General features: G+C 40.3%; 1 protein-coding gene across 2 annotated transcripts; it reads right to left on the bottom strand.

Moving 5' to 3' along the window:
- Window positions 1-3,444: 3,444 nt before the first annotated feature.
- LOC110489191 (annexin A6) lies at window positions 3,445-44,992 on the bottom strand. 2 transcript variants are annotated; one of them, XM_036943458.2, is made up of 25 exons: window positions 44,549-44,992; window positions 42,913-42,957; window positions 40,710-40,794; window positions 38,840-38,934; window positions 37,584-37,697; window positions 37,312-37,402; window positions 28,448-28,527; window positions 28,105-28,161; window positions 27,868-27,961; window positions 27,414-27,509; window positions 27,174-27,232; window positions 26,676-26,798; window positions 25,235-25,293; window positions 23,168-23,246; window positions 22,124-22,205; window positions 21,875-21,969; window positions 21,539-21,652; window positions 20,550-20,640; window positions 16,544-16,623; window positions 16,359-16,412; window positions 16,183-16,276; window positions 13,999-14,094; window positions 13,635-13,693; window positions 9,321-9,458; window positions 3,445-4,135 (listed from the first exon to the last, which is right to left on the bottom strand). In XM_036943458.2, the coding sequence occupies exons 2-25, from the start codon at window positions 42,919-42,921 to the stop codon at window positions 4,076-4,078; spliced, it is 2,004 nt and encodes a 667-aa protein (XP_036799353.1). In that variant the 5' UTR covers window positions 42,922-42,957; window positions 44,549-44,992; the 3' UTR covers window positions 3,445-4,075. The 2 variants fall into 2 exon arrangements, with proteins under 2 accessions (XP_036799353.1, XP_036799354.1); XM_036943459.2 differs by having other exon boundaries at window positions 9,336-9,458; window positions 44,549-44,945.
- Window positions 44,993-58,655: the final 13,663 nt, after the last annotated feature.

The following is a 58,655-nucleotide window of genomic DNA, read 5'->3' on the forward strand; positions in this document are numbered from 1 at the left end:
ACATCACATAGTACATCATATGTCATACAGTACATCATACAACATACAGTACATCATACAGTACATCATAAAACATACAGTACATTATACAGTACATCACACAGTACATCATACATGATACAGTACATCATACATTATACAGTACATCATACAGAACATCATACAGTACATCACACATCATACAGTACATCATATAGTACATCATAAATCACACAGTACATCATACATCATACAGTACACACAGTACATCATACATCATACAGTACATCACACAGTACATCATACATCATACAGTACACACAGTACATCATACATCATACAGTACATCATACAACATACAGTACATCATACAGTACATCACACAGTACATCATACATCATGCAGTACATCCTATATCACACAGTACATCATACATCATACAAAACATCATACATCATACAATACATCATACAACATACAGTACATCATACAACATACAGTACATCATACAACATACAGTACATCATACATCATACAGTACATCATACAGTACATTATACAGTACATCATACATCATACAGTACATCATACATCATATAGTACATCATACATAATGTATCATATAGTACATCATACATCAAACATCATACAGTACATCAAACATCATACATCATACAGGACATCACACAGTATATCATACATCATAGAGTACATCATACAGAACATCATACAGTACATCATACATCATAGAGTACATCATATAGTACATCATACATCACACAGTACATCATACATTATACAGTACATCATACATCATACAGTACACACAGTACATCATACATCATACAACATACAGTACACACAGTACATCATACATCATAGAGTACATCATATAGTACATCATACACCATACAGTACGTCATACATAATTTATCATACAGTACACCATACAGTACATCATACATCATACAACATACAGTACACCATACAGCACATCATACATCATACAGTACATCATACATCATTCATCATACAGTACATCATACATCATACACTACATCAAACATCATACAGTACATCATACATCATACAGTACATCATACATCATACAGTACATAATACATCATACAGTACATAATACATCATACAGTACATCATACATCATACAGTACATAATACATCATACAGTACATCATACAGTACATCATACTGTACATTATACATCATACAGTACATCATACATTATACAGTACATTATACATTATACAGTACATTATACATCATACAGTACATTATACATTATACAGTACATTATACATTATACAGTACATCATACATTATACAGTACATCATACATTATACAGTACATTATACATTATACAGTACATCATACATTATACAGTACATTATACATCATACAGTACATCATACTGTACATTATACATTATACAATACATTATACATCATACAGTACATCATACATTATACAGTACATTATACATTATACAGTACATTATACATCATACAGTACATTATACATTATACAGTACATTATACATCATACAGTACATTATACATTATACAGTACATTATACATTATACAGTACATCATACATTATACAGTACATCATACATTATACAGTACATTATACATCATACAGTACATTATACATTATACAGTACATTATACATCATACAGTACATCATACATTATACAGTACATCATACATTATACAGTACATTATACATCATACAGTACATTATACATCATACAGTACATAATACAGCTCATTACATTCAGTAGATTGAAACATTGTGAGACCTCTTGTCAGTAGTCACAGTAGTCTGACATTCTATATTTTAACCACAGAAGGTTGGTGGCACCTTAATTGAGGAGGACGGGCTCGCGATAATGTCTGTAGGGGAATGAGTGGAATGATTTCAAACACATGCTTTCTACAGTGTTTGATGCCATTCCATTCGCTCAGTTCCAGACATTATTACGAGCCCGTCCTCCTCAATTAAGGTGCCACCAACCTTATGTGGTTAAAATATAGAATGTCAGACTACTGTGCAGCCTCCACTATCAGACTACTACATCCCCTCAGCAGCCTCCACTGATTCTAACTGTACACGTAACTAACTATACACTGAGTGTACAAAACATTAAGAACACCTTCTCCTAATATTGGGTAGCACCCCCCCCCCCCCCCCCCCACGTTCCACCCCCCGTTCCACATCGATGGTCCATGTTGACTCCGATGCTTCCCACAGTTGGGATTTGGCTGGACGTCCTTTGGGAGGTGGACCATTCTTGATACAGGCGGGAAACTGTTGACTGTGAAAAACCCAGCAGCGTTGCAGTTCTTGACACAAACCGGGGGGGATCCTGGCACCTACTACCATACCCCGTTCAAAGACACTGACATTTCGTCTCGCCCATTCACCCTCTGAAATGGCGCACAACAACAACAAAACAAATCCTTGTTTAACCTGTCTCACCCCCCCTTCGTATACACTGTTTTAAGTGGATTTAAAAATTGACTTCAATAAGGGATCATAGCTTTCACCAGTCTATATTATGGAAAAAGCAGGTGTTCTTAATATTGTGTACACTAACCGTATGTGCCAGAGATGATATATAATTTAGAGATCTCTCATCGTCCTGCCAAAGTGTATGAAATAAAGAACAAAACGTATGTGATTAAAAAGAAAATGGCAATTTATCTACGAAAACCCTTTTGATGACTGTGATGACGGGCATCAACCCGTCTTTAATGAGACACAGTGATTTACGAGGACTGAGAAGAATACAACATCCTGTTTTTTTAAAGATTGGTTAACTTTTATGTACTGTTGGTTCAGTGGGAGAGGCATTGAGTGAATTATATAAAAGTGTTGTGTCCAAAGTGGTAGCCTATTCCCTAAATAGTGCACTACACTTGACCTGAACCCATAGGGGTCTGGTTAAAAGAAGTGCACTGTGTAGGAAATAGGGTGTTGTTTAGGATGTAAGTAGGGAGTTTCCTGATTCTAAAGCTTTGCCCAGTGCCCCTCTGCCAACATCAATAGTTAATCATTGAACTGCACCCAGAAGCTACCCAGGTTGCTAAACATAGTGAACCACAGTGACACGTACCAAATAGCATCCTATTCCCTATGTATAGTGCACTACTTTTGACCGGGGCTCATATAGGGCTCTGGTCAAAAGTAGTGCACTATGTAGGGGACAACGTGCCATTTGGTACGTAGAGACATTGACACGGTCCTGCTATATCTGGAGCACTGTCAGCAGAGATCAACCCAGGGCTTTAAAATGATCTCAGCCAAAATTACACGGAATTTGGTTGAAATGTATTCAATGCTGTTAGAACATTTATGCATGTTTACGTATATGCATTTGTCATAATATAGATCATATCTTATCAGTCCAATCGGTCTTCGAATAAAGACAAGGAAACAGAATACAGTACTACGACGCATCCCTTTAATTATCAGGCGAAACAATGTAACGTGCCCAAAACCATACAGTATTCATTGGATGGATGACCTATTGACCTATCGCACTGTAGAAGCGCTATACAAAAAAAAAAGGTTGACAGTTAGACACATAGGCAAGCAGTTTCCTATCTCTCACTTTCAATGTAAATACCGCTAACACTACAGAAGTTCTGTAAAAAAAAAGAAGAAGAAGAAAGATTTGACATGAAGAAGACAGGCTAGCTGACACGGAGGTGACAGCACAGAGCTTTGGCTCCTGTTCCACTTCTTTACAAATGCATCATTAGTTAGTGATACGTGTAAGTACAGCAAGGTTAGCACCCTAAAATCACTTGAACCAAATTAGATCTGTGATTACTTCAAGGAAGCTAGGAAGGCTGAACGGAACAGGGACTATATGGGGAGGCTGTTGAGGTCATAGGTCACTTTTGGCAGAGGAGTGGCAGCGGTGTGGGACAAACAGAGCAGACTGACTATCCACACGGGGTTCAATGGGGATGTACGCACAGCACAGTTGACCGGTAGATTCTAGAGTGTTCCAGAAGCTCCACTGGTGTTCTAGAGCCTTCTGGAAGCCTGCTGGGTGGTTCTGGTTCTAGTCTTGTCCTCCACACAGCATCAGCAGGGTCTTACGGTAGTCCCCTGAGGTATCACCCTGAAAGAGGAAGTAACAGCTTTTTAGGAACTTACTAAAACAGTCTCCGTCCCAAATGGCCTATTTAGGAAACGGGGCCATTTGGAACACATTCAAATTTTGAACACAAAATTGAACACACATTGAGAGGAAGGAGTATTTAGTGCCTCTTTTACTGAGTGTTCGAACAGTATACGTTATTATATCACATATTATATAATTAAGCAATAAGGCCTGAGGGGGTGTGGTATAGGGCCAATATACCACGGCTAAGGGCTGTTATTATGCACAACGCAACGCGGAGTGCCTGAATACAGCCCTTAGCCGTGATATATTGGCCATTTATCACAAACCCCTGAGGTGTCTTATTGCTATTATAAACTGGTTACCAACGTCATACCCGTGGTATACTGTCTGATATACCACGGCATTCAGCCAATCAGCATTCAGGGCTCGACCCACCCAGTTTATAATTTAGATTATATTGCATATTTTATAACTTAGATTATATCACACATCATATAGCTATATAAATATTCTAAGTTATAAGTAATTCAGAGTGGCGGTACTAATCAGTTAGGTCTATGATGCAGCTCCCACCGTAAAAGCATTGTCAACTGAGTAATACCACACATACAATACAATAACAGAGACACATACAGTACCTCACAGAGACACACACACAGTACAGTACAATAACAGAGACACATACAGTACAGTACAATAACAGAGGCACATACAGTACCTCACAGAGACACACACACAGTACAGTACAATAACAGAGACACATACAGTACAGTACAATAACAGAGACACATACAGTACCTCACAGAGACACACACAGTACAGTACAATAACAGACACACACAGTACAGTACAATAACAGAGACACATACAGTACAGTACAATAACAGACACATACAGTACATCACAGAGACACACACAGTACCTCACAGAGACACATACAGTACCTCACACAGACACATACAGTACAGTACAATAACAGAGACACATACAGTACATCACAGAGACACATACAGTACCTCACAGAGACACATACAGTACCTCACAGAGACACATACAGTACCTCACAGAGACACATACAGTACCTCACAGAGACACATACAGTACATCACAGAGACACATACAGTACCTCACAGAGACACACACAGTACCTCACAGAGACACATACAGTACAGTACCTCACAGAGACACATACAGTACAGTACCTCACAGAGACACATACAGTACAGTACCTCACAGAGACACATACAGTACCTCACAGAGACACACACAGTACCTCACAGAGTCACACACAGTACCTCACAGAGACACATACAGTACATCACAGAGACACATACAGTACCTCACAGAGACACATACAGTACAGTACCTCACAGAGACACATACAGTACAGTACCTCACAGAGACACACAGGGTTAGTGGAAAAACCTTCATAGAAAGCAAAGAAGTTATCACTTGTCAGAACCTAAGTTTAAAATTGGTTTTGAAATACATTATTCATGCAAAACAGCATTTTACACAGCAATCAAGAATGTCTCCAAATCAAGTTAGATTTTATTGTATTTTTATGGCACAACAACGGGTATTTACAGCATGTGACATCTCCACTCTTTCAACCAATCCGTATATCAATCTCCTCTGTTCCATAATAGCTCTTCAAGTCAAGTCAAATCACACTTTATTTGTCACACACGCCGAATACAACATGGTGTAGACCTTACCGTGAAATGTTGAATACAACATGGTGTAGACCTTACCGTGAAATGCTGAATACAACATGGTGTAGACCTTACCGTGAAATGCTGAATACAACATGGTGTAGACCTTACCGTGAAATGTTGAATACAACATGGTGTAGACCTTACCGTGAAATGCTGAATACAACATGGTGTAGACCTTACCGTGAAATGTTGAATACAACATGGTGTAGACCTTACCGTGAAATGCTGAATACAACATGGTGTAGACCTTACCGTGAAATGCCTACTTACAGGCCCCTAACTAACAATGTAGTTCAATATTTACTAAATAAACTAAAGTAAAAAAAATCCAAAAGTAACACAAGATAATTACATAACAATTACAAGGCTCTATACAGGGGGTACCAGTACCGAGTTAATAGATGACGTCATTTGTAAGGTGACTATGCATAGATAATAAACAGCGAGTAGCATTTGTGTAAAAACAGGGGGGGGGTCAATGTAAATAGTCCGGTGGCCATTTGATATTGTTCAGCAGTCTTATGGCTTGGGGGTAGAAGCTGTTGAGGAGCCTTTTGGTCACAGACTTGGCGCTCTGGTACCGCTTGCTGTGCGGTAGTAGAGAGAACAATCTATGGCTGGGGTGGCTGGAGTCACCTGTTAAATAGGTTCTGGATGTCAGGAAGCTTGGCCCCAGTGATGTACTGGGCCGTCCGCACTACCCTTTGTAACGCCTTATGGTCAGATGCCGAGCAGTTACCATACCAGGCAGTGATGCAACCAGTCAGGATGCTCTCGATGGTGCAGCTGTAGAACTTTGAGGCTCTGAGAACCCATGCCAAATCTTTTTAGTCACCTGAGGGGGAAAAGGTTTTGTCGTGCCCTCTTCACGACTGTCTTGGTGTGCTTGGACCATGTTAGTTTGTTGGTGATGTGGACACCAAGGGACTTGAAGCTCTCAACCTGCTCCACTACAGCCCTGTTGATGTTAATGGGGGCCTGTTCGGCACTCCTTTTCCTATAGTCCACGATCAGCTCCTTTGTCTTGCTCACATTGAGAGAGAGGTTGTTGTCCTGGCACCACACTGCCAGGTCTCTGACCTCCTCCCTATAGGCTGTCTCATTGTTGTCGGTGATCAGGCCTACCACTGTTGTGTAGTCACGAAACTTAATGATGGTGTTGGAGTCGTGCGGGGCAACACAGTCGTGGGTGAACAGGGAGCACAGGAGGGGACTAAGTACACACCCCTGAGGGGTCCCAGTGTTGAGGACCAGCGTGGCAGATGTGTTGTTGCCTACCCTCACCACCTGGGGGCGGCCCGGCCCGTCAGGAAGTTCAGGATCCAGTTGCAGAGGGAGGTGTTTCGACTCAGAGTCCTTAGCTTAGTGATGAGTTTTGTGGGCACTATGGTGTTGAACGCTGAGCTGTAGTCAATGAACAGCATTCTCACATAGGTGTTCCTTTTGTCCAGGTGGGAAAGGGCAGTGTGGAGTGCGAGGGCAGTGTGGAGTTTCTGGGATAATGGTGTTGATGGGAGCCATGACCAACCTTTCAAAGCATTTCATGGCTACTGACGCGAGTTAATCATTTATGCAGTTTACCTTTGCGTTCTTCTTGGGCACAGGGACTACGGTGGTCTTCTTGAAACAAGTAGGTATTACAGACTGGGTCGGGGAGAGGTTGAAAATGTCAGTGAAGACACTTTGCCAGTTGGTCCACGCATGCTTTGGGTACGCGTCCTGGTCATCCTTCTGGCCCTGCGGCTTTGTGAATGTTGACCTGTTTAAAGGTCTTGTTCACATCGGATGTCGAGAAGCTCTTTTTTTGGGTCATAAGAGACGGTAGCAGCAACATTATGTATAAAAATAAGTTACAAACAATGCGAAAAAAATAAATAAAATAGCACAGTTGGTTAGGAGCTAATATCATAGACATTATTTAAGGGCCACCCTAACCTGCTAAAGTTATGACTGGGGTGAGTGACCCAAATGGAACCCTATTCTCTCGAAAGTGCACTACTTTCAACCAGGACCAATAGGGTTGTGCACTACATAGGGTATAGGGTGACATTTAGTAAACCCTGTTTTTTGTGTGTGTTTTTTTTTTTTTTTTACATGTGAGAGCCAGTATAGATCTGTTATTGAGGCACTTCCTGCCAAGGCAACTCCTAGCCAATCACGCTCGGCGGCTTACATAGAGGAAGTTGAGCATGCAGGGGAAATTCCTCAACAGCTGTATTTTGGCAGCCGCAGCGCCAAAAGCCCCACCCAACACAGGAAGCTATAGAGAACATTTCCCCGTTCCACCCGTCTCGATCAAAATAGTATGTGCAGCAGAGTAGACAGACAGACAGACAGACAGACAGACACCGCAGACAGACAGACACCGCAGACAGACAGACAAACAGACAGACACAGCAGACAGACAGACAGACACAGCAGACAGACAGACAGACACCGCAGACAGACAGACAGACAGACACAGCAGACAGACAGACAGACAGACAGACAGACAGACAGACAGACAGACAGACAGACAGACAGACAGACACAGCAGACAGACAGACAGACAGACAGACAGACAGACACAGCAGACGAGTGCGAGGGTACAGGGACATGTAAAGGGATATTTAAAGCACAGCAGACAGACACAGCAGACAGAAAGACAGACAGACAGACAGACAGAGCAGACAGACACAGCAGACAGACAGACAGACAGACAGACAGACAGACAGTGCGAGGGTACATGGACATGTAAAGGGATATGTAAAGTACAGCAGACAGACACAGCAGACAGACAGACAGACAGACAGACAGACAGACAGACAGTGCGAGGGTACATGGACATGTAAAGGGATATGTAAAGTACAGCAGACAGACACAGCAGACAGACAGAGACCAGACAGACAGACAGACAGACAGACAGACAGACACCACAGACAGACAGACAGACAGACAGACAGACAGACAGACAGAGACCAGACAGACAGACACAGCAGACAGACAGACAGACAGACAGACAGACAGACAGACAGACAGACAGACACCACAGACAGACAGACAGACACCACAGACAGACAGACAGACAGACAGACAGACAGACAGACAGACAGACAGACAGACAGACAGACAGACAGACAGACACAGCAGACAGTGCGAGGGTACAGGGACATGTAAAGGGATACGTAAAGCACAGCAGACAGACAGACAGACAGACACCACAGACAGACAGACAGACACCACAGACAGACAGACAGACAGACAGACAGACAGACAGACAGACAGACAGACACCACAGACACCACAGACAGACACAGCAGACAGACAGACAGACAGACAGACAGACAGACAGACAGACAGACAGACAGACAGACAGACACAGCAGACAGTGCGAGGGTACAGGGACATGTAAAGGGATATTTAAAGCACAGCAGACAGTAGACAGCAGTGTGTTAATCGCCATGTAAAATATAAAAACTTACAACCATGGTTTCTACCTGGATGAATTCATGGAGAGAACAGTCGTGAGTCTCCTTGAACTCTTTGCGAATGTTGAAAAGGTCGACTTCGCTGCGTGAGACCATGATGCGGATGAGAGCCCTGTCGTCTGTGCCCATACCCTGCAGAGAGGAAAGAGCCACATGGTTATCCATATAGCTGGATCCCTGGTATTCACTGTTGATGTATCAACATCTATACTCTGGGGTCCACACAAACACAACACAAAACACGACACACAATACAAAACACAATACACAATACAAAACACAACACAAAACACAACACAAAACACAACAAACACTATACAAACACTATACAAACACAATACAAAACACAACAAACACTATACAAACACTATACAAACACAACACACACTATACAAACACTATACAAACACAATACAAAACACAACAAACACTATACAAACACTATACAAACACAATACAAAACACAATAAAAAACAAACACAATACAAACACTATACAAACACAATACAAAACACAACAAACACTATACAAACACAATACAAAACACAATAAAAAACAAACACAATACAAACACTATACAAACACAATACAAAACACAATACAAAACACAACAAACACTATACAAACACTATACAAACACAATACAAAACACAACACAAAACACAACACAAAACACAACACAAAACACACAAACACTATACAAACACAATACAAAACACAACACAAAACACAACACAAAACACACAAACACTATACAAACACAACACACACTATACAAACACAATACAAAACACAACAAACACTATACAAACACTATACAAACACAATACAAAACACAATACAAAACACAACAAACACTATACAAACACTATACAAACACAATACAAAACACAACACAAAACACAACACAAAACACAACAAACACTATACAAACACAACACACACTATACAAACACAATACAAAACACAACAAACACTATACAAACACTATACAAACACAATACAAAACACAATACAAAACACAACAAACACTATACAAACACTATAAAAACACAATACAAAACACAACAAACACTATACAAACACTATAAAAACACAATACAAAACAAAACAAACACTATACAAACACTATACAAACACAATACAAAACACAATAAACACTATACAAACACAACACAAAACACAAAACACAATACAAAACACAATACAAGCACAACACAAAACACAAAACACAATACAAAACACAACAAACACTATACAAACACTATACAAACACAATACAAAACACAATAAACACTATACAAACACAACACAAAACACAAAACACAATACAAAACACAACAAACACTATACAAACACTATACAAACACAATACAAAACACAATACAAAACACAATACAAGCACAACACAAAACACAAAACACAATACAAAACACAACAAACACTATACAAAACACAATACAAAACACAACAAACACTATACAAACACTATACAAACACAATACAAAACACAATACAAAACACAATACAAGCACAACACAAAACACAATACAAAACACAACAAACACTATACAAACACTATACAAACACAATACAAAACACAATACAAGCACAACACAAAACACAATACAAAACACAAAACACAATAAAAAACAAACACAATACAAAACACAATACAAAACACACAACAAAACACAATACAAACACAAAACACAATACAAAACAAACACAATACAAAACACAACAAACACAATACAAAACACAATACAAAACACAATACAAAACACAATACAAGCACAACACAAAACACAAAACACAATACAAAACACAACAAACACTATACAAACACTAAACACAATAAAAAACAAACACAATACAAAACACAATACAAAACACACAACACAACACAATACAAACACTATACAAACACAAAACACAATAAAAAACAAACACAATACAAAACACAATACAAAACACACAACACAACACAATACAAACACAATACAAACACAAAACAATCACAATACAAAACACGAAACAATCACAAAACACAACACAAAACAACACAAAACGAAAACACAAAACACAATACAAAACCCACCACAACACAAAACACAATACACACCACAATAAAAAACACAATACTAAACACAATAACAAACACTATAACAAACATAAAACAAACACAACACACAATACAAAACCCACCACAACACAAAACACAATACACACCACAATAAAAAACACAATACTAAACACAATAACAAACACTATAACAAACATAAAACAAACACAATACAAACACAACACACAATACAAAACACAATAACAAACACAATACAAAACACAATACACACCACAATAAAAAACACAATACTAAACACAATAACAAACACTATAACAAACATAAAACAAACACAACACACAATACAAAACACAAAACACAATACAAAACACAACACAAACACAACACACAACACAAAACACAATACAAACCACAATAACAAACACAATAACAAACACAATAACAAACACAATACAAACCACAATAACAAACACAATACAAACCACAATAACAAACACAATAACAAACACAATAACAAACACAATACAAACCACAATAACAAACACAATACAAACCACAATAACAAACACAATAACAAACACAATAACAAACACGATACAAAACACAATACAAAACACAAAACAAACACAACACAAACAAAACACAACCAAAACAAAACCCACCACAATAACAAACACAATAACAAACACAATAACAAACCACAATAACAAACACAATAACAAACACAATAACAAACACAATACAAACCACAATAACAAACACAATACAAACCACAATAACAAACACAATAACAAACACAATAACAAACACAATACAAACCACAATAACAAACACAATACAAACCACAATAACAAACACAATAACAAACACAATAACAAACACGATACAAAACACAATACAAAACACAAAACAAACACAACACAAACAAAACACAACACAAAACACAATACAAACCACAATAACAAACACAATAACAAACACAATAACAAACCACAATAACAAACACAATAACAAACACAATAACAAACACAATACAAACCACAATAACAAACACAATACAAACCACAATAACAAACACAATAACAAACACAATAACAAACACAATACAAACCACAATAACAAACACAATACAAACCACAATAACAAACACAATAACAAACACAATAACAAACACGATACAAAACACAATACAAAACACAAAACAAACACAACACAAACAAAACACAACACAAAACACAATACAAACCACAATAACAAACACAATAACAAACACAATAACAAACCACAATAACAAACACAATAACAAACACAATAACAAACACAATACAAACCACAATAACAAACACAATACAAACCACAATAACAAACACAATAACAAACACAATAACAAACACAATACAAACCACAATAACAAACACAATACAAACCACAATAACAAACACAATAACAAACACAATAACAAACACGATACAAAACACAATACAAAACACAAAACAAACACAACACAAACAAAACACAACACAAAACACAATACAAACACAATAACAAACACAATAACAAACACAATACAAACCACAATAACAAACACAATACAAACCACAATAACAAACACAATAACAAACACAATAACAAACACAATACAAACCACAATAACAAACACAATACAAACCACAATAACAAACACAATAACAAACACAATAACAAACACAATACAAACCACAATAACAAACACAATACAAACCACAATAACAAACACAATACAAACCACAATAACAAACACAATAACAAACACAATAACAAACACAATACAAACCACAATAACAAACACAATACAAACCACAATAACAAACACAATAACAAACACAATACAAACCACAATAACAAACACAATACAAACCACAATAACAAACACAATAACAAACACAATAACAAACACAATACAAACCACAATAACAAACACAATAACAAACACAATACAAAACACAATACATAACACAATACAAACCACAATAACAAACACAATACAAAACACAATACATAACACATAGTACATAGCCTACCAGGTAGGCATAAACAACATGAACTGCTCAGAAAATCCATCCCCTGCTAGTACTAACAGCTAGCCTAGTAAAAACTGCATTTAGCTAGCTATCCACAGGCCAGTAAAATATAGCTGGACTGCAATGGGAGCCATTTTGTAAAAGAAGACAAAATAGACCTACCTTCATGGCTTTGTACAGACGCTCAGCAAAGTAATTAGACTGGTTCTTTACACTCCGAACTGCAGAGAGAAAGAGAGATGTGATAGGTCAACAAAAACTAAATATTACAATAGCCAAACCTGTAAGATGTAATTTGTCAACAGCCTAAAAAAATTGTTTCACCTTTATTTAACTAGACAAGTCAGTTAAGAACAAATTCTTATTTACAATGACGGCCTAGGAACAGTGGGTTAACTTGTCTGTTCAGGACGACAGATTTGTACCTTGTCAGCTCGGGGATTTGAACTTGCAACCGGTTACTAGTCCAACGCTCTAACCACTAGGCTACCCTGCCGCCCCACTGTCCATGCAGAACAATCCTTACCTATGCCATACATGGCCTGTTTCACGTCTCCAGACATCTCCTTCTTGATGATCTGTTCAATGTCCTTATTGCTGCATCGAACAAACTCTTGGAACACTGAGAAACAGAAATGACATGTGAATCGTCAATCATAAAAGCCAGATATATATCTATATAGAGGCTTATATATCCAATAATATGTCTATCTAATACCGCATTAGTGCTAACACAGTGTTTCTCTGGTACCTCTCCTGAGATGTGGTCAGTAGTGATTAAATAGTGTTTCTCTGGTACCTCTCCTGAGATGTGGTCAGTAGTGATTAAACAGTGTTTCTCTGGTACCTCTCCTGAGATGTGGTCAGTAGTGGTTAAATAGTGTTTCTCTGGTACCTCTCCTAAGATGTGGTCAGTAGTGGTTAAATAGTGTTTCTCTGGTACCTCTCCTAAGATGTGGTCAGTAGTGGTTAAACAGTGTTTCTCTGGTACCTCTCTGAGATGTGGGCAGTAGTGATTAAATAGTGTTTCTCTGGTACCTCTCTGAGATGTGGTCAGTAGTGATTAAACAGTGTTTCTCTGGTACCTCTCCTGAGATGTGGTCAGTAGTGATTAAACAGTGTTTCTCTGGTACCTCTCCTGAGATGTGGTCAGTAGTGATTAAACAGTGTTTCTCTGGTACCTCTCCTGAGATGTGGTCAGTAGTGATTAAATAGTGTTTCTCTGGTACCTCTCCTGAGATGTGGTCAGTAGTGATTAAATAGTGTTTCTCTGGTACCTCTCCTGAGATGTGGTCAGTAGTGATTAAACAGTGTTTCTCTGGTACCTCTCTGAGATGTGGTCAGTAGTGATTAAACAGTGTTTCTCTGGTACCTCTCCTGAGATGTGGTCAGTAGTGATTAAACAGTGTTTCTCTGGTACCTCTCCTGAGATGTGGTCAGTAGTGATTAAACAGTGTTTCTCTGGTACCTCTCCTGAGATGTGGTCAGTAGTGATTAAATAGTGTTTCTCTGGTACCTCTCCTGAGATGTGGTCAGTAGTGGTTAAACAGTGTTTCTCTGGTACCTCTCTGAGATGTGGTCAGTAGTGATTAAATAGTGTTTCTCTGGTACCTCTCCTGAGATGTGGTCAGTAGTGATTAAACAGCGTTTCTCTGGTACCTCTCTGAGATGTGGTCAGTAGTGGTTAAACAGTGTTTCTCTGGTACCTCTCTGAGATGTGGGCAGTAGTGGTTAAACAGTGTTTCTCTGGTACCTCTCCTGAGATGTGGTCAGTAGTGATAACACAGTGTTTCTCTGGTACCTCTCTGAGATGTGGTCAGTAGTGATTAAACAGTGTTTCTCTGGTACCTCTCCTGAGATGTGGTCAGTAGTGATTAAATAGTGTTTCTCTGGTACCTCTCCTGAGATGTGGTCAGTAGTGATTAAACAGTGTTTCTCTGGTACCTCTCCTGAGATGTGGTCAGTAGTGATTAAATAGTGTTTCTCTGGTACCTCTCTGAGATGTGGGCAGTAGTGGTTAAACAGTGTTTCTCTGGTACCTCTCGTGAGATGTGGTCAGTAGTGATAACACAGTGTTTCTCTGGTACCTCTCCTGAGATGTGGTCAGTAGTGATAACACAGTGTTTCTCTGGTACCTCTCCTGAGATGTGGTCAGTAGTGATAACACAGTGTTTCTCTGGTACCTCTCCTGAGATGTGGTCAGTAGTGATAACACAGTGTTTCTCTGGTACCTCTCCTGAGATGTGGTCAGTAGTGATAACACAGTGTTTCTCTGGTACCTCTCCTGAGATGTGGTCAGTAGTGATAACACAGTGTTTCTCTGGTACCTCTCCTGAGATGTGGTCAGTAGTGATTAAATAGTGTTTCTCTGGTACCTCTCCTGAGATGTGGTCAGTAGTGATTAAACAGTGTTTCTCTGGTACCTCTCCTGAGATGTGGTCAGTAGTGATTAAATAGTGTTTCTCTGGTACCTCTCCTGAGATGTGGTCAGTAGTGATTAAATAGTGTTTCTCTGGTACCTCTCCTGAGATGTGGTCAGTAGTGATTAAACAGTGTTTCTCTGGTACCTCTCCTGAGATGTGGTCAGTAGTGGTTAAATAGTGTTTCTCTGGTTCCTCTCTGAGATGTGGTCAGTAGTGATTAAACAGTGTTTCTCTGGTACCTCTCCTGAGATGTGGTCAGTAGTGATTAAATAGTGTTTCTCTGGTACCTCTCCTGAGATGTGGGAAGCTCCTGGTACAGAGGATACTCATGAACTTAATCTCCATGTCGTCAGAGTCTTCGTTACAGGCATCGGCCAGTTCCTGAAAAGAGAATCAACACTATTCCACAATAAACCCCGTTGAAAATCTAACGAGCGAGAGTCATGTTGCATGATGTACTCACCTGGGCGTCCACCAATGCTCTGTCCCAGTCGGCTGGACCCTGCTCTCTCGCCCCCTGGGGGGGAGGAAGAGCACGACGGGTATTGTTATGTAGAATAGACTTCACTCACTGATATAGAATTATACGGACGGCCATATTATGTCCCGTTGTTTTGTAGATGTACAGTACGAGGGAATAAACGTTACCTGCACAAGCGACGTGAGGATCTGACTGAAGCGTCCTGAGGTGTCCGACTGGATGGCGTCCTCCATGCTCTTCTTATAGCCTGCAAGACATCGGACCAAGGTTAATACAAGGCTATTATTCAAGCATCATAGGTGTTTATAGCTACAGTAAAGATTAGTGCTTCAGTGTGTTATGGTTTAGTAACAGCTACCAGAACAACTGGCTCCCCCTAAAGGCAACAATAGGTACCACAGTTGAGAGAACAAATAAAATACAATTGTACTTGATGCGTACACATATTTTGTAGATGTTGTTGCAGGTACAGCAAAATGCTTGTGTTTCTAGCTCCAACAGTACAGTAATATCTAATGCTTGTGTTTCTGGCTCCATCAGTACAGTAATACCTAATGCTTGTGTTTCTAGTTAACAGTACAGTAATACCTAATGCTTGTGTTTCTAGCTCCAACAGTACAGTAATACCTAATGCTTGTGTTTCTAGTTAACAGTACAGTAATACCTAATGCTTGTGTTTCTGGCTCCAACAGTGCAGTAATACCTAATGCTTGTGTTTCTAGCTCCAACAGTACAGTAATACCTAATGCTTGTGTTTCTAGCTCCAACAGTACAGTAATACCTAATGCATGTGTTTCTAGCTCCAACAGTACAGTAATACCTAATGCATGTGTTTCTAGCTCCAACAGTACAGTAATACCTAATGCTTGTGTTTCTAGCTCCATCAGTACAGTAATATCTAATGCATGTGTTTCTAGCTCCAACAGTACAGTAATACCTAATGCTTGTGTTTCTAGCTCCATCAGTACAGTAATATCTAATGCATGTGTTTCTAGCTCCAACAGTACAGTAATATCTAATGCTTGTGTTTCTAGCTCCATCAGTACAGTAATATCTAATGCATGTGTTTCTAGCTCCAACAGTACAGTAATACCTAATGCATGTGTTTCTAGCTCCAACAGTACAGTAATACCTAATGCATGTGTTTCTAGCTCCAACAGTACAGTAATATCTAATGCTTGTGATTCTAGTTAACAGTACAGTAATACCTAATGCTTGTGTTTCTAGCTCCAACAGTACAGTAATACCTAATGCTTGTGTTTCTAGCTCCAACAGTACAGTAATACCTAATGCTTGTGTTTCTAGCTCCAACAGTACAGTAATACCTAATGCTTGTGTTTCTAGCTCCATCAGTACAGTAATACCTAATGCTTGTGTTTCTAGCTCCATCAGTACAGTAATACCTAATGGTTGTGTTTCTAGCTCCAACAGTACAGTAATATCTAATGCTTGTGTTTCTAGTTAACAGTACAGAAATACCTAATGCTTGTGTTTCTAGCTCCATCAGTACAGTAATATTCTAATGCTTGTGTTTCTAGCTCCATCAGTACAGTAATACCTAATGCTTGTGTTTCTAGCTCCATCAGTACAGTAATACCTAATGGTTGTGTTTCTAGCTCCAACAGTACAGTAATACCTAATGCTTGTGTTTCTAGTTAACAGTACAGTAATATCTAATGCTTGTGTTTCTAGTTAACAGTACAGTAATACCTAATGCTTGTGTTTCTAGATCCATCAGTACAGTAATATCTAATGCTTGTGTTTCTAGCTCCATTCGTACAGTAATATCTAATGCTTGTGTTTCTAGCTCCAACAGTGCAGTAATATCTAATGCTTGTGTTTCTAGCTCCAACAGTGCAGTAATATCTAATGCTTGTGTTTCTAGCTCCAACAGTGCAGTAATATCTAATGCTTGTGTTTCTAGCTCCATTCGTACAGTAATATCTAATGCTTGTGTTTCTAGCTCCAACAGTGCAGTAATATCTAATGCTTGTGTTTCTAGCTCCAACAGTACAGTAATACCTAATGCTTGTGTTTCTAGCTCCATCAGTACAGTAATACCTAATGCTTGTGTTTCTAGCTCCAACAGTGCAGTAATATCTAATGCTTGTGTTTCTAGCTCCATCAGTACAGTAATATCTAATGCTTGTGTTTCTAGCTCCAACAGTACAGTAATACCTAATGCTTGTGTTTCTAGCTCCAACAGTACAGTTATATCTAATGCTTGTGTTTCTAGCTCCAACAGTACAGTAATATCTAATGCTTGTGTTTCTAGCTCCATCAGTACAGTAATATCTAATGCTTGTGTTTCTAGCTCCATCCGTACAGTAATATCTAATGCTTGTGTTTCTAGCTCCAACAGTACAGTAATACCTAATGCTTGTGTTTCTAGCTCCATCAGTACAGTAATATCTAATGCTTGTGTTTCTAGCTCCAACAGTACAGTAATATCTAATGCTTGTGTTTCTAGCTCCAACAGTGCAGTAATATCTAATGCTTGTGTTTCTAGCTCCAACAGTACAGTAATACCTAATGCTTGTGTTTCTAGCTCCAACAGTGCAGTAATATCTAATGCTTGTGTTTCTAGCTCCATCCGTACAGTAATATCTAATGCTTGTGTTTCTAGCTCCATCCGTACAGTAATATCTAATGCTTGTGTTTCTAGCTCCATCAGTACAGTAATATCTAATGCTTGTGTTTCTAGTTAACAGTACAGTAATACCTAATGGTTGTGTTTCTAGCTCCATCAGTACAGTAATATCTAATGCTTGTGTTTCTAGTTAACAGTACAGTAATACCTAATGCTTGTGTTTCTAGCTCCATCAGTACAGTAATACCTAATGCTTGTGTTTCTAGTTAACAGTACAGTAATACCTAATGCTTGTGTTTCTAGCTCCATCCGTACAGTAATATCTAATGCTTGTGTTTCTAGCTCCAACAGTACAGTAATACCTAGCAACACAAAACAATACACACAATACCCCCAGAACTAAAAGAAAGAAATATCAGAACGAGCAATATCAGCGTCTGCAATATCAATAAATACTGTACATATATACGGGCGTGTATAGACAGTATAGATAGTAGTTATATAGGATGGTGTATATAGACAGTATAGACAGTAGTTATATAGGATGGTGTGTATAGACAGTATAGATAGTAGTTATATAGGATGGTGTATATAGACAGTATAGACAGTAGTTATATAGGATGGTGTATATAGACAGTATAGACAGTAGTTATATAGGAGGGTGTGTATAGACAGTAGTTATATAGGAGGGTGTGTATAGACAGTAGTTATATAGGATGGTGTATATAGACAGTATAGACAGTAGTTATATAGGAGGGTGTGTATAGACAGTAGTTATATAGGATGGTGTGTATAGACAGTATAGACAGTAGTTATATAGGATGGTGTGTATAGACAGTAGTTATATAGGATGCTGTGTATAGACAGTAGTTATATAGGATGGTGTATATAGACAGTATAGACAGTAGTTATATAGGAGGGTGTGTATAGACAGTAGTTATATAGGATGCTGTGTATAGACAGTTGTTATATAGGATGGTGTATATAGACAGTATAGACAGTAGTTATATAGGATGGTGTGTATAGACAGTAGTTATATAGGATGGTGTGTATAGACAGTATGGACAGTAGTTATAAGGATGGTGTGTATAGACAGTAGTTATATAGGATGGTGTATATAGACAGTATAGACATTAGTTATATAGGATGGTGTGTATAGACAGTAGTTATATAGGATGCTGTGTATAGACAGTATAGACAGTAGTTATATAGGATGGTGTGTATAGACAGTAGTTATATAGGATGGTGTGTATAGACAGTAGTTATATAGGATGGTGTATATAGACAGTATAGACAGAAGTTATATAGGATGGTGTATATAGACAGTATAGACAGTAGTTATATAGGATGGTGTGTATAGACAGTAGTTATATATGATGGTGTATATAGACAGTATAGACAGTAGTTATAGAGGATGCTGTGTATAGACAGTAGTTATATAGGATGGTGTGTACTTGGTGGAGGCTGGCTAGTGGTGACTATTTAACAGTGATGGCCTGTGTGGCAACAACCACAGCTTAAAACACAGACAAGAGGGCTATTATTATTATTATTATTATAATGGAGTACGCTATAGGCCTCACCAGCCCGGTAGGCAGCGTTCATGGCATGGATCTCCCCGTTGCTCCTGGTTACCAGGATCTCAATCAGAGCATGTTCGTCTGTCCCTGCCCCCTGGCAAAATATGGAAATAATTAGTGTGACTCCCGGGAATAGGAATGAGATGTTGTCATTCTGGTTTGTTTGAGCAACCAAACACCGCATGTATTCTAAATGCTGGGATTTACATTTTAGAATCTTTGGATTTAGTCACCATGGAAACCCCTACCTTGGTCAACACTGTGTCTGCCAGTCTGACTCAATAATGGGAATTTCTCTCTCTCTCTCTCTCTCTCTCTCTCTCTCTCTCTCTCTCTGTCTGTCTGTATCTCTCTCTCTCTCTCTCTCTCTCTCTCTGTCTCTCTCTCTCTCTCTCTCTCTCTCTCTCTGTCTCTCTCTCTCTGTCTCTCTCTCTCTCTCTCTCTCTCTCTCTCTCGCTCTACTTTATTGGCATGGGAAACATATGTAAACATTGCCAAAGTTAGTGGAGTAGATAATAAACAAAAGTTAAATAAACAATACAAATGAACAGTAAACATTACACTCACAGAAGTTCCAAAATAATAAAGACATTTCAAATGCCATATTATTCCTCTCCTCTCCTCTCCTCTCCTCTCCTCTCCTCTCCTCTCCTCTCCTCTCCTCTCCTCTCCTCTCCTCTCCTCTCCTCTCCTCTCCTCTCCTCTCCTCTCCTCTCTCCTCTGTGCCATTCTTGTCGAAAGGCACATTTGTTTTTATTCATAGTTTGTCATATCAGTCTCAAACATCAAACCACCCACTGGAGAAAGAACCTGTAGGCTGTCCTTTGTCTGTGGAACATACTAAATCTGTATCACACAGAACAGAAGATGTTATCTCATACTAAGACTTGTCTACTAGATATGTATCACACAGAGAGATCCACCATCCCCAAAAACATTCAGTGTCTATACATTTCTATATATTATATACACTGACCACCACCTCCTCCTACCTCCATCGCTTTCCTCATCATCTTGGCGTCAAACTCAGCGGGCGTCAGCATCAGGCCGATAATCAGCCTCTCCAGGTTCTTAGAGAGCTCAGACTTCAGATCCTTCATCAGGTCCTATAGGAGAGGTCGTAGTTAACACAGAACAGATGACCATCTTATCCTGTGTACATCTGTGGCCCATGTGTGAAACTGCAGGCACAAAATGGCCGCTGTGCATCGCCCACTCGCTGGAATGATGTCATTACATTCTAGCACACAGATTGAGTTTTGGATGTGGTGGGTTTCACAGTACAATGTAAAGCGCCACTATGTGAGTGTTGGGGGTGTCTGTCTTACCCTGCCGAGGATGGACTTAAAGGCCTGTCTGATCTCCTGTCTCTGCTCGTTGCTCCTGTTAGCCACAATGTTAATGATGACGTCTTCATCTGTGCCTGAAGACATGAACAATGGTTATAAATACCTGTTTTATCAAACACTTCCATATATCTGTTTCATACAATATCACATGATGTATGAACCAGTTACAACAACGTCATTAAGACGGTTAGAGTGAAGGTGATGTGTTTTCCATGGGAGGCTATGTACCAAAGCCTTTCATGGCTTTCCTCAGGTTCTGAGCATCATCAGCCGGGTCGAAATCACTGGCAGGACGGATGGTTGGTCTGAGCTGAAGAAGAGAGGATGAGACCGGGGGCAAGGGTCAAATCAGATATAGTACACACACACAGACACACACAGCGAGACAGACAGACAGACAGCGAGACAGACAGCGAGACAGACAGACAGACAGACAGACAGACAGACAGACAGACAGGACAGACTTCAAAGGGTCAGAGCAGCAAACATGCACAGATGTGCAGTTAAGGAACACTCTTAGACTCAGTGTTGTCACGGTAACCAAATATCAATGAATCTTCTATCACTATTTAGTTTATGATCAGAAGTCCTGGAGGGAGAGAGGCCTGGAAAACAACTGAATCAGAGTGTGTGTGTGTGTGTGTGTATGTGTGTGTGTGTGTATGTGTGTGTGTGTGTGTGTGTGTGTGTATGTGTATGTGTGTGTGTGTGTGTGTGTGTGTGTGTGTGTGTGTGTATGTGTGTATGTGTGTGTGTGTGTGTGTGTGTGTGTGTGTGTGTGTGTGTGTGTGTGTGTGTGTGTGTGTGTGTGTGTATGTGTGTGTGTGTGTGTGTGTGTGTATGTGTGTGTGTGTGTGTGTGTGTGTGTGTGTGTGTGTGTGTGTGTGTGTGTGTGTGTGTGTGTCTGGATGTCCATGTCTGCAGGATCATTGTAACAGGAACTGTCTGTATTTCAACAGTGTAATTAGTGAAATGTTGTGAGGAGGGGGTTGAGGGGCCACAGCAAGGGAAGAGATCCTTGTAAAGGTAATGAGATGCATGCCAGAGCCAGAACAAACATGCAATCTATACTATAAGCAACTCTGAAATGTAGTGTGCTGTTTTCGAGGGCCAAAATGAGCGAAAATATGCGTCCCAAATGGAACCATATAAAGTGCACTAGTTTTGACCAGAGCCCAATTAGTGTACTACATAGGGCCATTTAGAACAGATTCATTGAATAGAATGCCATTTGGGATGTGTGAGTAGACGGCAGAGGGCAGAGGGCCGAACCTGAACTTTGGTCGTGGCACTTGTTTCCCACATCTTGTAGGCTAGCTGAGCAGCCTCTGGGAAGAACTCTCCTGCTAGGCTGCAATGACCAATGACATACCAATGAGTCAAGGAGTATGGAACACAGTGAATCACAAAAAACAGACAGCGGTTTATAAGCCCATCTGGGCTGGGCATCCTGAAGATAAAAGACACTATAATAATACAATGTATCTAGTTGAATCTAACCATGAGTCAACATAACACCACCAACAACAAAACCACAGAGCTAACCCTGACTAGGGCTGTTGCGGTGACCGTATTACCGAGTCATGAAGGCAGTCAAATTCCACGTGACCATAATTAGGTTTCTCCAAGCTCTGATGCTGCTGATGGTCATAAGTAGGCTACCAAACTTGCTAACTGCCTCGTACTCAGCCCTCTATTGTCCCGCTAATCACTTTGACATCAATGCAAATGTTATGGAAAATCTAATCAAACACTTCATAAGAGCCCATGAGCTCATGTTGCGCAACATTTCTATAGGCTCTGCAATTGTGTGAGAAAACAGAGTGATGGCCTCTATTAAAAAGAGGAGGATCCCATCAGCTTTCTATAGGCTAGGCCTGCTATATTTATTTCTCAACTTTCCTAATATAATATTGTATTCTTCATACTATTAAATAATATAAAATAATGCCAGGGAATTGTAAGCAAATCTTGTCTGCTGAATGAACTAGTGTAGCCCACAGCCATTGGGCATAGCCAGATCAGGACCTAACATAAGGACAACTCAGACGACGCTATTCTGTTCTTCTGAAATAGACTACGTTTTCTTCATATCATGTTTCTTTTGACCGGTCTAAAATAAATAATGGATTTATTGTGATGGTATAGGTTATATTACATGGATATATTAAACTTATTAAAATGTAGATGTTTCAAATGTCTACATCAGTGGCTTGTAAGCTTGTGTGGAAGCCAGGAGATGCTAAATCTTAATTAACAGATCAATTACTGTGAGACCGACAGTTATTTGCTTGACAATCACCGGCTGCCGAAATTTCATGACCGCCACATCCCTAACCCCTCCCAACAACAAAACCAGAGCTATCCCTGACTCCCCAACATATCTAAAGAAAACCCACTGGGGTAATTTCCTGGATAAAATATGCTATTCTGAGATCTGACACATTCAACATGACATTATGTTCCTTTCCTTTGTTTACTCTACTAATAATAGTTCACTAAAGTAGCCAGGTCGTCATTCAGGTCGTCATTCAGGTCGTCATTCAGGTCGTCATTCCATCAAATTACTGCCGTTTGCTCCTCTTTGATATTTTAGGTAGAAATTGTGCACCATTGCATTTTTAAAAGCCTGCTATATTAAATGAAGTGCCCTTTAATATAGACCACATGGAGAATTGAATAAATCATTTTTTTTATATGAATAAAGGCTTGCTAGAGTAACAAATTCAGCATTTTGACACAAGGGAATTTATGGCTGATGAAATCATCATCTGTTACGGTCAGCTATGTTACGGTCAGCTATGTTACAGTCAGCCCTGCTACTATATTTGGCACTTTAATAGTCATTTATTTATTTGTACCTCTTGAGATAGGAAAACATGTTTTTTTATTAAGTTTTACGTGTGCTCTTTATGAAAGAATGTCAAATAAATATGTGAAATCAAAAGTTTATTTTTAACCAAGTCAAATTTGAATTGTTGGAACGACCCAGCTGTAGCCCTAGCCTACACTAGCCTGGTCACAGATCTGTTTGTACTCTTGCCATCTTCCATGAGTGACATGCACCCTTCAGGCTTGCCCTTTGAGAGTTATATATTAACAGCATTTCTCCTCTGACTCATTCCTGAACTATGACAACATTTAATTCTAAATTCTCTCACTTTTCAGGGAAGCTTTGGGTTTCAGCTCCTTGGCTTAATGTTTCCTCAGAAAAGGCATTATTAAATCTGCCAACTGTGAATAAATTGAGATGGTGCAATGTCGCCCCCAAGTGGTGTACATAAACTACTGCAAAACACAGTAATGATGAGCTCTATCAATCAGCAATAACTAACTTACTCATCATCTCCTCCACACAGGGCGAGCAGAGTCCTCTTGTAATCTCCTGATGTGTCTTCCTGTTGGGTAGAAGACCAGACAGAACATTAAGATACCATGTTAAAAGATATACAGAGATATGTACGGATAAACAGAAAGCTACTTAGACAGACAAGGAAACATACAGATAGACAGATAGCTAGTTAGATAGACAGATAGCTAGTTACATAGACAGGGATATATACAGATAGACAGATAGTTAGTTAGATATACACATAGACAGATAGTTAGACAGGGAGATAGACAGATAGTTAGTTAGATAGAGAGGGAGATATACAGATAGACAGATAGCTAGTTAGAAACTCAGAGAGATAGACAGATAGACAGATAGCTAGTTAGATAGACAGATAGCTAGATAGACAGATAGCTAGTTAGAAAGACAGGGAGATAGACAGATAGACAGATAGCTAGATAGACAGATAGCTAGTTAGAAAGACAGGGAGATATACAGATAGACAGATAGCTAGATAGACAGATAGCTAGTTAGAAAGACAGGGAGATAGACAGATAGCTAGTTAGATAGACATAGCTAGTTAGAACGACAGGGAGATAGACAGATAGCTAGTTAGATACACAGGGAGATATACAGATAGACAGATAGCTAGTTAGATACACAGGGAGATATACAGATAGACAGATAGCTAGTTAGATAGACAGATAGCTAGTTAGATAGACAGGGAGATATACAGATAGACAGATAGCTAGTTAGATAGACAGGGAGATAGACAGATAGCTAGTTAGATAGACATAGCTAGTTAGAACGACAGGGAGATATACAGATAGTCAGATAGCTAGTTAGATAGACAGGGAGATATACAGATAGACAGATAGCTAGTTAGATAGACAGATAGCTAGTTAGATACACAGGGAGATATACAGATAGACAGATAGCTAGTTAGATAGACAGATAGCTAGTTAGATACACAGGGAGATATACAGATAGACAGATAGCTAGTTAGATAGACAGATAGTTAGTTAGATAGACAGATAGCTAGTTAGATAGACAGGGAGGTAGTTAGATAGACAGATAGCTAGTTAGATAGACAGATAGCTAGTTAGATAGACAGATAGCTAGTTAGATAGACAGATAGCTAGTTAGATACACAGGGAGATATACAGATAGACAGATAGCTAGTTAGATAGACATATAGCTAGTTAGATAGACAGATAGCTAGTTAGATAGACAGATAGCTAGTTAGATAAGACAGATAGCTAGTTAGATAGACAGATAGCTAGTTAGATAGCTAGTTAGGTAGACAGTAAGTATAGAGTCATAAAGTCACTCTTATTTCAGTCACTAGACAAGGTAACTAAGAACTAAGACAGAAGTTCAAAGAAGAGGCATTGTAACATCTATAGGATGAAAGCATCTATGGGTTTAAGACAAGTTAAGTTGTATCACCTTGATCATGTTGTACAGGGACTTCTCATAGCACATACGGAAGCACTCCCGAATATCCAGCATGTCTATCTCAGAACGACAGATCATGATCCTGATCAGAGTGTTGTCTTGCGTACCAAGACCCTGGAGAGAAAGAGAGAGAGAGAGAGAGAGATTGAGGGGGGAAAGAGAGAGGGAGGTGAGAGATAAAGAAAGAAATAGAGAGAAATAGAGACAGAGACAGAGAGAGAGGGAATGTTGGTCAGAGTGAGGTTGGTCAGAGTGAGGTTGGTCAGAGTGAGGTTGGTCAGAGTGAGGTTGGTATGAGTGAGGTTGGTCAGAGTGAGGTTGGTCAGAGTGAGGTTGGTCAGAGTGAGGTTGGTCAGAGTGAGGTTAGTATGACTGAGGTTGGTATGAGTGAGGTTGGTCAGAGTGAGGTTGGTCAGAGTGAGGTTGGTCAGAGTGAGGTTGGTATGAGTGCAGCTGAGCCTGAAAGAAGAATAAACCGTTGAGGTTCACCTTCATAGACTTGTAGAGGCGCTTGGCAAAGTACATAGGTACACTCCTGATGCACTGAACTGTAGGAGAAAGACAGACATGTTGAAATAAGAGTTCATGGGATGACTTAACTAGGTATGATCTTTTAGCCTGATTAAACCCCACTGAACGACGGTGAGTGAACTCAACGGTGTTCAATTTGATTTCAATTGGGTTCAGTCTGATTTTTAACCAGGCGGAAGGAAAGAGTCCAACGCGTACCGACAGCCAACATGAGTCTTTCAAAGTCCCCAGACAGCTCACTCTTGATACTGTCCTCTATGGGCTTCTCTGCTATCTCCTGGTACTTATCAAACACTGCAGGAGGAAGACAGAGAACGGAGTCATTCCCTGGCATGCTATCCTAGTCAGTGGACTATTGAGACCAGACCACAGACACATAACTCAGCAGCCTGATACAACCAGTGTTGTGGGTGTGACAAGAAATTACCGATTAACACAAGTAGATGTCACACTGACATCATAATGGATTCGTTCCAAATGGAACCCTAATCGTTACATAGTGCACTACTTTTAACATCTATGGGTTATAGACAGAGCACTATGTAGGGAGTAGGGTGCCATTTGGGATGTAACCAGTGTTCTGGTCAGGCTGAGGTCATGATACTGTTGTCGCGCTCAGCCTCATGTTTATGTACCCCGGTGTTATACTCACCCATCTGGAGGTGGTTGACACTGCGGTTTCCCAGCAACATAATGAAAATGGACTCCTCTGTGCCCCACTGCTCCTCCCCGGCTGCAAACAGCGCCTGAAAGCGTTGAAAAGTGTTGAAAAGGGATAGTTACAGACAGGTAGAAAGGAGTTGATCAGGTTAGGAAGGGAAAAGGAAGAAACAGTTGGTGGGTTTGTATTGCGGTGAACGTGTTCTGTACTACTGCTTCAAACACTCACCTGAGCATCCTCCTCCACTAGCTCTGCATGCACTACTCCTGGTTCATCTCTGGTTCCCTGGAAACACACACACACACACACACACAGACACACAGACACACACACACACACACACACACACACACACACACACACACACACACACACACACACACACACACACACACAATGTTTGACTAAACAGCTACACAAATGCTTTGGTTAGGACAACAACAAGTTAGTTAACAGATTGGTTATATCTACTTACAAAAACAAAAAAACTCAACTTAGAAAAACAAGCTATTGACAGCCTTTCAAATAATAAAATCATATTAGATCCACTACTGGCATAGCATTCACTAACCTGGAGTAAAACCACCAGCATCTTCTTAAAGTGCCCTGAGGTGTCTCCTGTAACATCCTCCTCGATGTCTGAGCCGTAAGCTGAAGACAGCAACAACACAGGCAGTTAATAATACAACCAGGATTTCACTGGAATATGCTGTGTTTGTTATATGTCATACAGTAGCTGTACAGATGTCTAATCTTAATTTGACCCGTTTCTCACAGCAGGAAAATAATTTGGAAGCAACAGGAAATGTGAATTCAAGTGGAAATTACAAACTTCACACTACAAGATGCTGAACTTTTGAGCAGTATTCTTCATTGGTTAGCTTCAAGGTATGCAATTCTGGACTGATGTACAGTGGGCTTTTCTGGTGCTTTCGCGGCTGTCGTATCTTCACCCAGGTGGGTGCTACACATCGGTAGTGGGCGAATTCTACCCATGGGAGTTTGACTTCAGAGACTACTACTGAGAAGCTCTGGGCCAGGGTGCCCTGATGGACAGCTCTGGACCAGTCAGACACCCCCTGGATGTGAGCCCCCCCCCCCCTCTGTTTCATCTCTGAACTGCCTCTACTCTAGCCTTCCTCCTGGTGCTGACTGCCTAAGCCATTAATGAACTACCTTGCCTGCCATGATCAGCCATTGACTATTTGTTTGGGTTTTTCAAAATTGCATGTCTTGTTGTTGTTGTTGTTGTTGTTGTTGTTGTTGTTGTTGTTTAAAGCACTCTGAGATTGTAATGGAAAGAGCTATAAAATATGTATTATTATCATTATTATTATTATATGTCATACTGTATGTCATAACCAGTGACTTTTTGCACTCATTATGATCATGTTCTGATGCTCAAGATCAAGATCGATCGTTTGATGGACATTCAGCTTCTAACGAGATGAAGGAAATGCAGTTGAAGTCGGTAGTTTACATACACTTTAGCCAAATACATTTAAACTCAGTTTGTCACAATTCCTGACATTTAATCCTAGTAAAAATTCCCTGTCTTAGGTCATTTATGATCACCACTTTATTTTACGAATGTGAAATGTCAGAATAATAGTAGAGAGAATGATTTACTTCAGCTTTTATTTATTTCATCACATTCCCAGTGGGTCAGAAGTTTACATACACTCAATTAGTATTTGGTAGCATTCAAATTGTTTAACTTGGGTCAAACGTTTTGGGTAGCCTTCCACAAGCTTCCCACAATAAGTTGGGTGAATTCTGGCCCATTCCTCCTGACAGAGCTGGTGTAACTGAGTCTGCTTGGGGTCATTGTCCATTTGGAATAACTATTTGTGAACTAGCTTTAACTTCCTGACTGATGTCTTGAGATGTTGCTTCAATATATCAACATAATTGTCCATCCTCATGATACCATCTATTTTGTGAAGTGCACCAGTCCCTCCTCTAGCAAAGCACCCCACAACATGATCCTGCCACCCTCGTGCCTAACGGTTGGGATGGTGTTCTTCGGCTTGCAAGCCTCCCCCTTGCTGAGCTGCCTTTCAGTTTATGTCGATATAGGACTTGTTTTACTGTGGATATAGATACTTGTGTACCTGTTTCCTCCAGCATCTTCACAAGGCCCTTTGCTGTTGTTCTAGGATTGATTTGCACTTTTCGCACTAAAGTACGTTCATCTCTAGGAGACAGAACACGTCTCCTTCCAGAGCGGTATGACGGCTGAGTGGTCCCATGTGTTTATACTTGCACACTATTGTTTGTACAGATGAATGTGGTACCTTCAGGCGTTTGGAAATTGCTTCCAAGGATGAACCAGACTTGTGGAGGTCTACAATTCTGTTCTGAGGTCTTGGCTGTTTTTCTTTTGATTTTCCCATGATGTCAAGCAAAGAGGCACTGAGTTTGAAGATAGTCTTTCAAATACATCCACAGGTACACCTCCAATTGACTCAAATGATGTAAATTAGCCTATCAGAAGCTTCTAAAGCCATGACATCATTTTCTGGAATTTTCAATGCTGTCTAAAGGCACAGTCAACTTATTGTATGTAAACTTCTGACCCACTGGAATTGTGATACAGTGAATTAGAAGTGAAATAATCTGTCTGTAAACAATTGTTGGAAAAATGACTTGTGTCACATACAAAGTAGATGTCCTAAACGACTTGCCAAAACTATAGTTTGTTAACAAGAAATTAGTTTAGTGGTTGAAAAACGAGGTTTAATGAATCCAACCTAAGTGTATGTAAACTTCCAACGTCAACTGTATATCTTACCATCTAATGGGAGGGAGGAAATATATCTTACCATCTAATGGGAGGGAGGAAATATATCTTACCATCTAATGGGAGGGAGGAAATATATCTTACTATCTAATGGGAGGGAGGAAATATATCTTACTATCTAATGGGAGGGAGGAAATATATCTTACTATCTAATGGGAGGAATAAATATATCTTACTATCTAATGGGAAGGAGGAAATATATCTTACCATCTAATGGGAAGGAGGAAATATATCTTACCATCTAATGGGAGGGAGGAAATATATCTTACTATCTAATGGGAGGGAGGAAATATATCTTACCATCTAATGGGAGGGAGGAAATATATCTTACTATCTAATGGGAGGAATAAATATATCTTACTATCTAATGGGAAGGAGGAAATATATCTTACTATCTAATGGGAGGGAGGAAATATATCTTACCATCTAATGGGAGGGAGGAAATATATCTTACCATCTAATGGGAGGGAGGAAATATATCTTACCATCTAATGGGAGGGAGGAAATATATCTTACCATCTAATGGGAAGGAGGAAATATATCTTACTATCTAATGGGAGGGAGGAAATATATCTTACTATCTAATGGGAAGGAGGAAATATATCTTACCATCTAATGGGAGGGAGGAAATATATCTTACCATCTAATGGGAGGGAGGAAATATATCTTACTATCTAATGGGAGGGAGGAATAAATATATCTTACCATCTAATGGGAAGGAGGAAATATATCTTACTATCTAATGGGAGGGAGGAAATATATCTTACTATCTAATGGGAAGGAGGAAATATATCTTACCATCTAATGGGAGGGAGGAAATATATCTTACCATCTAATGGGAGGAATAAATATATCTTACTATCTAATGGGAGGGAGGAAATATATCTTACCATCTAATGGGAGGGAGGAAATATATCTTACCATCTAATGGGAAGGAGGAAATATATCTTACTATCTAATGGGAGGGAGGAATAAATATATCTTACCATCTAATGGGAGGGAGGAAATATATCTTACCATCTAATGGGAAGGAGGAAATATATCTTACTATCTAATGGGAGGGAGGAAATATATCTTACCATCTAATGGGAAGGAGGAAATATATCTTACCATCTAATGGGAGGGAGGAAATATATCTTACCATCTAATGGGAAGGAGGAAATATATCTTACTATCTAATGGGAGGGAGGAAATATATCTTACCATCTAATGGGAAGGAGGAAATATATCTTACTATCTAATGGGAGGGAGGAAATATATCTTACCATCTAATGGGAGGAATAAATATATTTTACTATCTAATGGGAGGGAGGAAATATATCTTACCATCTAATGGGAGGAATAAATATATCTTACTATCTAATGGGAGGGAGGAAATATATCTTACTATCTAATGGGAGTTAGGAAATATATCTTACCATCTAATGGGAGGGAGGAAATATATCTTACCATCTAATGGGAGGGAGGAAATATATCTTACTATCTAATGGGAGGGAGGAAATATATCTTACCATCTAATGGGAGGGAGGAAATATATCTTACTATCTAATGGGAAGGAGGAAATATATCTTACCATCTAATGGGAAGGAGGAAATATATCTTACTATCTAATGGGAGGGAGGAAATATATCTTACCATCTAATGGGAAGGAGGAAATATATCTTACCATCTAATGGGAGGGAGGAAATATATCTTACTATCTAATGGGAGGGAGGAAATATATCTTACCATCTAATGGGAAGGAGGAAATATATCTTACTATCTAATGGGAAGGAGGAAATATATCTTACCATCTAATGGGAGGAATAAATATATCTTACTATCTAATGGGAGGGAGGAATAAATATATCTTACCATCTAATGGGAGGGAGGAAATATATCTTACCATCTAATGGGAAGGAGGAAATATATCTTACCATCTAATGGGAGGAATAAATATATCTTACCATCTAATGGGAAGGAGGAAATATATCTTACCATCTAATGGGAAGGAGGAAATATATCTTACTATCTAATGGGAGGGAGGAAATATATCTTACTATCTAATGGGAGGGAGGAAATATATCTTACCATCTAATGGGAGGAATAAATATATCTTACTATCTAATGGGAGGGAGGAATAAATATATCTTACCATCTAATGGGAGGGAGGAAATATATCTTACTATCTAATGGGAGGGAGGAAATATATCTTACCATCTAATGGGAGGAATAAATATATCTTACCATCTAATGGGAGGAATAAATATATCTTACCATCTAATGGGAAGGAGGAAATATATCTTACCATCTAATGGGAGGAATAAATATATCTTACTATCTAATGGGAGGGAGGAATAAATATATCTTACCATCTAATGGGAGGGAGGAAATATATCTTACCATCTAATGGGAGGGAGGAATAAATATATCTTACCATCTAATGGGAAGGAGGAAATATATCTTACTATCTAATGGGAGGGAGGAAATATATCTTACCATCTAATGGGAGGGAGGAAATATATCTTACTATCTAATGGGAGGGAGGAAATATATCTTACTATCTAATGGGAAGGAGGAAATATATCTTACTATCTAATGGGAGGTAGGAAATATATCTTACCATCTAATGGGAGGGAGGAAATATATCTTACTATCTAATGGGAGGTAGGAAATATATCTTACTATCTAATGGGAGGTAGGAAATATATCTTACTATCTAATGGGAGGGAGGAAATATATCTTACCATCTAATGGGAGGGAGGAAATATATCTTACTATCTAATGGGAGGGAGGAAATATATCTTACCATCTAATGGGAAGGAGGAAATATATCTTACCATCTAATGGGAGGAATAAATATATCTTACTATCTAATGGGAGGTAGGAAATATATCTTACTATCTAATGGGAGGTAGGAAATATATCTTACTATCTAATGGGAGGGAGGAAATATATCTTACCATCTAATGGGAGGGAGGAAATATATCTTACTATCTAATGGGAGGGAGGAAATATATCTTACTATCTAATGGGAAGGAGGAAATATATCTTACTATCTAATGGGAGGTAGGAAATATATCTTACCATCTAATGGGAGGGAGGAAATATATCTTACCATCTAATGGGAAGGAGGAAATATATCTTACCATCTAATGGGAGGGAGGAAATATATCTTACCATCTAATGGGAGGGAGGAAATATATCTTACCATCTAATGGGAGGGAGGAAATATATCTTACCATCTAATGGGAAGGAGGAAATATATCTTACCATCTAATGGGAAGGAGGAAATATATCTTACCATCTAATGGGAGGAAGAAATATATCTTACCATCTAATGGGAGGGAGGAAATATATCTTACCATCTAATGGGAGGGAGGAAATATATCTTACCATCTAATGGGAAGGAGGAAATATATCTTACCATCTAATCTAATGGGAGGGAGGAAATATATCTTACTATCTAATGGGAAGGAGGAAATATATCTTACCATCTAATGGGAAGGAGGAAATATATCTTACCATCTAATGGGAGGAATAAATATATCTTACTATCTAATGGGAGGGAGGAATAAATATATCTTACCATCTAATGGGAGGAATAAATATATCTTACCATCTAATGGGAGGGAGGAAATATATCTTACTATCTAATGGGAGGGAGGAAATATATCTTACCATCTAATGGGAGGAATAAATATATCTTACTATCTAATGGGAGGGAGGAATAAATATATCTTACTATCTAATGGGAGGGAGGAATAAATATATCTTACTATCTAATGGGAGGGAGGAAATATATCTTACTATCTAATGGGAGGGAGGAAATATATCTTACCATCTAATGGGAGGGAGGAAATATATCTTACCATCTAATGGGAGGAATAAATATATCTTACTATCTAATGGGAGGGAGGAAATATATCTTACCATCTAATGGGAGGGAGGAAATATATCTTACTATCTAATGGGAAGGAGGAAATATATCTTACCATCTAATGGGAAGGAGGAAATATATCTTACCATCTAATGGGAGGGAGGAAATATATCTTACTATCTAATGGGAGGGAGGAAATATATCTTACTATCTAATGGGAGGGAGGAAATATATCTTACCATCTAATGGGAAGGAGGAAATATATCTTACCATCTAATGGGAAGGAGGAAATATATCTTACCATCTAATGGGAGGGAGGAAATATATCTTACCATCTAATGGGAAGGAGGAAATATATCTTACCATCTAATGGGAGGGAGGAAATATATCTTACCATCTAATGGGAAGGAGGAAATATATCTTACCATCTAATGGGAGGGAGGAAATATATCTTACCATCTAATGGGAGGGAGGAAATATATCTTACTATCTAATGGTAGGGAGGAATAAATATATCTTACCATCTAATGGGAGAGAGGAAATATATCTTACCATCTAATGGGAGGGAGGAAATATATCTTACCATCTAATGGGAGGGAGGAAATATATCTTACCATCTAATGGGAGGGAGGAAATATATCTTACCATCTAATGGGAGGGAGGAAATATATCTTACCATCTAATGGGAGGGAGGAAATATATCTTACCATCTAATGGGAAGGAGGAAATATATCTTACCATCTAATGGGAGGGAGGAAATATATCTTACCATCTAATGGGAAGGAGGAAATATATCTTACCATCTAATGGGAAGGAGGAAATATATCTTACCATCTAATGGGAGGAATAAATATATCTTACCATCTAATGGGAGGAATAAATATATCTTACTATCTAATGGGAGGGAGGAAATATATCTTACCATCTAATGGGAGGAATAAATATATCTTACTATCTAATGGGAGTTAGGAAATATATCTTACTATCTAATGGGAGGGAGGAAATATATCTTACCATCTAATGGGAGGGAGGAAATATATCTTACTATCTAATGGGAAGGAGGAAATATATCTTACTATCTAATGGGAGGGAGGAAATATATCTTACTATCTAATGGGAGGGAGGAAATATATCTTACCATCTAATGGGAAGGAGGAAATATATCTTACCATCTAATGGGAAGGAGGAAATATATCTTACCATCTAATGGGAGTTAGGAAATATATCTTACTATCTAATGGGAGTTAGGAAATATATCTTACTATCTAATGGGAGGGAGGAAATATATCTTACCATCTAATGGGAGGGAGGAAATATATCTTACCATCTAATGGGAGGGAGGAAATATATCTTACCATCTAATGGGAGGGAAGAAATATATCTTACCATCTAATGGGAAGGAGGAAATATATCTTACCATCTAATGGGAAGGAGGAAATATATCTTACCATCTAATGGGAGGGAGGAAATATATCTTACCATCTAATGGGAGGAATAAATATATCTTACCATCTAATGGGAGGAATAAATATATCTTACCATCTAATGGGAAGGAGGAAATATATCTTACCATCTAATGGGAGGGAGGAAATATATCTTACCATCTAATGGGAGGAATAAATATATCTTACTATCTAATGGGAGGGAGGAATAAATATATCTTACCATCTAATGGGAGGGAGGAAATATATCTTACTATCTAATGGGAGTTAGGAAATATATCTTACTATCTAATGGGAGTTAGGAAATATATCTTACTATCTAATGGGAGGGAGGAAATATATCTTACCATCTAATGGGAGGGAGGAAATATATCTTACCATCTAATGGGAAGGAGGAAATATATCTTACTATCTAATGGGAAGGAGGAAATATATCTTACTATCTAATGGGAAGGAGGAAATATATCTTACCATCTAATGGGAGGGAGGAAATATATCTTACTATCTAATGGGAGGGAGGAAATATATCTTACCATCTAATGAGAGGAATAAATATATCTTACCATCTAATGGGAGGGAAGAAATATATCTTACCATCTAATGGGAAGGAGGAAATATATCTTACCATCTAATGGGAAGGAGGAAATATATCTTACCATCTAATGGGAAGGAGGAAATATATCTTACCATCTAATGGGAGGAATAAATATATCTTACCATCTAATGGGAGGAAGAAATATATCTTACCATCTAATCTAATGGGAGGTAGGAAATATATCTTACCATCTATTCTAATGGGAGGTAGGAAATATATCTTACCATCTATTCTAATGGGAGGAAGAAATATATCTTACCATCTATTCTAATGGGAGGTAGGAAATATATATTACTATCTAATGGGAAGGAGGAAATATATCTTACCATCTAATGGGAGGGAGGAAATATATCTTACCATCTAATGGGAGGAAGAAATATATCTTACCATCTAATCTAATGGGAGGTAGGAAATATATCTTACCATGTATTCTAATGGGAGGTAGGAAATATATCTTACCATCTATTCTAATGGGAGGAAGAAATATATCTTACCATCTATTCTAATGGGAGGTAGGAAATATATCTTACCATCTATTCTAATGGGAGGAAGAAATATATCTTACCATCTATTCTAATGGGAGGAAGAAGTATATCTTACCATCTATTCTAATGGGAGGTAGGAAATATATCTTACCATCTATTCTATTGGGAGGAAGAAATATATCTTACCATCTATTCTAATGGGAGGAAGAAGTATATCTTACCATCTAATGGGAGGAAGAAATATATCTTACCATCCTTGTATGCCTCCACCAGGTTGTGTATCTGTTGGTTGTTCCTGGAGGCCAAGACTTCAATCAGGCACTTCTCATCTGTTCCTGCCCCCTTATAAATAAAGCATTTCATTAAATACAGAATGGCAAAAGTTACTAACTAGGCTGTGTAACAGTTATTTCGTATGTGGTGTCTGATGTGGGTATTCTCAATTCTTATCATTTTCCTATTTCTTTTACTTCCTAAATATAATCATTTGATGGCATCATGGGTCTCTACTACAGAATCTCACTTTGATGGCATCATGGATCTCTTTGGCGTCATGGTAGGCCTGGGGTCTCATCAGACTGACGATGAGGCGTTCAAACTTCCCCGTCAGCTCATACTTCAGGTCGTCTATCAGGTTCTGGGGAAGAGAGACATGTCTGTTATGAAGTTACCCTCTCGTGTTGTGTGCACACTGAATTGTGAGTAGCAAATGGACTGGAAAAAACTTACCTCAAAGAATTCAACATAATTGGTAAGAGACACATGTCTGTTATGAAGTTATCCTGTGAGAATGTGCAGAAGGCTCAGTAAACCATATTGAGTGAGTTCAACAATGGTTCTGTTTGAGGTGAACCTGTTACTTAGTAACAATTTCAGATGATGAACAATTTGGATGAACATTCCAAAATGTTTATAGTTTAAACATTAAACAGCTAATTTTTGTAAGTATAAACTGTGGCGGTTTAAGGGACAATAATCAACCTTTAAATGACTTTGCTATTCCTACTAGATGTAATAGAAAGCCTACAGGGTTACATTATTATTTGTAGTGGCAGTTTAGAACCCGAAACGGACACCGACGCTCGCTGCACACTACATTCTCAGACTGTTAGCTAACGTTAGCACAAAACAAATGTTAGCGAACGTTAGCACAAAACAAATGTTAGCTAACGTTAGCACAAAACAAATGTTAGCGAACGTTAGCACGAAACAAATGTTAGCTAACGTTAGCACAAAACAAATGTTAGCTAACGTTAGCACAAAACAAATGTTAGCTAACGTTAGCACAAAACAAATGTTAGCTAACGTTAGCACAAAACAAATGTTAGCTTAACGTCCTGAATTTAACTAAGAATGTATTGTACCTTCTAACAAACGGGCACGCTGAATTGTGTAATATGTGGTAAAGATTTATTTTACAGCGTGGTTTTAGCTGGTACTTACTTACCTGATCCAGTATTGACCGGGTATTCACTACAGATCATAGAGTGGGTCACAGTAACAACGGATACTCAAAGCATTCAACACCAAATTATACATAGTGATGTTTATATAAACACAAAAAAAAAACCCACTGACTGTAATTTCTATGCAATCCAGGTCCAGCTCTGGAAAGGTACAGAAACGTGATGATAGACGTGATGTTGGATGTTTTGATGTGATGTTAGATGTTATGATGTGATGTTAGATGTTATCATATGATGTTGGATGTTATGATGTGATGTTAGATGTTATGATGTGATGTTGGATGTTGGATGTTATGATGTGATTTTCCTGTACCTTCCCATAGCTAGACTTGTACGCCTGTACAATCTCCTGTCTCTGAGCATTGCTTCTGCCAGTGACCAAATCCAAGATGGCCTCCTTGTCGCTGCCTGTAGAGAACAGAGGAAGATCATCAGTAACATCATCAGCAATATTTGACCTTCGAACTTTCTAAGTCAGGGCTGCCCAAACCCTGTTCCTGGAAAGCTACACCATTGTTGGATTCTATTCTGTTTCTATGAGCTACCTTCCTGTACATTATTGGTCCAGCCCCAGTTGTAACTAATCTGATGCTTATCAACCAGCTAATTGTTAGAATTAGGTGTGCTATATTAGGATTAGTGTGAAAACCTACAGGAGGGTAGCTCTCTAGGAACAGGGTTAGTGTGAAAACCTACAGGAGGGTAGCTCTCTAGGAACAGGGTTGGAGTTCAAACCTACAGGAGGGTAGCTCTCTAGGAACACGGTTGGAGTTAAAACCTACAGGATGGTATCTCTACAGGAACAGGGTTGGAGTTAAAACCTACAGGATGATAAGTCTCCAGGAACAGGGTTGGAGTTAAAACCTACAGGACGGTAGTTGTCTAGGAACAGGGTTGGAGTTAAAACCTACAGGAGGGTAGCTGTCCAGGAACAGGGTTGGAGTTAAAACCTACAGGAGGGTAGCTCTTCAGGAACAGGGTTGGAGTTAAAACCTACAGGAACAGGGTTGGAGTTAAAACCTACAGGAGGGTAGCTCTTCAGGAACAGGGTTAGAGTTAAAACCTACAGGATGGTGTCTCTCCAGGAACAGGGTTAGAGTTAAAACCTACAGGATGGTATCTCTCTAGGAACAGGGTTAGAGTTAAAACCTACAGGAGGGTAGCTGTCCAGGAACAGGGTTAGAGTTAAAACCTACAGGATGGTGTCTCTCCAGGAACAGGGTTTGAGTTAAAACCTATAGGATGGTAGCTATCTAGGAACAGGGTTAGAGTTAAAACCTACAGTAGGGTAGCTCTCCAGGAACAGGGTTAGTGTGCACACCTACAGGATGGTAGCTCTCTGGGAACAGGGTTAGAGTTAAAACCTACAGGATGGTAGCTCTCTAGGAACAGGGTTAGAGTTAAAACCTACAGGATGGTAGCTCTCTAGGAACAGGGTTGGAGTTCAAACCTACAGAAGGGTAGCTTCCAGGAACAGGGTTGGAGTTCAAACCTACAGGATGGTAGCTCTCTAGGAACAGGGTTAGAGTTCAAACCTACAGGATGGTAGCTCTCTAGGAACAGGGTTGGAGTTCAAACCTACAGAAGGGTAGCTCTCCAGGAACAGGGTTAGTGTGCACACCTACAGGATGGTAGCTCTCTAGGAACAGGGTTAGAGTTAAAACCTACAGGATGGTAGCTCTCTAGGAACAGGGTTGGAGTTAAAACCTACAGGATGGTAGCTCTCTAGGAACAGGGTTGGAGTTAAAACCTACAGAAGGGTAGCTCTCCAGGAACAGGGTTAGTGTGCACACCTACAGGATGGTAGCTCTCTAGGAACAGGGTTAGAGTTAAAACCTACAGGATGGTAGCTCTCTAGGAACAGGGTTAGAGTTAAAACCTACAGGATGGTAGCTCTCTAGGAACAGGGTTGGAGTTCAAACCTACAGAAGGGTAGCTCTCCAGGAACACGGTTGGAGTTCAAACCTACAGAAGGGTAGCTCTCCAGGAACAGGGTTGGACATCCCTGTTCCAAGCAGTTGTGAATACTGGTGTTGGAGTTGTGTATCTCTAGCCTGGTTAATAAACTAGACAAAACTGAAGTAAACTGAAACAAAGGTGTGCAGTGTTCTGTTTGTTTTTTTACCAGGCTAGTGTCCCCCTGCCCTACAGTGGACACGAAGTGTAGCTACATTGTTACTCACCGATGCCTTTCATGGCATTGTAGAGAGTCTCAGCATCTGCGCTGGCATCGAAGTCTGGAGCATCGGTTACTGTGCCTCGGAACCCCTGAAAGAACATTCATTACCTTTTACCAACCTCATTCACGACAATGGCCCGGGGCACAGTTTCAGTTGTTAGGGGCACAGTTTCAGTTGTTAGGGGCACAGTTTCAGTTGTTAGGGGCACAGTTTCCGTTGTTAGGGGCACAGTTTCAGTTGTTAGGGGCACAGTTTCAGTTGTTAGGGGCACAGTTTCAGTTGTTAGGGGCACAGTTTCAGTTGTTAGGGGCACAGTTTCAGTTGTTAGGGGCACAGTTTCAGTTGTTTCAGTCAGTTGTTAAAGAACACATTCTTATTCACAACAATCAGTTTCATAGGAGGGGGAAAAAGGGTTGATTGAGCCAACTGGATGCTGGGTATGACTAGTTGGGCACAGAAGAATGAACGAGGGGCCAGGAATTACTCTGGGCCTATCCCAAGGTTAATTAAAGTCACAGGGGAGTGGGGGGGCGTGTAAGGGGCCATGGGTGTGTGTGTGGGCTGTGTAGGAGAATGTTACGGCCTTTGAGGGGCTGTGTGGGTGTGCAGGGGGCAGGAAGGAATGTGTGGGTGTACAGGGGGCAGGAAGTGGCTGTGCGGGTGTATAGGGGGCAGGAAGTAGCTGTGCGGGTGTACAGGGGGCAGGAAGTGGATGTGTGGGTGTGCAGGGGGCAGGAAGGAATGTGTGGGTGTACAGGGGGCAGGAATTGGCTGTGTAGGTGTACATGGGGCAGGAAGGGGCTGTGGCTGCAGTGCCCTGAGCAGAGGGCTGACAGACAGACAGACAGACAGACAGACAGACAGACAGACAGACAGACAGCTGACACCGGTCTGTCCCCCTGCCTACAGCTGCACCCTCCAGAACAGCAGTGTGTGTAGGAGGGAGGAACAGGGAGTCAGGTTACACACACACACAGACCTGCTCACTCTGCAGGGGTCTGACACGGCTTCAGAGAAGCCGACCTCCAATCAACACAGAAACAATAAAACACAATGCAGCCGCCAGGGCTGCAGTTCAATCAAACATGTAGTGTGTAAAATACCCGTGTTCATTTATTTCTTTATCCTGTATGTGAGACACATATCCGTTCAGCTGCTGTTTCTGTGGAGATTCTTTCTGCTGCATTGAGGCACACAGCCAACGTTTCCTACCCAGAAATCCAGCCAGCCAGACAGCCAAGGAGGCCACTGCACATGCTCAAGATGTGGCCTTACTACAGCTCTACCATAGAGACTATCACTCCCCAAGACAGCCGGGAGGTCCCACCCACATAGCGACAGGACCAAAACAATGGGCCCATAGCAACGGTCCTTTCAGCAAACAGACTGTTCAGGCAGCAAATAACTAGTGGAACATAGATAATCACATTATCTTCAGATGATACAAGTGACTTACCAGAGCTATTCGTTTTGGTTGATAAAGCTTACACTACAGCAGTGCTTGGCTGCTCGTTACATTCATCCAGATACTGCACTATCCTTGGCACCAGTCCGTCTGTGCTATGGCCAACTTGTGGTTGGGTGTTTTGCCATGGTAATGCAGCTAGGGTGGTGGAGTGCAGAGGTCATGAACAGTGGTATGAATCAAACCCACTACTCTGGTGTAGCTGGTACCATGCTCCAACCCTCAGATCCAGCAGAACCAAAAAGGACATGGTTTTGATACTAGATAGTCTAGCAGGGCCATCCTTAGACATGGTTTTGATACTAGATAGTCTAGCAGGGCCATCCTTAGACATGGTTTTGATATTAGATCGTCTAGCAGGGCCATTCTTGAAAATCTCCTCTTGTTGACTGGACTTAAGTGAGCGGAACCTGGGTGTCCGAGGCTAGGTATAATAAGATAGAGAAGTAAGTGCTGTCATATGCCTTCTGGAGCTCTCTCTGTGTGTCTGTCAATATCATGTCCAGGTTGCCAGAGGGAAGAGGGACACATTATACTAGCCTGCTGCCATTACAATAAACAGACGCCCCAGGGCTGATGACTGCTGCTAGCGAATGAATGATTCTCATCTGACACCTCCTCTGTCCTTATCTCATTATCATCCAGTCATTATGGAATAGGATACGTTTATCCTTATAGCTATACTGTAGCTACACATAGCACTGAGAGAATGGCAGACACAGGATTATGACATCGACTTACCATTCCCATATTTGGTCTTTTAAGGATATGCAGGAAACAATCGACCTGCAAGACAAGATATGTGAAGCAGAAATGAGAACAGAGAAATGTGGTGACATGATGTTTAAGATGGTATCAATATCAACCAATCAAATGTATTTATAGAGCCCTTTATACAACCGTCAGTTGTCACAAAGTCCTTGAGACAAACGATATACAGAAACTGAGCGCAAGCCATGCAAGCACAGTGGCCATGAAAAACTCCTTAGAAAGAGGAGGAACCCGGCTCCTAGGCGTAGACAGTCCTCTTCTGGCTGTGCCATCTTATCGATCCTAATTGTCAATGTGAATATGATATGATAGTGAACAGCATGTGTGGCTGGATGAACAAAGAGATGCTATTGGACCATAGGCTAATGAAAATATACTTGATATGTCATTGAAGGGTGGTGGTCAGGTTTCTGCTCTTTCAGCACAACACCATCCACAGAACCTGCACCAGAGAAGACTGCATTGGAAAGTCAAAATACTGTTGGATAATAAATGTCACTAGTGGGCTTGCTACAGATTCCTATAGGATTATGCAGGGAGAAGACATGAGGGGGACCAAGGAGGCCATTTTGAATTGGATCACTGGTAGGGTTGTTGGCTTATGGCCTAGTGGTTAAAGCATAGCCACGTTTTCCACAGGAAACATGTTGGCTGCTCTTCCCCTGCGATTCAGTAAGGCTACAGGGTTCCCTTTCAGAGTGGTACCGTAGGCCTTAGCATCTGGTGAGGTAGAGAAAAGGACATTTAATAAAGAAACATCTACTTTTACAAAGGTAGGGTTATAGGTCAAACGTGTTCTCGCATTCTTGTTGGAACTGTTTTGTATCATCTCAACCTAGAACTAAAACCCACATGGTCTATGACGATGGATTCTACAGTAGATGAAAAAACTAGTTTGGTTTATAAATTTGTGTATAAGTAAAGGGAATTCTGTCGGACTTTCCAAATGAGATGTAAGTCATTTAGATTCTCAGTAAGAATATATATCACGGGAGAAACACTCAGTGAGGACAAGCTGTCCTCTGGCATAAGCACACAGTATTGCAGTCAATTGTAGAATTTCAGACAGTTTCTCCATTAGTGAGAATATGTTTCTAATAAGCCCACGGCAGTGTTTAGTCTGCTAAAATATCCATCAAGCACGGTTCGATCCAATCATCTGCTATATCCACAGATCATGTCCACGACCACACCCCATCTCTCAGTCTCCCACCCCAAAATTATACAACTTTTTATTCATAAAGCATAACTTTTTTTGTTTGTTTGAATTCTGTTTAAAACACACAATTTAGAAGTATACTGTTTACACAATGGACATCAATGATAAACATGACTCATGTCTACGTTCAATCCATTCCCTTTACATTTACAACATCCTTTTCTCTATGTTGTTCTTAAAACTTTAGATTCTTGGTTTGTAAAAATGGAACTGTCTGTCTGTCTATTATTCTCATATCATGGACTTGGGCTGGGCTAATAATACCCTGAACAAACCGTTATAGCTCCGTTATTGTTTTCACATGACTTGCGCCAACATTATCTTAGTCTATATTGTTGAGCATTTGACCCTATAGAAAATTCACTACAAAGCAAAACCCAAACTCACCTCTTTTACCGAACTAATACGATCCAAATCAACCCCGCTGCAGTCCTGACCTCCTCTATCCTGTTTTTATCGGTTGCGTTTAGCCCGGTGTTGAAACGGCCAGCTGTCTAATTCCCTGTCCTCGAGCTCACGTAATAACTGCGGTGCTCACGGGCGGTGCGTCAAAAGAGTTCCCCCTTTCTAACAGGGAGCCCGTTAACGCAGGATAAAAACGGTGTTATGATAAACAAACAAATATGTAAACAACCTATTCACACGTGCTGTGTGGTTTTCTGTACGCTCCGTATACACACTAAGCACAGACAGTCTTTAGATGTCTTTTTTTGGTCTTGTCAATTCAGAGAAGGGTAGAATTGCAGCCTGAATATCGGGGCGTTCCTGCATGTGGGCAGTGATTGGGAGTCCCATAGGGCGGTGCACAATTGGCACAGCGTCGTCTGGGTTAGGGGAGGGTTTGGCCAGGGTAGGCCGTCATTGTAAATAAGAATTTGTTCTTAACTGACTTGCCTAGTTAAATAAAGGTTTTTTAAAAATAAGGTAAAACCCACCGAAGAAGGGGCAGGGGTGACAACGATAGCTAGCTAGCCGTACACCAGGAGACAGTGTCCCCGCCAGTGAGCACTGTTTTCCAACAGGCACACAGCACAGTACACAGCAGGAGAGACACCATGTACTATGTTTGTCCCGCCTGTCGGGAACTGTTTTCACGAAGTTCTGTTAATGATGGTGAGGCCCGGTGTTCGTCAGGCGAGAGCGAAGGACACTGTCTACCGGTGTCAGGAACCAATGGGGTGCTTGAGTGGGAACCAATGGGATGCTCGAGTGGGGGTGTTCCTGCAGATGCAGGAATGATCACATGCAGGAACTCACTGATTTCCGGGCTGCAGTCACTATTGTCTGGTCTAGCCATTTTTTGGAGGTCTTTTTTTGGTGTGGTCCGGCCTTCATCTCAACGTCAATGGCCTTAATTTGGCCCAAACATAGACGTGTATGTTTGGTTCATATATGGTCCAGTCCGGACCGCATCCACAGGCGTTCGGTCCGTACCGGCCTATATTTGGCCCAAGTATTGATGTCTATAATTGGTTCAAATTTGTTTTGGTACTGTACTGTACTCTACTGAATTAAACTGTACTGTACTGTACTCTACTGAATTAAACTATACCGTACTGTACTCTACTGAATTAAACTGTACTCTACTGAATTAAACTGTACTCTACTGAATTAAACTGTACTGTACTGTACTGAATTAAACTGTACTGTACTGTACTCTACTGAATTAAACTATACTGTGCTGTACTCTACTGAATTAAACTATACTGTACTGTACTCTACTGAATTAAACTATACCGTACTGTACTCTACTGAATTAAACTGTACTCTACTGAATTAAACTGTACTGTACTGAATTAAACTGTACTGTACTGTACTCTACTGAATTAAACTATACTGTACTGTACTCTACTGAATTAAACTATACCGTACTGTACTCTACTGAATTAAACTGTACTCAACTGAATTAAACTGTACTGTACTGAATTAAACTGTACTCTATTGAATTAAACTTTACTGTACTGAATTAAACTATACTGTACTGTACTCTACTGAATTAAACTGTACTGTACTGTACTCTACTGAATTAAACTGTACTGTACTGTACTCTACTGAATTAAACTCTGTTATTTACCGGACTGTACTAAACTCTACTGCACTGAACTACACCATACTGTACTGTGCTGTTCAAACCTTTAAAACATAACCTAGACGTTCATGATTCATTCAGATTTTTTCTGTTCTGGACAACCAAATGTGTACTTGTTTGGGGGCGGAGCTCATTAGGATAATACCCAGCATGCTTTGCAAGTGTTTGGTTTTACATTTACATTTGGGTCATTCAGCAGACAATCTTATCCAGAGCGACTTACCGACAGTGCGTTCGAGTAAGGTAGATAAACGACAACATATCATAGTCATAGCAAAGAAGAAATATGAATGTAACTGTTTTACCGAGAATGTTACTGGAGTTGAAGTGGTCTAGTGGTATATTTTGTGATTCAAATCAAATCAAATCAAATATTATTTGTCACATACACATGGTTAGCAGATGTTAATGCGAGTGTAGCGAAATGCTTGTGTTTCTAGTTCCGACAATGCAGTAATAACCAACGAGTAATTTAACCTAACAATTCCAAAACTACTACCTTATACACACAAGTGTAAAGGGATAAAGAATATGTACATAAAGATATATGAATGAGTGATGGTACAGAACGGCATAGGCAAGATGCAGTAGATGGTATCGAGTACAGTGTATACATATGAGATGAGTAATGTAGGGTATGTAAACAAAGTGGCATAGTTTAAAGTGGCTAGTGATACATGTATTACATAAAGATGCAGTAGATGATATAGAGTACAGTATATACTACTTTGTACATTATTGTCTCCAGATTTAAAGCTTTGGAAAAAGCTAACATACGTGCATTTGAGAGATGGGGGCAATGATACGTATTATATGACAGAACCCTGCAGTTGACTCCTCTTTGCTATTTGAAATGGATTCAACAAAATGATCATTGTGATATAATGCTTCCTTCATTGAGAATGTACTGTTTGTGCAGTTGAAATTTGGCCATAGAATACATAACCAAAAAAATATGTATTTTCATTGTCTGTAAATGACATATTTTCAACTTTTATTCATAAACCTTAAAATGAAGCTGATTTCAGTTATGTTTACTATGCTACGTCTACCTCTGAGTCCAGGTTGCATGCAGAGGAGCCACCACCACCAGAGTGAATACTCCCCTTTTTTAATGTTATAATCATGTTACGATATGAGGGGAGCCAGTATTGAAACAAAGATACAACATGCAGGGCCTTCTGTACAACCATATCAGATGTAGTATTCCACTGTTATAACAGTTTGAACCTTAGTGAGAGAGAGAGAGAGAGACTGGTGTGTGTGAGATGTGAGGCCTGCCGGTTTGTGACAGAGAAGAGCATGCCCTGTGAATGATTGTGACTGGGCTATTTCTGTCTCTGCTGGCCATAGAGAGAGCCATTCCGGTAAGACAGTGCGGAATGCAAGGCTAGATTGGAGAGAGGGGGGTAAGAGAGTGAGAGAGAAGGAGGTGGGAGGAGAGATAGAGAACGAGGGGGAGAAAGAGTGAGAGAGAGCGATAGAGAAAGAGAGGTGGGAGAGAGAGAGAGCGAGTGAGAGAGGGGGGGGGGGAGAGCAAGAGAGAGGGGGAAGGGGCACAGAGATCAGAACTTGGGGGAACACGAGAGAGGGGAGCACGAGAGAGAGACGCAGAGAGAGAGAGAGAGAGAAAAAGGGGGAAGAGTGTGAGAGAGAACCAGAGAGGGGGAAGAGGCAGAGAGATCAGAACTTGGGGGAACAAGAGAGAGGGGAGCACGAGAGAGAGAGAGAGAGAGAGAGAGAGAGAGAGAGAGAGGGGGGGGTAGAGGGGGAGGGCCAGAGAGATCAGAATTTGGGGTAACGAGAGAGAGGGGAGCACGAGCGATAGAGAGGCAGAGAGATGGAGAGAGGGGGAGGGAATCTTTGTTAACCCCGAAGTAAAATCTTGTGTAATTTGGTCAGCCGCGTGTTCGTTCTCTGTTAGAAAGTGAGAGTTCCAGCAAAAAGTCTCCACCTTTGCCAAAGGAAACTCTCAGCCAAAGCACCCCCCCCTCCCTTTCGATCAATTATTATTCACGCGTGCTGCGTTCACGTGCTATTGGAGTTATCGGAAGCTCCTAGTTTTCAGTGGGAAATTCCACTTGGACGACCCTCCAAGTCGGAATCACAAGTGGGAAACTCTGAAAAAATTGAATTACCCGAGTTACAGACTTTTTACCTTTTAATTTTTACCTTTTCAACCAAAAGATGACAACAAATTCGGTTTTGACAATTACAAAATGATCAATATGGAGAATGTAGCTACTTAGACCTTATGTCAATGTTACGCAAGCTAGCTAACTTTATTATTAGCAATGTTAGCAAGCTAGCTAACTTTATTATTAGCAATGTTAGCAAGCTAGCTAACTGTATTATTAGCAATGTTAGCAAGCTAGCTAACTTTATTATTAGCAATGTTAGCAAGCTAGCTAACTTTATTATTAGCAATGTTAGCAAGCTAGCTAAAATCTTATTTGTTGAGCAATTGTTTCCGACTTCAAAGGCACATAAACACAATCATGTCAGACTTACCACTTCCCACCTCCTAGTTTCCCATTTCCCACGAGCCCATGAAGCCACCATAAGCACCGTCTTTGCCCAATCATCATACATCCAAATAACCAGTGATGAAAAACCCCACAAAATTAGCTAATGTTGCTTGTTATCCAGTCCCCCCAGGATTTCGCTGGGATTATTTGGGATATTTTCTGAGCAAAAATTGTTGATTTTTCTGGGAAAATTTGGACATTTTGCATGACAATATGTGATGATTTTGTCCAATTTGTTGCGAAAATGTGCTGAAGAGGGAAAAAGTTTGTTGACGTGACACATTATGCAGTAAATGTGTGATGATTGGTTGAAATTGCGAGCTCTCGTTTTTTTACTGCGGTGACGGGTCGGTTTTATGCAATCATATTGCAACGATTTTACTGTTACATGCAGAAATAGTGAGGTGATAGGTCAAATTTAAGAAGCCCTCTCATAATATTTGGCGATCGTGGAATCCTTGAAGGACTGGTTGTCCTTCCCATTCAGTCCCAGCAGAGTCTTCATCTACACGCATAATCTGCCCATGGGTGTATGGGAATGAGAAAGTGAGAGGGAGAGTAAGAAAGAAATAGACAACACTCATAGCTGGATCATGACTGTACTTAAATCACTTCCAGAAATACTTACCACTACTTCTCCCCTGTTACTCAGAGCTTCCCGGAAGTCACCTGGCTTTCCTGCTCATGCACTTTACAAACAGAGTAGACCGTTTTTGGAGATTAAAATGTTCCCAATCCCCGGCAAAGTATGATGGCATTTTGAGACTTTTTTAGAAGATGAGTTCATCTGCCACTGTATGCTGTCTTTGATACCTTTCAATCACATCCCAGGGAAAGATAAGTATGTTTTTTCCCTAGATTACTGTCCTACTGTCATAGTTTTACAACAAAATGGAGCTGTCTACAATAACGAGTGCGCTGAGTCGTGAAGCAAGTTCAGGGAGTGAATGCAACATGTAAAGTGTTGGTCCCATGTTTCATGAGCTGAAATAAAAGATCCCAGAAATGTTCCGTACCCACAAATGTGTTTACATTTAGTGAATGTTAGTGAGCATTTCTCCTTCGGCAAGATAATCCATCCACCTGACAGGTGTGGCATATCAAGAAGCAGATTAAACAGCATGACCATTACACAGGTGCACCTTGTGTTGGGGACAATAAAAGGCCACCCTAAAATGTGCAGTTTTGTCACACAACACAATACCACAGATGTCTCAAGTTTTTAGGGAGCGTGCAACTGGCATGCTGACTGCAGGAAAGTCCACCAGAACTGTTGACAAAGAATTTAATGTTCATTTATCTACCATAAGCCCCCTCCAATGTCATTTTAGAGAATTTGGCATTATTTCCAACTTGCCTCACAACTACAGACCACGTGTAACTACTCCACCCAGGAACTCCACATCCGGCTTCTTTACCTGCGGGATCGTCTGAGACCAGCCACCCGGACAGCTGATGAACCTGAGGAGTATCTCTGTCTGTAATAAAGCCCTGTAATAAAATCATTCTATTTGGCAGAGCCTGGCTCTCAAGTTTGTGGGCCTATGCCATCCCAGGCCCACTCATGGCTGCACCCCTGCACACTCATGAAATCCATAGATTACAGCCTAATACATTTATTTCAGTTGACTGATTTCCAAATATGAACTGTAACTCGGTAAAATCGTTGAAATTGTTGCATGTTGCGTTTATATTTTTGTTCAGTATCTCTGACATTGCTCGTTCAGATATTGCTCGTTCTGATATTTCTTAATTTCTTACTTTTTAATAACTGTTATTGGTTATTACTCGACAGCCTTGGTTTCTCAAATGATTGCCTCGCCTGGTTCACCAACTACTTCTCTGATAGAGTTCAGTGTGTCAAATCGGAGGGTCTGCTGTCCGGACCTCTGGCAGTCTCTAAGGGGGTGCCACAGGGTTCAATTCTTGGACCGACTCTCTTCTCTGTATACATCAATGAGGTCGCTCTTGCTGCTGGTGAGTCTCTGATCCACCTCTACGCAGACGACACCATTCTGTATACTTCTGGCCCTTCTTTGGACACTGTGTTAACAACCCTCCAGGCAAGCTTCAATGCCATACAACTCTCCTTCCGTGGCCTCCAATTGCTCTTAAATACAAGTAAAACTAAATGCATGCTCTTCAACCAATCGCTACCTGTACCTACCCGCCTGTCCAACATTACTACTCTGGACGGCTCTGACTTAGAATACGTGGACAACTACAAATACTTAGGTGTCTGGTTAGACTGTAAACTCTCCTTCCAGACCCATATCAAACATCTCCAATCCAAAATTAAATCTAGAATTGGCTTCCTATTTCGCAACAAAGCATCCTTCACTCATGCTGCCAAACATACCCTTGTAAAACTGACCATCCTACCAATCCTCGACTTTGGCGATGCCATTTACAAAATAGCCTCCAATACCCTACTCAACAAATTGGATGCAGTCTATCACAGTGCAATCCGTTTTGTCACCAAAGCCCCATATACTACCCACCATTGCGACCTGTACGCTCTCGTTGGCTGGCCCTCGCTTCATACTCGTCGCCAAACCCACTGGCTCCATGTCATCTACAAGACCCTGCTAGGTAAAGTCCCCCCTTATCTCAGCTCGCTGGTCACCATTGCATCTCCCACCTGTAGCACACGCTCCAGCAGGTATATCTCTCTAGTCACCCCCAAAACCAATTCTTTCTTTGGCCGCCTCTCCTTCCAGTTCTCTGCTGCCAATGACTGGAACGAACTACAAAAATCTCTGAAACTGGAAACATTTATCTCCCTCACTAGCTTTAAGCACCAACTGTCAGAGCAGCTCACAGATTACTGCACCTGTACATAGCCCACCTATAATTTAGCCCAAACAACTACCTCTTTCCCTACTGTATTTAATTTATTTATTTATTTTGCTCCTTTGCACCCCATTATTTTTATTTCTACTTTGCACATTCTCCCATTGCAAATCTACAATTCCAGTGTTTTACTTGCTATATTGTATTTACTTTGCCACCTTTTTGCCTTTACCTCCCTTATCTCATCTCATTTGCTCACATCGTATATAGACTTGTTTATACTGTATTATTGACTGTATGTTTGTTTTACTCCATGTGTAACTCTGTGTCGTTGTATGTGTCGAACTGCTTTGCTTTATCTTGGCCAGGTCGCAATTGTAAATGAGAACTTGTTCTCAACTTGCCTACCTGGTTAAATAAAGGTGAAATAAATAAATAAATAAAAATATATTGCTATGGTGTAGTAATAATTTCGGGTTCACCTGCAATAACATCTGCAAATCTGTATAGGTGACCAATAAACTTTGATTGAATATTTGATCCGATTCCTTGACAGAAATGAGTTCCTACCCTCACATCTCTGTATCTCAACTTGTTCAACTTCATCTTAAATAAAGGTTAAATAAAGGTTAAATAAAGGTTAAATAAAGGTGAAATAAATAAATAAATAAAATCTCAAAAGTCACAAGACATTCCCAAAACAAAAGTCCCACTTTTTTTTAATCAATACCCCATGTGACCACAGTATATGGACCCAACCAATAACCTAAAGAGTAGAGTGTACAGCAGAAAAGCACTTCTGACATTCAGCACAGTTCTCCCCCTGTCATCCTGATTGTGTATTTGTCCCAAATGGCACCCTATTCCCTATGTAGTGCATAAGGTCCCATAGGACTCTGGTAGTGCCCTACATAGGGAATAGGGAATAGGGTGCCATTTTGGATGCAATCTGTGTGTAATAATGAGGACGTTATGGGCCAAACGGAGCCAGATGTAGCAGCCAAGTCAGAAAAGCTACTTAAATCAATCTAGTGAGTAGGAGGGTCACACAACCAGGCTGTAAAAAATCCCTTTGCCCTCATCAGAGTAAACACAGACAGCGGATATATTTGTCCGTCCACCCGGGATTAACATCAACAACAACAACAAATGAACAGCAGTCTTGGTCTGGGTGAACTTGAGACAGTCTATTCAAATGATGGATTTATGGGATTTATAGAGTGGTGTAGAGTGGTGTTTGTTGTCACAACTATTTGGGAAGAGAACGAGAGAGAGAATAAACTAGAAATAGTAATTTGGGATGTTTATATATATATATATATTTATTTACTGGGGCGGCAGGTAGCCTAGTGGTTAGTGTTGGGCCAGTAACTGAAAGGTTGCTAGACTGAATCCCCGAGCTGACAAGGTAAAAATGTGTGGTTCTGCCCCTGAACAAGGCAGTTAACCCACTGTTCCTAGGCCACCATTGTCAATAAGAATTTGTTCTTAACTGACTTGCCTAGTTAAATAAAAATGTAAAAATAAAAATAAAAAAATAAAAATGTTCCTGCCTGAATGCATTTTTGTGTGTTCAATCTGTCAAACCCACTGTCTTTGCACACAGGGAAGTGACTTGATTCTAACCTGGTTAAGTCTCAAATAAAATAATAATTAATAAAAATGGTCACATACACATGTTTAGCAGATGTTAATGCGAGTGTAGCGAAATGCTTGTGTTTCTAGTTCAGACCATGCAGCAATATCTAACAAGTAATCTAATAATTTATTACATTTATTACATCCACATGTTAATTATAAAAGTGGCTAGAGATTGAGTCTGTATGTTGGCAGCAGCCACTCAATGTTATTGAAGGTTGTTTAACAGTCTGATGGCCTTGAGATAGAAGCTGTTTTTTAGTCTCTCGGTCCCTGCTTTGATGCACCTGTACTGACCTCGCTTTCTGGATGATAGCGGGGTGAACAGGCAGTGGCCCGGGTGGTTGTTGACTCAGGTTAAGACTCAGGTCACTCAAGTCACTTGACTCAGGTCAAAAGTAGTGCACTATATAGGGAATAGGGTGCCATTTGGGACACAGGCTCACCATGCATGTGGACTTTACTGATGTTCAGTGTGATTCTGCCTCCTCGTTATCTCTCTCTGCTTATAAACCTTCCTCACGAACCATGACTGTTCTATTTAACAGCAGCAGCAGCTGTGTGTGTGTGTGTGTGTGTGTGTGTGTGTGTGTGTGTGTGTGTGTGTGTGTGTGCATGTGAGAGTATGACTGTCCTGTTTCACAGTAGCAGCAGTGTGTGTGTGTGTGTGTGTGTGTGTGTGTGTATGTGCGAGAGAGAGACAGAGAGACAGAGACAGTGTGTGAGAGAGAGACAGAGAGAGACAGAGAGAGAGAGTTTACTGTTAATTTTTATTGTTTATTTCACTTTATATATTCACTTTATATATTATCTACCTCACTTGCTTTGGCAATGTTAACACGTTTCCCATGCCAATAAAGCCCTTGAATTGAATTGAATTGAGAGAGAGAGAGAGAGAGAGAGAGAGAGAGAGCGAGAGAGAGAGAGAGAGAGAGAGAGAGAGAATGACTCTTCTGTTGTTTTCCCGAAGCACACCTCTGTGGTTTAACATTACTAATATCATTACTGGCACCCTGAAGAACTTATCTGTGTTATTGAGATGTGCAGATATGGGTCCCTGGGGCAGGAGGCCTGAGCCATGAGGAGATTGGTCAAAGGTACACGGGCGTGTACTGAGCCAGGCGGGCAGGGCCAGGGGGGGGCCTGGGGGTGGAGAGGCAGGGCCGGGGTGGAGAGGCAGGGCCAGGGGTGGGCCAGGGGGTGGAGAGGCAGGGCCGGGGTGGGCCAGGGGGTGGAGAGGCAGGGCCGGGGTAGGGTGGAGAGGCAGGGCCGGGGTGGGGTGGAGAGGCAGGGCAGGGGTGGGCCAGGGGGTGGATGAGGCAGGGGTGGGGTGAAGAGGCAGGGCAGGGGTGGGGTGGAGAGGCAGGGCCGGGGTGAGCCAAGGGGTGGAGAGGCAGGGAAGGGGTGGGCCAGGGGGTGGAGAGGCAGGGCCGGGGTGGGCCAGGGGGTGGAGAGGCAGGGCAGGGGTGGGCCAGGGGGTGGAGAGGCAGGGCAGGGGTGGGCCAGGGGGTGGAGAGGCAGGGCCGGGGTGGGCCAGGGGGTGGAGAGGCAGGGCAGAGGTGGGGTGGAGAGGCAGGGCAGGGGTGGGCCAGGGGGTGGAGAGGCAGGGCAGGGGAAGCGACAGAAAAGGACTGGCCATGGGCTGACCAGACGGGCTGGTTCATCTTTAGCCCAGTGAGAAGAATTATAATGATTTGGCTAATAATAGAGGCCTCAAGGGGGGGAAAATGGGCTTGTGTGTTAGAAATGCCCGGGCCGATTTCTGATCCCAGTCCGTCCCTAAGTAGGGAGGTGGACGCCAGGAGAGATTAGGGTTGGCTGAAGTCCCTTTATGGGAGACGAGAGGAGGCTCAGGGGGAAAGAAAATGAAACAACCCCACAGTCACAAAGAGTAAGTGTACAGCCCGAACCAAGGTTATGAACCATGAAAGCAGCTTTGTCCCCTTCTCTCTCTCTCTCTCTCTCTCTCTCTCTCTCTCATCTTAATTATTTAGCTAACAAGACCGATAGGGATAATTATGACTTCATCTCTCAGTTAATAGTGATTATTTTGACATTTTCTGTCAGGGTTGATAGTTAGAGCTGCCTGTCAGCTGTAGACAAAAACATAACCTCGTCCCCAGAGTCGGCCCTAACTGAGATGATGGGGACAGGGCAACAATGCAGGGTGTGTCGTGGTGTGGGCTGAGAAAGAAACTGTGTGGACTGACAGCTACAGTGGGTTTTGAAATGATTGACACCCTTGATAAAGAGAAGTAAAAATGACTGTATGAAATAAATAAATTCAAATGCTGAGCTACAGTAGTGCCAAAATAAAGGGGAAACTTCAGTAAATGAGGGATACAAAGTATATTGAAAACAAGTGTTTCCACACAGGTGTGGTTCCTGAGTTAATTAAGCAATTAGCATGCTTAGGGTCATGTATGAAAATGCTGGGCAGGACATTATTTTGGCTACTATGGCTATGCCCCCATCGACAGGGCACGAGTGGTCACTGAATGGTTTGATGAGCATGAAAACGATGTAAGCCATATGCCATGACCGTCTCAGTCACCAGATCTCAACCCAATTGAACACTTATGGAAGATTCTGGAGTGGCGCCTGAGACAGCGTTTTCCACCACCATCAACAAAACATCAAATGATGGAATTCCTCATGAAGAATGATGTCACATCCCCCCAATAGAGTTCCAGACACTAGTAGAATCTATGCCGAGGTGCATTGAAGCTGTTCTGGTTCGTGGTGACCCAACACCCTATTAAGGCACTTTATGTTGGGGTTTCCTTTATTTTTCACAGTTACCTGTATATTGTATGCTAGCATTTTGGGGGAAATTATATTATGTTATACTAATACAATTGCTCAGAGAAAGTGTTTTTGTTTAACAAGTAATATTTTTGTTTCTCAAAAAGGTTCAAAATAATACCTTTCAATACATCACCTTTTTCTACAATGTTTTATGAGATCTAGAACACATTAGGAGGGATCTTAGACCATTCCTCTATACAGAATCTTACCAGATGTTTTATGAGTTCTAGAACACATTAGGAAGGATCTTAGACCATTCCTCTATACAGAATCCTACCAGATGTTTGATGAGTTCTAGAACACATTAGGAAGGATCTTAGACCATTCCTCTATACAGAATCCTACCAGATGTTTTATGAGTTCTAGAACACATTAGGAAGGATCTTAGACCATTCCTCTATACAGAATCCTACCAGATGTTTGATGAGTTCTAGAACACATTAGGAAGGATCTTAGACCATTCCTCTATACAGAATGCTACCAGATGTTTTATGAGTTCTAGAACACATTAGGAAGGATCTTAGACCATTCCTCTATACAGAATCCTACCAGATGTTTTATGAGTTCTAGAACACATTAGGAAGGATCTTAGACCATTCCTCTATACAGAATCCTACCAGATGTTTTATGAGTTCTAGAACACATTAGGAGGGATCTTAGACCATTCCTCTATACAGAATCCTACCAGATGTTTTATGAGATCTAGAACACATTAGGAAGGATCTTAGACCATTCCTCTATACAGAATCCTACCAGATGTTTGATGAGTTCTAGAACACATTATGAGGGATCTTAGACCATTCCTCTATACAGAATCCTACCAGATGTTTGATGAGTTGTAGAAAAGTTTTATAGCCCATGTCCCTTCACAGGGGCGGGCCACTGATTGAGCAGAGTTTTGTATTTGTTTTGTATTGCTGATTCAACTTGTTAGCCAGGGTTCATGCAGCTAACCAATAATTTACAACTTTCAGATTATGAGACGGAAGTAAAATGTAGATTAATGTTGATTGCTATTGATGTAAAATTTTTCTAGGTCTTTAAGAGTTTATTCGGAAGATAACAGCTCTATAAATAGTATTTTGTGGTGCCCCGACTCTCAAGTTAATTACATTTACATGATTAGCTCAATCAGGTATTATTAATTACGGAGAAATAATTTTATAGAATAGCATGTCATATCACTTAATCTGGCATAGCCAAAGACACGACAACAATAAGTAAAATAAATAAAATAATAATAATAACAATAATAAATATACAACATAATCCACAAAGAAATAGTTCATTGGCAATAAAATCAACATTTTTCAAAATGACCATCTCAGTCTCCGGACTTGAAACCCATTGAAAACCTGTGGTTTGAATTTAAGAGCGCAGTCCATTAGCTCAGACAAAGGATATCAAACATCTGGTAGGATTCTGTATAGAGGAATGGTCTAAGATCCCTCCTAATGTGTTCTAGAACTCATCAAACATCTGGTAGGATTCTGTATAGAGGAATGGTCTAAGATCCCTCATAATGTGTTCTAGAACTCATCAAACATCTGGTAGGATTCTGTATAGAGGAATGGTCTAAGATCCCTCATAATGTGTTCTAGAACTCATAAAACATCTGGTAGGATTCTGTATAGAGGAATGGTCTAAGATCCATCCTAATGTGTTCTAGAACTCATAAAACATCTGGTAGGATTCTGTATAGAGGAATGGTCTAAGATCCCTCATAATGTGTTCTAGAACTCATCAAACATCTGGTAGGATTCTGTATAGAGGAATGGTCTAAGATCCTTCCTAATGTGTTCTCCAATCTCATAAAACATTGAGAAAATGTATCAGTGCCGTTATTCTCGTAAAGTGAGGTATTGAAAGGTATTGAAAACAAGGGTGTCAATAATTTTGACCCCTACCTTTTGAAGAAACAAAAATATTACTTGTTCTCTTTCTCTCTTAAAAAAGTTGGAGCATACAATACAGCTCAGTATTTAAAATATTTTTGCTCATCATTATCAAGGGTGTCAATAATTATAGACCCCCACTGTATATATTCTCCTTCGAGATAGTGGCATTTGGCTAGGGGATCATACCCTGGTTCATTCTTACCCCCTCCGTCTCTGTCCCCTCCAATGTAAGGAAGCAACGAGGGGTGGCCCTACAGAATACCCAGGAGAGAGAGAGAGAGAGAGAGAGAGAGAGAGAGAGAGAGAGAGAGAGAGAGAGAGAGAGAGAGAGAGAGAGAGAGAGAGAGAGAGAGAGAGAGAGAGAGAGAGAGAGAGAGAGAGAGAGAGAGAGAAAGAGAGAGAGAGAGAGAGAGAGAGAGAGAGAGAGAGAGAGAGAGAGAGAGAGAGAGAGAGAGATTCTCAGCCTTGCCATTGAGAAGGGTAGACACAGGAAAACCTGGCTCCCTGTAGAGGAAAGGCTGTGCAACCACTGCACAACAGCAGAACCTGAGACAGAGCTGCATTTCCTGACAAAATGTAAAAAATATAAAACAATTAGAGATGGTAATTACCCCAAATTTGAAACCCTTATTCAAGGTTTCAAAGACCTCTCTGATGAGAGTAGGCTACCCATCCTGTTGGGGGAGGACGCAGAGAGCTGTGGGTTGGCAGCGCACTACATTTTCTGCCTGCCATAAGAT

The sequence above is a fragment of the Oncorhynchus mykiss genome, chromosome 14 (assembly GCF_057628025.1).
Source record: "Oncorhynchus mykiss isolate SJ-2025 chromosome 14, ASM5762802v1, whole genome shotgun sequence".
NCBI lineage: Eukaryota > Metazoa > Chordata > Actinopteri > Salmoniformes > Salmonidae > Oncorhynchus > Oncorhynchus mykiss.

Coding starts and splice junctions, on each gene's coding strand:
- LOC110489191 (XM_036943458.2), bottom strand. Junction 22,206..23,167: donor GTGCCACGACCAAAGTTCAG/GTTCGGCCCTCT, acceptor TCTCTTCTTCAG/CTCAGACCAACCATCCGTCC. Junction 21,653..21,874: donor TTAAGTCCATCCTCGGCAGG/GTAAGACAGACA, acceptor CCTCTCCTATAG/GACCTGATGAAGGATCTGAA.